Consider the following 72089-nt stretch of genomic DNA (forward strand, 5'->3'; position numbering starts at 1 on the left):
GAGACTTCAACTTGGCCACTCGCTTGAGGATGATAAGGAGTAGAAACTTTGTGATTGACACCATACTTTGCAAGCAAAGTGTCAAAAGCTCTATTACAAAAATGAGACCCCCATCACTTATGATTGCACGAGGAGTGCCAAACCTTGTAAAAATGTTCTTCTTGAGAAACGCAACAACACTTCGGGCCTTATTGTTGGGTAAAGCCACGGCTTCAACCCACTTTGAAACATAGTCAACCGCCATAAGAATGTATGTGTTCCCACACGAGCTAACAAACGGGCCCATAAAATCAATGCCACATACATTAAAAATATCAACTTCAAGAATGGTATTGAGAGGCATCTCATCTTTCTTCGAAATTCCACCCGCTCTTTGACATTTGTCACACCTCTTCACATGTTCACTTGCATCTTTGTACAAAGTTGGCCAATAAAACCCACAACTATGAGCTTTGGAAGCCATACTCGCCCCACCATGATGGCCACCATAGGGAGAGGAATGACAAGCCTCTAAGATACTTAGTTGCTCCTCTTCCGGGACACACCTTCGGATCACACCATCCGTGCAAATCTTGAACAAGTACGGTTCATCCCAATAAAAATCCAAACTATCCCGTTTGAGTTTCTTCTTTTGGTTAGAAGAGAGCTCACACGGGATTATACCAGTCACAAGGAAATTAGCAGCGTCCACAAACCATGGCACACCATTCACCGACAACAAAAGGAGTTGTTCGTCAGGAAATGAATCATTGATCTAGAGGCCTCCCCTCCTCCTACAAGCAGGACAAGTGGTCCGCCACTTGGTTTTCGCTACCCTTTTGGTCCACAATCTCCAAATCAAACTCTTGAAGTAACAAGACCCATCACATCAGGCTAGCTTTGGAATCCTTCTTCTTCATCAAGTACCGGAGTGAGGCATAATCGGTATGGAATATGACCTTGGCACCTATAAGATACAGCCAAAATTTCTCCATTGCAAACACAATAGCCAAAAGTTCTTTCTCGGTCACCGTGTAGTTCACTTGAGCATCATTCATTGTCTTGCTTGCATAATACACCGGATGAAACATTTTGTTCACTCTTTGACCCAAAACTTCCCCAACCGCAACATCACTCGCATCACACATGAGCTCAAATGGCAAGCTCCAATAACTTGCACTACCTTCGAAAAGTCTTTGATAAATCTCCGGTAGAACCCCGCATGCCCAAGAGAACTTCTAACTCCCTTGATAGAGGTAGGGAAGGGAGTCTTAAAATCACATCAATTTTTTCTTTTTCCTCATCTATACCATGCTTTGAAATTTTGTGCCCAAGAACTATGCCCTCCTCAACCATGAAGTGGCATTTCTCCCAATTAAGAACAAGATTGGTTTCTTCACAACGGGCCAACACTCTATCAGGATTTTTCAAGCATTCCTTAAATGAATCACCCACAACACTAAAGTCATCCATGAACACCTCCAAGATATCTTCTATCATATCGATGAAAATGGCCATCATACACCACTGGAATGTAGCCGGTGCATTATACAACCCAAAAGGCATCCGAGAAAAGGCAAATAAGTCATATGGACAAGTGAATACGGTCTTCTCCTGATCTTCCGGAGCAATTAAGATTTGGTTATATCCAGAATACCCATCGAAGAAATAGTAGAAGGCACGCCCAGCAAGTCGATCTAACATCTGATCAAGAAAAGGCAATGGAAAGTGATCCTTGCGGGTCACTTTATTCAACTTGCGGTAGTCCATGCATACCCTTCAACAGGTGATTGTTCTGGTAGGAATCAACTCATTTTGCGAATTTGCAACCACGGTCATGCCACCCTTCTTCGGTTCACATTGCACCGGTGAAGTCCAAGAGCTATCAGAGATGGGTACACAACCCCGACATCGAACCACTTGATCACCTCCTTTTATCACAACTTCTTGCATTGCTTCATTCAACCTCCTTTGATGTTCCAATGAGGGCTTTGCATCATCTTCCAAAATAATCTTTTGCATACAGAATGCGGGACTTATCCCCCAAATATCAGCTAAAGTCCATCCAATTGCCTTTTTCCGCTTTTGAAGCACCGGCAATATGACATCAACCTGCATGTTAGTAAGACAAGAGGAAAGAATTACTGGCACTACCAATTGCCAGCATGTGGAGGCAACGACTTCAACTCCAACACCAGAGGTTCCTCAAGTGAATGTTTTGTTGGTGGAGTTTTCCTATTCTCAAGATCCAAAGATAGTTTCCTAGGCTCATAAGAGTAAGAGCCCATTCCATGTAAAGCATTCACACACTCCACTCGGCCTTCGTCATCATTGACATCAAGATTCAACAATACGGCCTGTAGAGGGTCCTCCACATTGATCATTGCACTTGTATCATCAACTATCATTGCCGTGACAAGGTCCACAAAAGAGCACACCTCAGAACTGTTGGGCTGCTTCATTGACTTGAACATATGAAATACCACTTTCTCATCACCCACCCGAAAGGTGAGTTCCCCTGCTTCCACATCTACTAAGGCAGCAAGGAAAGGTCTTCCCAATATAATTGGAACTTCATAATCTACCTCACAGTCCAAGATCACAAAATCAACTGGCAAGATAAATTTGTCCACCTGGACAAGCACATCATCAATAATACCCAATGGTCTTTTCATCATTCTATCCGCCATTTGCAATCTCATGGAAGTCGGCCTCGGCTGCCCAATACCCAAAGTCTTGAAAACTGAGTAGGGCATCAAGTTGATACTTGCCCCCAAATTACATAGAGCCTTATCAAAGTCCGCACTCCCAATGATGCAAGGAATGGTGAAAGCACCGGGATCTTAAAGCTTTTGGGCCATTGAATGCACTATTGCACTAACTTGGTGGGTCATCTTGATAGTTTCACAATACATGGATCTTTTCTTTGTCACCAAGTCTTTCATGAATTTAGCATAGCCCGGCATTTGTTCAAGAGCCTCCACCAAAGGCACATTAATGGATAAGCTCTTCATCATATCAATAAACTTTTTAAACTGATTCTCATTTTTCTGCTTCGCGAACCTTTGAGGATAAGGTGGAGGTGACCTTGGCAAAATGAGCCTTATCTTTAGGCACTACCAGCTCCGACATGTTTATTACATGTTCCCTAGACGGGTTCACGTCATTTTGAGTTTCCACCTCGGCATCTTGAATATCAATCCTCACTTCTTCATTCACATTCTCATCAATCACATTTTCAACCACCAAAGGAACTTCATCTTCTTGCAACTCAACTTCATCACTCAAAATTTGCTTTTGTTTAGAGACATTCACATCACCACCTCGTCCACTCCTTATAGTTACCGCCATAACATGATTGTTCCCACCCTTCGGGTTTACTACCGTATCACTTGGTAGATCCCCCTTAGGGCGAGTATTCAAGGACTGTGAGATTTGGCCTAATTGAACCTCCAAATTTCTAATTGAAGTATTGTGAGAAGACAATTGAGCATCAAAGTTCGCATTCTTTTTCATCATCTGTTCAAACATCGTTTCAATTCTCCCCATATCATTATTGGAAGAACTAGGACCTTGGGATGGAAATGGGGGTGAATTGTTTGGTTGTTGATACATTGGGGGCCTTTGAAAGCCTTGCTCCCGATTTCCCTGATTGCCATTATTCTAACCTCCCTGATTGCTGTTGCCACCCCAGTTGTTGTTGCCATTCCAATTACCCTGATTGCTCTGATTATTGTTCTGATTGCCCCAGGTGGAATTTTGGTTGTTGTTCCCCCAGTTACCATTGTTTTGTTGTTGTTGATTGCCCATATTGCCTTGGGGTCTCCATTGTTGTTGGTTGGAAGAATTGCCCCTCTGGCCTTGATAATTATTCACATATTGCACCTCTTCATTCTGCCCATCATAACCATCATCTTGGAATCCACCACAATCATTGTCAAATTGATCTGAACTCCCTTGGTTCTGTTAACCTCTTTGTCTTCTTTTGTTCACTAGCATGTTGACACCCTCCATAGCATTCACTTGGTGTGGTTTTTTAACTTGTTGTAATTGTGCCATTACTAGCTGGTTCATTATAGTTGTCAGCTCTTCTATAACCTACCCATAATCATGTAACTCTTTGTGCAAATGAGTGACCGTGGGGTCACCCTGGGGCACATTGGCTCTACTTTGCCAAGTGGAGAAAGTGTAAGTTGTCTCATCAAGAATGTCACAAGCCTCATCATAAGACAACTTCATGAAGTTGCCCCCAGCTAGTTGGTTCACTATACACTGGTTTGTTGTATTAATACCCCGGTAGAAAGTTTGTTGGATCATCGCCTCAGTCATATAATTATTGGGGCATTCCTTCACCATTGTTCTATAGTGCTCCCAAATCTCATGTAATGGTTCGGTGGGCTCCTACTTGAAGGCTAAGATATCATCTCTTAATGCTGCAATATGCCCTGGTGAGAAGAACTTTGCAATGAACTTATCTGCCAACTCATCCCAAGTAGTGATGGAATGGTTAGGAAGTCGCTCAAGCCAATCCAATGCCTTCCCTTTAAGTGAGAATGGGAAGAGTCTCAACCGAAGTGTATCCTCGGACACATTAGTTTGCTTACTCCCCCAACAGGTATCCACAAAACCCTTGAGATATTTGTAAGCATTTTGATTGGCAGGGCTGTGAAATACCCACGCTGCTCCAGCAATGTCAGCATAACATTGGTAATTTGAAAATTGCCCGCCCGGATCCGGGGTGGAACAATTGCACTTGCATAGACTTGGTTGGGAAGCACTTGAGGAGCCACTCTTGGAGGTGGCGGACGAGGGTCTGGAATATTATCATTGGCCTGACGGCCTCTCCTTTGTCCTTGAGGCACAATAGGGACCTCATCCTCAACATTGTCATCTACCTCCTCCCCCGACGGAAGATCTCCAAGAGGTGCGTTATTTAAGTTTGCTACCATTTTGTACCTGAAGTTGTGACACACACAAATTAGTAACACATAAGGAAAGAAGAACAATACACAAAACTATTTAGAGTGGTCGAAACAGCTTTTACCCGAGAAGGTCAGGATCGATTTCCATAGGGAGCTAGAGATTGGAATTGAGTTTCTATCTAAATTGGAGTTGCATAATTATTCCTAATTGCACTTCTATTCATAATTGGTTTTGATTTTACTTCTAAATTTATACTAGTAGGATGTTAAATTAAGCTAAGTTAAGCTAAGAGTAAACTATTGAAGGTTGTCTAAATAGTTAAAAGGCACTAGGGAAGTGACTCTCTCCTAGGTGGATACTTGACAGATTCTCGAGTCTAAGGCTAGGTTGTCATATTTGGGGATTATGATATAACCATTGAACGACACTTCTCACTCTATACCTCTCGGTAGTTTGAGTGATTTTGCCCTAATTGACTTTCTCAAGGCCAATTGGGTATGATAATTTGTGCAAGCAATTGAGGTTCAAGTCGGGTATTACTATCTATAGGTTTAACCCTTTAATTGGGGCTATCAATCTCTTGAATACGCCCTAATTCCTTGTTGGACTAATTTTCCTAGACTTAGGCTCTCTCTCTCAAGAAGAGCCCAAGTCAAATAGGCATAAACTAGTGTTTGCAACCATTAATTCAACATTAAAACCATAAATTAGTCCAAATATCAAACACTCATAGACATTCAAGCCTTAAAACACAAGACCCATCAATTACCCACACTAGGGTTGAGCCACAACCCTAGCTAATGGGTCTAGTTACTCATGATAATAGAAGAAAACAAAGAAATAGATGAAAAAAACCCCATAATATTTAATTACTATCTAAAACTTGAAAATTCAATGACGAAACTATTGTAAAATTACTCAAAATAGTAAAAGAACACTATTCACGAGCGCAGCTGCTGTCTAGAATACAACTAATGACCTAAAAATGGGAAAACAAACTATTTATACTAGGTCGAATTTTTTGGACAAAAATACCCCGGCTGGGGTAGTGCGGACCGCACAAAATTAAGTGCGGCCGCACTGAGGCTCTTGGCTGAAATTTCTGCTCTCTGAACTTGGCCACCGCGGGCCGCACAAAATGCACCGCGACCGCGGTGGCTTCTGTTGCGGTCCGCACAAATTGGATCACGGACCACATTGGAAATACTCCCCAAAATCAGCACTCTCTGAACTCTAGCTTTGCGGACTGCATAAAATTGAGTGCGGCCGCAATAAAGCCAATGCGGTCCGCATGAAATGCTTTGCGGCTGCATTGCTTGAAAGCCTGAAATGAGCACCTCTCTGAACCTCCTCTTTGCGGACTGCACGGAATGGAGTGCGGCCGTATTAGTCCTGTTACACTGTGCTTGAACTTGTTCTTAGTACTTGTACATGTTTCACTTTTTTTTGAGCTGGTTTTGATGAATTGTCACCTTGTTGACGAAACCTTGCAATCAAGTACAACATGTAAGCCTTTGGGACTATTTTGTACACATTTCTAATCAAAACTCAAGTAAGAAGGAGTGTAAAATGCATCATAATCCCTAGTTATCAGTTATCTCCTATGGGGTATCCTGAGGGCTTGTGATCCCTATGTTGTTTGTTGGAAGTCCTCTTTTCCCAGAGGAATATGTATGTTGAAATTTGAGTTTGGATCGCTTATGAGAGCGGGCTTGACTATTACTAGGGTGAATGCGAAATTTGCAGATGATTTGAAGTACCAGATGGTTTGTGTTGCATGACCTTATAAAGGATTTAGTTTAATCTCACTATGGTATTATGGCAGTAATAGAGCATGAAAATTGTGAGTTTTTGCGTGTTTTAACCTATGACTTTGGGCCAAGTGGGGGAGTCTGCTATTGATAAGTTGATTGGGCGACTAAGTGTCTTATTAGTTTCAATTTAAGGTATATCGGCGAATCAGTTGTGGCTTATAGAGGTTGAGACCGAGGATGACTTGAGTAAAGAAAATATTTAATAAGTGATGTGTTATGCTTTATAGGTACATGAGAAATTGTTGGATAAAGTAGTTGTTGTTCTTGTAAGGGACGTAACGAGTATGGAGTAGGATATCACTCGGCTACTTAGAAGGATGGGTTACTTCCTTAGGTGTTGTTGTATTAATAGGGCACAGGTCGTTCGCTTCATTTGATCAGTTTTGAAACCTGAATAGAGTGGACGACTCCCGAGAATGGTTTTAATGGATTCAAAATTTACATGTGATAATTGGAGATCTTCAGGATGTGTATTTGGCTAGAAACTGAGGTTTACATTGGAGGGTGTCAAGACTTGTGGCATTTCTATATCATTATGAATTCTACATATCAGTATCAAGAAGGTGAAGGTAATGGCTTTAGAGTCGCAGGAAGTCTCTTCAGGGTAAGTATTTTGGATGTGGTGCTTTTAGGGATATTTAAGAGAGTATTCGGCGGCTTATGATCCTTAGAAGGTGTGGTTTTATGTTTGGGTCTCGCGTGTTGAGTCTGGGTCGAGGATCGCGGTATTAGGGCGAGGAGAAGTATCAATTTGAAGGCAATTCAGAAGAAACTTGGATAAATAGGACAGCTTGGTAATAGGTCGGATTGGTATGGTAAGGGATATGATTAGTTCCTTGGGTGCTTATGAGGTAATGAGTTTCTAGAGGTGTTTCGTGGCAATGCTCTTAGGCTTTTGGTGATCTGCGTAGCTTGGTTGAGTTAGAAGGACTTAGTCTTGGCGGTTTGGTTTTGTGCAATGGGATTCAAAGAGTTCTTGATGGTTTCTACCATGGTTGGAGATGTATATTTTCTACTGACGTAAGGAGCATGTGATGTATAGTGATTTCTTCTAGATGGGATCTAATGGAAAGGTCTTGGCTAGTTAAGTACGTAGTGGCTTGTGGCTCGAAATGTATTATGAAGTTCTTATGTTTGTCACACGATGGCGGGGTATATGCGGTATGTTGTGTAGGGTTGGGATTTGCATGTGTAAGGTCACGATTCAGTTTTGAAAGGAAGGTCATAAATTCTTAGGCAACATGGACAGTTTTAGATGACTAGGTAAATGATATTACTAATTAGTGTGGCTTGATGAGGGTATACATATCATAGAGGGCAACGTGTTTGAGATAAGGATACTTCATTGGTATTGCGATACTCTCCTGTTTGATCGACTGCTGATATTCAAGTTTGCTTGGTGGCACAAAAGAATTATAGGAGTATCCCTCATGGAATGATCGAGTATTAGAGGTGTGTTAGATATTCAAGTGGTGGAGCTGGGATTGGATATGGTGATTCGTGTGCTTATTGGATTTGGAGACTGGGAGTTCTCATAAACAGGTTAATTCGTGGTTGTGGACTGTGAAGATGTGGGCAAAGCTAGTCAGATGCTAGTGTGTTCCATGATTCAGTCATTGTGAATTATTTATCTATTGTGGTTGACTCGAGTCGATTTGGGGTCCATTGGTAGGCCTAATATGGGTGTGTGTTCTGCATTAAGTCGGATATGTTGACTCTGAACTGCTATTGTTGAGGGAGGTGCCATTCGGTTGTTGATAAGCTTATTCGTGTCCCGAGATTTTCTTGTGAGTTACTCTTGTAAGCTACGCGGGATTGTGATTCATTGATATGGTTCTATTTGGGCGTTATAGCGAAATTTAAGTGAGACGGGTATCTGGGTGTTGTATGATTGATTGTGCATGGGATATGTCCTTTGGGCTGGTATGGCATTGTGTCATTTGCTTCTCCGTGGTTATAGTGATTCATTTTTGGTGCTAGACATCAAATTGCGTGTGGTTGTTGATTTTGAGCATAGTGACTTGAGCTGCCTCATGTGGACCAGTGTTTAGATAGGGTCGCGCATTGCAGTGAAGTTATGGGGAGGTATGACCCTTCGGGTTAGATTCGTGTGTTTTGGTTCGACGGTATGTGTGATGGGTTCTTAGCATTATGTTGTGGTAGTACTGGTGAGCTTGCAGTACAACTCTCTCATTTAAGTTATTTTTTTCCATGATTGAGTACATTTGGACTGTTGCTTATTGGTGCGCGGGTCGCACGGGTTGTGGCTTTAGATTGTATCGATGTGTCATGTGACAAAGTGGTCGTATTGGATGAGATGAGGTCATTGGGATCTAGAATGAATACTATCGGGTTCGATTTCAGTATGTTGGAAGGATAATATCGGGATTCGGCTTAGAAATGTACTATGGTCCTTCTCGAAGGAGAGGGAGCTCCACGACTGGTTGATATGAGGAATGGTTATGACTTTCTGTGTGTTTCATTCATCATTGGCAGTATACGAAAGTGTTTGAATGAGGCTTTGGTTTGATAAGAGGTTTATTGCCGGAATTGGGTTGTTTGAGCAGCTGCTATGATTAGAAGTTGTCGCTATGAGAGTTTGAGTTGTGTGATATATCACGTGATTGTCATCTTGAATTGCGGTTATGACTTGATACAGCATGTTCAGACTTATTCATTGTGTAGATGTGAGATTCTGATCTTATAGATAATTTCGAAAGTGGAAAATTGGTTCTAAGGTTATGGGCTAGGGCGAAATGTGAAATTTCAGTTATATTATGTTATCGGACCTATATGGGATAGGGTAATGTGGGATCACCCCTAGTATATGCACGGTAAGGTTACACAGCGATTTGATGGTTTTCGGAACAACTCTAGGCACGTTCGAGAACGAACGTATGTTTAAGTGGGGGAGGATGTAATGACCCAGCCGGTCGTTTCGTGAATTATAGCCCTGTTTTCCTCATTTCTACTTCTTTATGTGTTATCCAGTTGTATTGTGTAGTATCAGATTGGTTAGTTCGGGTTCAGAGTGGTTTTGGAGAGGAATGAAACACTTAATCTCTTATTTAGAAGTTTAAGTTGGAAAAAGTCAACCAGACGTTGACCTTATGTGTAGAAGATCTCGAATATGAATTCTGAAGGTTCGGTTAGCTCCGTTAGGTGATTTTGGACTCGTGTTCGGAATGTAATTTGGAGGTCCGTAGTAGAATTACGCTTGAATTGGCGAAACTGAAAATTTGGCGTTTTCCGATCGGCAGTGGAAATCCTGATATCGGGGTCGGAATGGAATTCCGAAAATTGGAGTAGCTCTGTAGTGTCATTTGTGATGTATGTGCAAAATTTCAGGTCATTCGGAGGTGATTTGATAGGTTTCAGCATCGTTTGTGAAATTTGAAAGTTTATAAGTTCTTAGGCTTCCGAGGTTGATGTGGTGTTGTTTTGAGTGATTCGAAGGCTCGACTAAGTTTGAATGATGTTATGGGATGTGTTGGTATGTTTGGTTGAGGTCTTGAGGGCCTCGGGTGAGTTTCGGGTGGTTATCGGAGTATGTTTGGCTTTAAAAAGACTATTGTTGTTGTTGTATTTTCTTCTGTTGGTTACCTTATATGCGATCGCAAGAGTGGGGTCGTGATCGCGTAAATCTGTGGAGTTGGCTATCGCAAACACGTGGCTGAGGTCGCGTTTGCGAAGAAGGATTTGGAGCAGTCATGAGGTGAAGGAATCTCTCTACACGATCACATAGTGAGGGTCGCGTTCGCGTAAGTTGGTAAAGCAGTGTTTCGCGATTGCGTGGGTAGTTCCGCAATCGCGTAAGGTTAATATGTGGAGCAGCATAGTTTGTGTTTCGCGATCGCGAGGCTCTTTCCGCGATCGCAATGAAGGAAATAACTGGGCAGAATGTTTAAGTTAAAAAACGAGGGCTTGAGTTCATAATTCCAAAAATTCAATAGAGAGCTCGGGAGAAAGCGATTTTAGAGGGGATTTTCAGATGAGTGCTTGGGGGTAAGTGTTCTTCACTCAAATATGGTTAAATTCCATGATTGTGTCTTCATTTTTATCATTTAATTTGGATATTTGAGGTGAAAATGGAAGAGAATTGGAGAGTTGATTTTGGGGATTTGAATGACCAATTGACGTCGGATTTTGATGAATTTGATAGGAGTAGACTCGTAAGTGAATGGACTTTCTAGTTTTGAAATTTTTATCGGATTTCGAGACGTGGGCCCCGGGGGTCGGGTTTGAGCTAAATTTGGAATTTTTGGTCTAATTTGATAATTTTCATGTGGAATTCATTCCTTTAGCGTATTGATGATAATATACCGATTTTGGTTAGATTCAGAGCATTTGGAAGCCGAACCGAGAGGCAAAGGCATCGCGGGTTAGAGTTTCGGCTTGGTTTGAGGTAAGTAACGCTTCCAAACTTGGTTCTGAGGTTCGAAACCCCGAACGATGTGTTATGTGATTAATATTGAGGTGATGCAAATGCCAAGTAACGGGCGTGTGGGCGTGCACTGTGAAAATTGTGGCGTGGTTCATTCTATGGCACCGCTTAGTGACTCTTTCTTGTTGATATCTGTGTTATGATTATATGATTAAGGAAATAAACTGTAAATCATGCTAATTATCATGTTAGGGCTTCATACCAATACTGTTGAGACACGAGTGGTCGTTTCTTGCTGTCATATCATTAGTTTCATTGATATTCTATACTCAGTCTTGTTCATGCATATCATATCATGTCTCAGTCTTGGATGTTGTTATTTTGCACATCATATCATTGTTTCGGGCTAGTTTCATGGTATTGTGAGCCCTTGTGTGTGAGACTGGAGAGTGATGACTGAGTGAAGCCGAGAGCCTAATTATGAGTGACAGTTATGGGATCGGGCTGCACGCCGCAGCAGATTATTGATTATGCCTTTGTTGCCTTGTTATAGCGCTTGGGCTGAAAGGAGCCCCTCCGCAGTCTATACACCCCTAGTGAGCGCTGATGGTATTATTGAGGGATGGATTTCCACGGGCATGAATTTGTCCGAAGCATTGATTTATGGAGATGAATTTCTCCACAGGGATGGACTTCCCTAGACATGGATTTGTCCGAGGTATTGATACATGGAGATGGATTTCTCCACAGGGATGGTTTTCCCTTTTTCTCGGTACCGAGTGACGTCTAGTCATTGTTGAGTGTGTTCCGAGATGGATTTTCCTGGGCCGGATGGCCATATGTGGCACCGAGTGGTTGAATGTGTATACATATATATACCTGGAGATAGATTTCTCCTCAGGGTTAGATTACCCTTATTCCTCGGTACTGGATGACTTGCAGTCAGCATTGTATATGTTCTAGGATGGATTTATTTGGGTCGGGTGGCCATATACAGTACCCGAGTGGTTGAGCGCTTGAGAGTGGGAGCACATGGTGCATTTCATACATTCTGTGCATTGCCATGTAGAGTTAGCTGAGCTTTATATCTTACATTATTCAGATCTGTATATATTTCACTGTTGAGTTGTATTCCTGAAAGAATAGCATGCCTACTTTACTGCACAACTTATTTCTATTTTCTGTTGAGGTTACGTTCGTCACTACCTATCAGTCCAGAGGTTGGACTTGTTACTTACTGAGTTGGTATACTCACGTTACCCCCTGCACCTTGTGTGCAGATCCAGGTACTTTCGGTCCCAGTGGCAGTCATTGATTGAGGTTGCCGGCTTGGGAGATTGTTGAGATATCTGCATGGCGTTCACATATCTTGACCTCCTCCTCTATTCTAGTTGTGTTTCAGTTGTATTCAGTAAATGTTGTAGTAGACCATGTTATTTCTCTAGACGCTCATGTACTCTGTGATACCCTAGTTTTGGGTCGGCTGAATCGTGTTATGGATTTTGCTTATATTATGAACAATTTATTTTCTTAAATGATAAAAGTACTCTTCCGCAAATGTTCTAAATTTTAATATTGTGGTTGGTTTTCGTTGAGTTGAGGCTGACCTAGTTCCACGATAGGCGTCATCACAACGAGTTGAGTTTGGTTCATGACAAAAAGTGAGTTAATATCGCTAAATTGATAAAACATATGCTACAGTTGATCTTAGCCAAAAAGCCGAGAAAGGTACAAAAGAAGACTATTGCTTGAATACTGCTTCAAAGTATAAGTTAATTATTCATATTTGAAAACCATTAACTTGATTAATTCAAACTCATATCGAGTAATTCAGTACTAAAAAAAATAAGAGTCTTCTTATTGAATAATTTTACATCCTCAGAATTCGAATTCGAACTTTAAAACTCCAACCATTAGCAATTATTTCTAGATGAAGACCCATAACCTTAAATTAAAATAGTAGAAAGAGAGAAGTCTTTTTTGATTATCCTTGGTATTATATAGTGGACTTAATCAATTCCTAAATTCCAATATGTCATAAAGAACAGATTGATATCCACTTAGTTGGCTAAAGATATATATATATATATATATATATATATATATATATATATATATATATATATATATATATATATATATAGTGACATAATTTGGTCTAGGTGGATGACAGTTTGAAAGCAATGATCATTATAATTATTTTCAATTTAGAATATTAAACTATATATAACTCTACATATATGTGTTTTTCAGTATATCTCTCTTTTCTGTGGGGAAGAGATAAAAAGTAGGGAAATTTGTTAGCGAGATTAGTTATTCGAAAAAAGGGCCAAAATTGTCCCTGAAATATTATTACAAAATCTTCTATTTTACTATTTGATAGATTGAATCCCTACTGTTATAATTTCAATCAAATCTACCTCTAATTTAGATGGCTATACCACGTCTCACTTCTAAATTGGAATGTGACTAACTACGTGTTATTAGAGGCTAGCCACATTCTAATCTGGGTTTGACACGTGGTTAGCCGTCTAAATTAGGAGTAGATTTGAACGGAAGTATAACAGTAAGTACCCAGTCAACCAGATAGTAACACGGAAGGCAATTTTAGACAATATTCGATAGTACATGGACAATTTTAGCCCTTTTCCTTTAATTATTATCAATTATAAAAAAGGTTATCCCATTATACATTTTCATCCACTAGTAATTTCATTTCTATATTCTCTCTCAATACTTTTATTTTGTGGACATTATGACTCCAGTCTACAGGAATATAAAACTCTTCCCATTTTTAGACATTTGAAAATGTCTGAGACGTCATTCCACGAATAATATTATTTAAAATTCAAATTAATTTAACTTAAGAAAGGCAGATTAATTGAACATAACCAAAGTTGTGGAGTTATCACTTTCCCATAGAATATTCTGAGAAATTATATTTTATAGTCCTCTGTCAGATAGCTCTGCGTAAGTTTCCATTTTTGTTATAAAATGTCAGGAATTTTATAAGGATGCTAATATATTTCCAAAGAAAAAAAATAGTACTACTATTTTATTTTTGTGAACTTGGTATTAATTGAGAAATAATATAGTGAATCAAACAAGGGGAGACTTGGAGCAACGATAAAATTATCTTCGTGTGAGACCATGGGTTCGAGTTGTGAAAGTGGCCACTAATGCTTGCATTAGGGCAGACTGTCTATATCACACGGCCCCTTACAGCCCGATCCCTAATCCTGCGTAAATGCGGAATATTTTGTACACTGACTTGCATTATAGTGAATCAAACGTAGCTTCAGCTAACAATTTGTCTGGCTGTCCATGTGAATTATTTGATGGAATAAGTTGTCTTTCTTCTATCTCACATTAGCTGTAATTAATTATAGAGTTATTAGACAATAATTGTATGCTTCTAAGTATCAACTACATGATGTTGAAATCATCTTCATCATATTATATTTCTTGATCCTTCAAATATATTTTTTTATTTAATATTTTCGAGAGTACGTTAATCGTCTAAAACACAAAAGCGTCAAAGAATAAATAACAAAAAATTACTTTAAATTTTTTAAAAGGAGAACCCATACTTTCAAAATAAGGACTAAGTTATATAGATCGACAGTATAAAGACTTGCAAACTTTATAAATGAATTGATTATGTAAATATATTTTATATATCAGAGAATAGAACTTAAACTCATAAAATAAATACTTATAGTTAACAAAGTCGAAAAACCTAATTTAAAGTGTTCTTAATCATCACTTAAAAAAAAGTTTCACATCTAACAATACCACTAAGAGACAATCTTGATATGTTATAAGATTTGCAGACAATAAAAGAATATATTCTGGGCATAATATATTCTTCAGTATAAGAAACAAGAAAAACAAAATAAAAAGGGCATGAAAAGTCTATCAATTCTCCTACACAGAAATATTAATAAGAATTAAAAAAAAAAGTAAAATAAAAAGGGTATTACAGATGTCCTAATATAGAACTAGTTTTATTAATTATAATAATTTTTAGCTATGGCCAATGGGACCTAAGTAACCTACCATGTGCAAGAAAGAAGCAAACAAATCCCACTCAAAGTGGAAATTACAATCTTTTTTTAAGTATAAAGATTTGGTCATTTGGGCTTTCCTATTAAGATTTCCATAGTTTTGTGCAAAGAATCATTAAAATATTTAAAACTTCTGAAAGGCTTCTATCTTCTTCCTTATATATGGGTGCACAAGTAATTCACTTGGAGCAATAATTTTTTTTCCTTCTTATAATAATGCCTCGATTATTCTACCGGATACCAGCTATATAGGAGTACATATACTGAGTAACGCAACTTAAACATATAAGAAGAAATCTTTCCTATAACAATACCTCGATTACTTTACTAGATACCTGCTCGGCTGCTACATAGGAGTACATATACCAAGACACTGCTTACTAATGCTTAGACATATAGGAAGAATTCTTTCTTATAATAATACCTCGATTATTCTACTAGATACCTGCTAGGCAGCAACTACATATATAGGAGTACATATATTGAGTAATGTTGCTGACTAATGCTAGACATATAGGAAGAGATCCTTCTTATAACAATACCTCATTTATTCTACTAGATACCTGCTAGGCAGCAACTACATATACAGGAGTACATATACCGTGTAACGTTGCTAACTAATGCTTAGACATATAGGAAGAAACTTTTCTTATAATAATACCTCGATTATTCTACTACATACATATACCGGGTAATATTGCCGACCAAGACTTAGATATATAGGAAAAAGTTACCTAACATTTTTTTGTCTATACTGAACCTGATCACCCATGGTTTCCACCCACTTCGTTAACTACAAAGCCACATCTTTAGTTGCAATGGGGCAGTTGTTTGTAAAACTTGGCTGCTTAGGGTTTAAAAAGTTAGTAATATTTTATAATATATAACTGAGGCTTCACATTGGCAGATGCATGTACTTAAGACTGAATTTGTAAGAGAGCATAATAGAAAATAGTTTTACGTGGTGTTATTTCAAGGTGAATTTTCACATGTACAATGAATCTGCAGCCTCTATACATGGACATTAATATTAGTGAATATGATAAAAAGGGCAGCCGGTGCACGAAGCATCTTCGGCTATTTCCGATAGTGTATACGTAGACTTTACCCCTACCTTTAAGAAGGTAGAGAGGTTGTTTCCGGTAGACTCTCGACTCGGGTGTGATGTATGATAGAACTGCATTATTTACAACAATGATAGAGTATAGACAATCGATACAGCAACAACAACAACGACCCAGTGGAATCCCACAAGTGGGGTCTAGGGAGAGTAGTGTGTACGCAGACCTTATCCCTACTCCGGAGGAATAGAGAGGATGTTTCTGATAGAACCTCGGCTCACGACGATGGTAAGGACAGTGGAGCTGTAACATCAAAGGAAGTCAAAAAGATAACACCAACAACGTGATAACCAGACAGCAGAAAATCGATACGTCGTATAAGAAAAAGATTTTAGGAAATAAAATAGGAGATGATACAGGCAAATAAATTTGCATCTCTATTGCCAAGAAAAGGTAGTGGTCTCTACATAAAACACTGAGATTCCTAATGTACAGAGAGTTGATTCAAGTCTAACCATAATCTTTTCTGGGGATAATACACACTGTTACATTAGCAGACAAGTCAACTGATCTTGTCCAACACATAAACTAATCAAGTGAGCAGCAATCTGTAACGAACTGACTAAATCTTACTCGCGTTACCTCAATCTTTAGCAAATGATGAAACAAGCTCAGCAGCAGAATCTTGAGTTGGTAACATCGGTGTAAAAACAGCCAGTTCTTGAATCAGTTATGTTGCTGCAATAAACGCGAACCTTTTCTATTTCCGCGAAAAAGCAGCTAATTCCTGTGCAACACTTCTTAGTAATAACTAGAACAAATCATTTCATCTCTTTCCAAATCTTAAGCATCTGTTGTGTTTGGATTCGGTTATACTTGGGGCTTGAGAAAGGCGTGCCTTGTTTCGTTTAGAAAACGAGTGTTTCTCCATTGCATTAACGAATTTGCGCAAGTGCTTAATGTACTCAGGAAATGTCTCTAGATTACAATGTCCTCCACCTTCGACCCATAACGGATCATATTTCTCTTTGGCGAGCTCCCACAAACGCTTACCATGTGAAAAATCAACAACCTCATCAGCTGTACCCTGCAAATAACTCATTTTTCAGAGACATACAAATGCTAGAAGTCTGGTAGGTAAGTGCAAAAAGGGCGTTGTACTATCATATTGCAAATGTATAGGAGCTTTAACACAGCAAACAAGCCAATCCTATATCATAACAGTATATATGATATGACATATAGAAAAAATTTCTGCAGCTACGGATTTAAGCCTATCCATTTGCAAGAGGGAGATGGTAAAAAGAAAAAAAAATAAAGAAAGGAACAGCATACTAATCTTAGCTCTTTCTCAAGATAACAACCATGTTAAGGATAAACATGTGGAACACGTCATTATCTTGTGGAAACTCCTCTGGATATATGGGTTTAAACATCAGGTATTCACGTTAACCTCGCCTTAGATTGTGACGAAGGATCCAGACGTACAATTAGAACTGACACTCCAGCAATTAATAATTGGGAAGTTGAAAACTGATGACAATCATACGTTTTAGCGACCAAGTTCATTTCAAAAATATCATTTCAATTGAAGAAACGATAGTATCTGCCATTAAAGAATTCATTAAGTTTACTGAGTAGCATACAAAAGTTTAGACTTTTTGCATTTTAGACATACATGGATCTAAGGTTTAATCAACAACAACAACAGCCCAGTGGAATCCCACAAGTGAAGTTTGGGGAGGGTAGTGTGTACGCAGACCTTAACCCTACCAATGAAGGTAGAGAGGCTGTTTCTGAAAGACCCTCGGCTCAAGAACGTAAAAAATGGAGCAATAGAGAAACAATAGAAACAACAATGTAATAAGACAGTGTAAGCAACTATCTAAGGTTTAATCAAGCATGTAAATTAAGAAAAATAATGACACTCCAGAAGGTAATATTAATGACCTTTTGCGCACAAAAGCATCATTTCCAACTTCATTAAACAGCAATGCCTAGTGGGATTGCACTATAAGACGTGATCGTGGATAAGGAACTATTTATCTGTAAAATACATCAGACTGTATTAAACAAGAAAGTGTGATTTCAAATATGCAGGAGAACTTTCCTGTAACACTTTCAAAAGGTTACAAGGACATAAGCAACTAGCATTTTAAGTGCTTAATATATTCAGCCGCTGCATTAGCTGTAAAAGAAAGAGAAAGTTAATTGGTACAGGAGAGTAATAGTTTTCATCTTTTAATATACTTGCATCTTTTTAATAGCACATGAGAAATTTTACTAGGATCTTCTGGTGACACATTGCATTCTGCTCTGGAGTTACTATTGCTTTGCCATTGATGTGCCATCGGTATCCTCCTCAAAACCGCCAAGCATTCAGTTAAACTTTGGGCTTTTTTCACTTATAGCCCGCGCCAGAAACTATTTATATTTGTATAAAATTTGTATAATTTTTGTATATAACGAACAGAATGTATATATATATATATAAAATATACATTTTTTCGGCTATTATTTTGAGAGCGGCTATATAGTGTCATTTTCCCTTAAACTTTCACTATTGCTTTGCCATTGATGTCCTTTACTGAGCAATATAATCCTTCTATAGCCTCTAGGGTCCATTATAAGTTTCCTTATTTGTTGGTCCATGAAAATGGACTGAGGTAAACTGTTTAATTTTCTTAATGTCATGATTTTCCATCCAGAATTCTCCTTTGGCCTTCCATTACTTCCTAGAGGCCTATCAACCCGCACAATTTGAACTAACCAATTCCACATGGCCGGGCCCAGCGACAAGTCTTTGCTACCAGTTGGACCCACCAAAAGCTTTAATCGTATAGTCAAAATACCCCTTGGTGGTCCATTCCCCAATTTGTCAGCAGTTACAACTAGTAAACTAAATTTGAAGATGTAATCATAAACAAAAGTTTAGGAGCTCACACTTGGGAAATGAACAAGAACTTCCAGAACTTTTTCTCGAAAAGGAGATCTATAGGGAGTGAACTAATTAGGTGCCCAGCAGAAACCAACATCTCCAGCCCACTGTGCAAGTATGTTAGAAGTTTAACTAAAAATGATGCCCAACGTAGTCAATAAGGACTACAAACCCGAAAGGTCCGATGATAGTAATATTGGTCATTGGGTTGTGAACACATACCAACTCCAACAGCCTTAAGAAACTGTGCATGATTCAACATAGTCCATAACCTAAATGAGAGTTAGATAATTTAAAGATGCCATGACACATTTTTCCTGCTTAGTTTACCTTTGTCATCTTCGTTTCTCAATCTGTCATATCTTGCAACATAAGAACCCAATATCCTAAATTTTACTCCGACAACATCGAAGACATCTTACGGACGTGTTGAGGATCTGGTTTTTCAATTGAAACTTTGAAAAGGATGTTTTACTGTAGTGCTCACTGCGTGTCGTGTCAGGTTATGAAGAGGCGGATCAAGGATTTGAAGTTTATGGTACACGAACTCAAACTAATATATGATAGTAACTGCACTCACAATCAAATATTTATAGATATTTAATGGATTTCTTTATCCATATACAGGGTATGGGCAAACGCTATAGGGTTCAAATAAATCCACAAGTTAAAATGGTTGGTGCGTCCCTGAGGTCATGGATACTCTGGCCTTTGAGAGTATCTGAACTAAACAGTTTCAATGACACAAGGAAAAGAGAGTGGGAAAGAGGACCAAGGTAAGACATATTTCGATAATATGTACAGTGAAGATACTCTTGTTCTAAAGCAGGTTCTCGAGTGTGCTCCATTATTTTTCATGCAGTTCCCAACATTAGAATAATACCATCAACAATTGTAGGATACTGACGAAGCAAGTAAAAGATAACAGTGTATTTAATTCCGGTAAGAACCTTAATGAAAGGGAAAGTTAAAATGATCATTTAATCACATGATAGGTCAGTCACTCAAGCATTCTATTCGGTGCTATGGTTTATGTCGAAAAGAGAAGTGTAAAAAGATAACCCCTGATTAGAAGCATAGACTTGTAACAGTTATCCGGATATTTGAATAAAAGGACAACAAAATCATGTAAAGTCAGCCTAAGTTGCTCGGACTCGGGTGCGGGTGTCCGATACAGGTGCAAATTAAGAGGCCGGATCCTTCTAAATTTTAAGATTTGTGGGTACGGATCTAGGTATGGATACAGGTGTAGGGATTCGGCTAAAAATAATTCAAATATCTAAGAATAGAGTTATAAAAATATGTCTATAGTAAGAGATATTATGTGGAAAACTTGCAAGGTATTCTGAGAATGAAAAAATATTGATCAAGTGGAGAATCTAAGAAGGAGATAAAAGGAAAAGGACTGACATAGAAATTTCTTTATACAAGGTTCTATTTTCTTCAATTTCACCCTAACTTTTGTTTTGATTTCAGAGTATGCAATCCTTATATCTTTTTATCAAAAACGGTTGCTTGAAAGAAAGGACCAGTAATGAAAAATTAAGCTGGTTTTGAAGTGAATTAGATGCAATATTGTGAATTGTTTTTCTTGTATAGTCATAGTCTAAGGGTCTTTCAAGAACAGGTTTGATCTTTCAATGAGACAATAACTATTCTAGTTGATAGCGAGCTCGCTAATCATACAGGGGAAGGAAAGTGTGAAATGGTCCACTATTGGATTTTGACAACAGAGGTCATCAAAAGCGTCTTTGACATGTCAGCACATAAATCTCCCATCTACTTCAGTTGTTGAGTGACATAAATGCGATACAAGCACTTGGATGTGCCTCGAGCTTTGGTTAAAAGTGTGAGACTGTTAGCAACTTGGTTTCACATATCTGCTATTCCACAAGAACATGATTCTAAAGATCAAGAAAATAATGAATAGGCACAACCAAAGAAAAGTACTGGTTCTCCGGATATGTCTATATATATATATAGATATAGATATATTATATTGATTTTTTTATTTTATTTTACCAATCCGAGCATAAACATGAGCCCAGTAGAACTCTTCAATTATAAAGACCAATACCATTTCGTTAAGACTTTTATCTTGAAAAAATTTAATAGGATGTAACAAAAAGACAAAAGCAGTTTCGCCAATTAAAAGCAACAAGGCAGGTGGTTGAACATGCTTTTCTACAAGATTTTGGCATAACTTTGGAAAAACTACTTGTCCATGTCATGAAACTTATCCACAACAACAATGACAATTACGCCTCAGTCCCAAGCTAGTTGGCAATGGATTCTCACTATCCGTTTCACTCTATTTGTACCCGTCTTTTCCAGTATTCAATAACTTGGAGTACTCTAGCACTAGAGGTTCTCTACATTTTCTACTGGCATACAAATCTTCAGACTAAAATGACTTCTACAACATTGAGCCTAATGAAAGCATAGCATCCCGACATAGCCTTAATGCCAACTAGTCTTGCCTATATAGATTTTTGCTTTCATTGTGTCCTTTTCTCTGCGTGGATTTCGAGAGATTGTCAGTCTTTTGAGATCATTTCCTTTCATGCAATTCTAGGTCTACCTTATCCAATTAAAAAATATCGTCAATCATGTTTTTTGCATCTCCCGAAGGGGTGCGTTGGGAGGTCTATGTAAGACATGACCAGTCCATATCAACTGATGTTACCTCAGCTTATCCTTTGTCTGTGCTACTTGCACCTTCTATCGAATGTGATCATTTCTAATCTTGTGCAATCTTGTATGATCATACACCCATCTTAATATCTGCATTCTAGTCTTACTATCCATCTTAATAGAATGCGAGCAGTTCTAATCTAGTCTAATCTTGTGGATCTTAGAGTCTCAACATTTACTCCAATCTAAGAATGCTGGTCTTATATCAATCCTGTCGCACTCCTCCATTTCACCAACTTATTATTGTTTTGTGTCACATATTCCTAGTCCCCTACCATTCCATTTTCTTGGAATGTCAGCAAGAATGAAGAAACTTTGAAGAATGAAGAACATACAGAAGCATACTTTTTTGTGAATAATCGATCAACTAAATATAACAAAGCAGAAAACAAAAAGTATGTGAAAGTATCTAGAAGGAAGAACGAACTAAATGTTTCTTACATGGATCACTAAAACTGGGCAGCTGACTTTTTGTATTTTGTCTATATTCTGCAAAAGGAAAGAAATTTGTCAGCATGATACTTCGTCATAATTAATCAACCAGGAGAAAACGAGGAAAAAAGAAATACTTACTTTGAAAATGTCAAACCAGAATGTCATCTTTACAGGATATAGAACTCGTATTCCTGAAAGTATAGCACTATGAAGAACAATGGCTCTTAACCTCTGTAAGCGAGATGCCAAGTGTAGTGTTGGCCCGCTGCCAACAGATTGTCCGTACAAAATAATATCCTCCTGCTTAATGCCGTATTCGCTCTTCAAACAATTATAGACAGCTTCAATGTCATAGTACGTATTGAACTCCGATGGCTGATACAAGTAAACTGACATCAATATGTGAAGATTGGAACAAGTAGACCAAAACTTAGAAGGCAACAGGATCAATGACTTGATGCCAATTGCTGGCTAATCAGAAGTTAGAAATGAAAGTTAGCATTATAATTTCCTTACCTTACCCGATGATCCGCCATATCCCGAATAATCATAGCTGCAATCCAGCATGCAAACAATGACATCAGTGCCAAAGAAAAAAGGAGATTATAACAGTAGAACTTTCAGGAATTGTAATTGCATGATGATACAGTATTAATAGAACTACAAAATTCTTGTAAGTTTAGGAAAGACAGATTAACAAGTTCAGAAACAGCGGGTCCAAAATCCTAACACCAAACAAGGGCAGGATATTACTAAGATATTATTGAAATTACTAAATCAGATTTGAGCATTTACTCAATAAGATGAATTAGAACAACAAACCAATTCACCACCAGCAACAACAACAAGAAACCCAGTGTAATCCCACAAATGGGGTCTGGGGAGGGTAGCGTGTACACAGCCTTACCCCGACCTTGTGAAAGTAGAGAGGTTGTTTCCAACAAACCAATTCACCAAAATAAAAAATAAAACAAACCCACTGAAATTTCATCCCTTCCCCAACTGGATATCAAGAAAATACTTAATCATATAAAGTATCATATACGAAATTACATCAAGAACACACTAGACAGTACCAATATACACAAAAACATGATAAAGATCAAAACTTTGAAATAACCACTAACAATACCAATAAAAAAACAAGAAAAACCCATGTAATCAATTATTCTAAAACACACCCCAACCCCCTAACTCCCCCCCCCCCAAAAAAAAAAAAAAACCCACCACAAAATGGAAAAGAAAACACATAATTACACAAAGTATTATACAGAGAATTACAACAAGAACATATTAGACAGAACCAATGTACACAAAACAAAGTAAAGATCAAAACTTTGGAACAACCATTAACAATACCAAAAAAAACAAAGAAAACCCATGTAATCAATTACTCTAAAACACCCCATAAACCAAAAAAAAAACACACACACAAAGAACATATTAGGCAGAAGCAATATACAAAAAAAACATGGTAAACATCAAAACTTTGAAACAACCATTATCAATACCATCAAGACCAAGCACAACCCATAAAATCATTATCTTAAAACACCCACAACACCCCCCCCCCCCTCACAACCACCCAAAAAAAAAACCCCACACCACAAAACAATAAGGAAAATTAAAAACTCAAGCTCATACATGGAACATACAACAAAAACATTATAAAGATTAAAAATTTGGAACAACCATTAACAATACTATCAAAAAACAAGCAAACCCCATGAAATTAATCATTCTTAAACACTCCTACAAACAAAACACACACACAGACACAATAAAGGGCAGCCCCGTGCACTAACTTCCGCTATGGTCCGGAAAAGGGCGGACCACAACTTACCTGCAATTCTGCAAGAGGCTGTTTCCACGGCTCAAACCCGTGACCTGGTCAAGAGGCTATTTTCACAGCTCGAACCCGTTACTGGTCAAGAGGCTATTTACACGGCTCGAACTCATGACCTCAGGAAGCAATAATTTTACCATTTACGCCAAGGCTCCCCTTCCCAAAACCAATGCGCGCACACACAATGATGTAAATAAATAAGAGAAGAATATGACCAAGAAAAAAAGGAATTTAACATACCACATAATATTAACACGGAGGTGAGCTCTAAGCTCAACAAAAAGATCAACCATTTGTCCCAAATCAGCAGCATTTCCATGAGAATAAAGAAGAGTAAATCTCCCATTTGGGTGTTTCCAAAAAGTGGCTACAATTTTATTACCACCTTTTGTATCCAATAAATGAACATTCACATTCTTATCAGCTGTTATTCCACTAAAACAAAGCCTACTACTTTCTTCTTCATCTTTAAATACTTCATATGTTGGTGGGTCTGGTGGAAAAAATGCAAATTTTGCAGCTACACTTGCTGTTACATTCCCCATTATCAAAAACCCAACAACCTAAATTTGACAATAAAATCATTCAATATATATTTAAGCCATGAATTTGGCAAAAGCATCAATCTTTTTTGCAAGAAAATATGGGAGAGAAAGTTCTTGGTCTATTTTTTTGTATATATAAAAAAATTATTTTTTTTTTTTGGGTTTTGTTTTGTTGTTGTTTTTGAGTGGTTTGTTGAGAAAGATCCGATCTAAGCGGGGTGTGGTGTGTGTATTGGGGAAACAAAGAATTAAAAGAAGCAAAGAGAACTGGTGCATGTTGGTTTTTTCAGATGATCTGTAAAATGCCCACTGTTTATTTTTTTATTTCTTATTTTTTTGGTTGGTAGTATTATTTTTATTTATTAATTTATTACACTCTTTTTTTCTAATAATATTTTTTCTTTTTTGATTCATCATTTATGGGCGCCCATTATCTATGACTTGGTGAAAAGTCAAGTTTAGCCTTCTAGAATTGTTTTATGCTTAAAAAAAAGAGAGAGATTTGCATTAAGATTTTTTTTTACACAATTGGTTCAGTTTAATCTATTATAGTAGGTTATTTTTTATTTTCAATATGTTACCAAGTAATGCTTATCATAAAGATTTACCTGCAATTAAATTATAAGTGACTTGATTTGTAAATTATTCACATAACTTAAACTAAGAACATATTATTTTCTCCGATCCATTTTAATTAATTTTTTGGCCTTTTTTTGTGGTCCATAATATTTAATTTTTTTCAGATATCAAGAAATAAATAACTTCTTTTTTTCAAAGTTGTCCTTAGATTAAAGAGTCTCGGAGAATCTATTATATTTTCAAGAAACAAATTAACGAGATAGTAAAAGTTAATATGGTTAATTTTATTATTAATTAATATTAAAAGGTAAATTCTTTAATATATGTGAAAATAGCCAAAAAATCAATTAAAGTGAATTAGAAGGAGTAAGAATAGTTGTATCATTGGATTAGGGTGAGAAGATATAGTTAGTTGTGGAATTGCCAAGTGTTAGATGAAGTTAATTATTTACTAAAGAAGCATGCAATTCATGATCACACAAATTATATTTTTTATAATTAATGATAAAAGTATGTGTCAACTGAAGTTTACCTAAATATATTAGACAATAATTGGTAGTTGAAGATTTTGGATAAAAAATTCAATCATCATAACTTATATAAATGGAAGATGTACTTGAACTTTATTTAACTCATAGCTACTATTTTAGATAGAGTCAATGGGCACAACAACAATTTAGTTTAGAAAAAAAAAACATCATAAAATTACCTTGTTTGCGTACAAAATTTTAAAAAAAATGAATACAACGCTAATTTATTATATGATTTTAGTAGTTTAGTAAAATCCTATATCGATGATCACACAAATCTGATATAACCCATGAAAAAAATAATTAAACACCGTTGTGCTTTTAATATTTGTAGATATTATGAGGCATTAGCTAGTGAAATTTCTACTTCTATTTTAAGTAGTTTTCTTTCAAATTTATTTAGAATTATAGACATAGAATATACTAATAATTACAGGGAAAAAGAAAATTCTAACGTAGTTTTTAGCTAAACCATGATTAATCCAACGAGGACAATAGTGACTTTGGTGTGAAAATTGGTTCATAAAAGAAAGAAAAAAACATGAGAACCTCGAGAAAATTACTATTACTACTAGTTACATTAAAAAGATTTGGGCAAGAAAGAGAAAATAGAGGTAACTTGATGCACAAAATATTCCGTGTTCATGCAAGTTTCGGAGAAGGATCGCATCTCAGGGGTTCTGATGTAGACAACCTACCCTAATACAAGTATTAGTGACTGCTTTCACTGCTCAAACTATTAGTGTCTGCTTCAACGGCTCAAACTCGTAATATATAGGTTATACGGAGAGGAAAAAAATAGTTAAAAGAAAATAAAGGTTAAGAAAAAATGATGGTAAGATTCGGTCAAAGGCTGCTATGGAGATCTAAACAATTTAACGAAGTTTTATTTTTCAGATTGGTGTGTCAGAGAGACAATGTCAGATTCAAACATTCTTTCATTGTCTTGTTCTTTTTTTGGCCAAACTTTGAACCTTCCTTTATTGGATCTTATATTGTTACAAAGTTTGTCCTTAAATTCTTATATTATATATTTGTAATAATTTTCTTTTGTTTGATGCTCTACGTTTAGTGCTATAGTAGTTACAAGTAATACATAACATTTGGTCCGACTAATTCGGAATCACGCCGGAAAATTATAACTTGAAATAATAAATGCTTTCTATTAAAGGCGATTATTTACCAATAGGTTAAATTCGAGACTTTTAATTAACGATTGAGGAGCATTTTGTACTATTCCTTTACAACTTTAGGGGCACAAGTTCTTATTGCTTCCTCCGTTTATCTTTACTTGTCCATATTTGACTTGGCATACCCCTTAAAAAAATAATTAATAAAATAATAATTTTACTATATCACCCCTAATTATAATACGCTAGGAAACGAATTGTAAATGATTTGTTGTACTTAATAATAATAATGATAAAATATATATAAAATAAGCAAATTATGTCTGTTTTCAAACTGGACAAATAAAAGTGAATAATATTTTTTCAATATAATGGACAAGTAAGTTTGTCTACTATTTTTAATTTATTTTATCAAATTTTCTTAATCAGGAAAGTTAAATATTTCTTTATATGACCTTACATTTTTTATCAGGCAATGATCTGTAAATTATCACATTTACTCTCTATCAGTAATTCAATAAATGTTCGAGGAAATGTGGAATTTTTTTTCTACATACTAATTAATACTTTTTCTTTTTAGACATCATTAAGAGAGTAATTCACTAGATTGATTAAACAAATAATGACTAAAAAGGTAGTACAAATAATTATGATAAGGATTAAAGTAATTATAGTCAACTTGTTATTATGAGAAATAAGACATAGTCATAAAAGACTATAAAGTCTACATGCATGTGATTAGTATGCTAATAACAGTAGAAAGAAAATTAAAAGCAAAAAGGATAAGACATTTGCATGAGGAAATTACGTAGGAATTAATAAATATAAGAGAATTATTGTGCTTTGAATTAAATTTTCTCGGACCACAAATTAAAGCCGTGAGGGGTCCCCAACAAAGCCAATATGGCTATCTAGCTACTAGCTCTTAGATTTTGGTCCTCTTTCATTTAAAGAGCAACTTGGACTCAAATCTTTAATTTTTTTTAGTTTCCTATTGTGCATCCGTATTAGAGCTCGATTAAATTCAACATCGGGAAGTCTCGGGGGGGGGAGGGTGGGGGTGGGGGGGGGAGGGAAGCGCTCGCTAACAAAGACGACTCCATATCCATGACTCGAATATGAAATCTTTGATTAAGGATGAAATAGTACTTACTACCGGACCACAATCCTTACTAGTTAAGCAAATACCATTAAAGTTTCTAAGTAATAATTAGTCATAGAAGAATTCAATCATTTAGCCCTACTTACCTAATCATTCATTATGAATGAATGAATTCAATCTAGCCCTATATAGCCTTGTTGGAAGGAATTAATAATGTTATTTGGAGTTGGAATTGTAATATTAAAACACAAAAATCAGCTATAAAATTCGTCATTAATATATCAATAAATAGTCCCGTAACTAACTAATATGATTTTGATAATCTGTTGGTAAACGAAGGAAAATATTTTATTATAAATTCAGATTGATCTCTACAACTATCTTTATTTTCTCCACACATAAAATAAGCTATCAATATCCCTATTTATAATAGTATGAAACCTATTTTAACTAGAAACAGGAAAGTCTATTCTTATATTTATGTTAACTGCAAATCATATTTAGACATGAATTAAATAAATCAAATCCTAAATAACTATGGTTTCTTACTACAACTTTGAATTAGTTTTCCAACATTCTTCCGTAATTCAAAGTTGTATATGTTTGACTTGTTCGTTGTGCAGTTATGATGGAGCACTTCTCTCCAACTTTCACTTTTGATGAAGCACATGTCTTCATCCCTAAATTTGTTGAAGCGCTTGTCTTCAACTCACGTTGATGCACTTTATCACCAATCGTTGATGCACTTTGTCACCAACACCCAATTTTATTGAAGCACTTATCTCCAACTCCCGTCGATGCACTTTGTCACCAAGCGTTAATGTACTTTGTCACCAACAGTAAATAGGATTAGCAACAACAGATTTTTGCAGTTTGTCGATATAATTTGTCCGTCGTCAACTCCTTTTTGTAATGTTATTTTCCTGGAAAAGTAAAGTACAAAAACTTTAGCGGGTAGTACAATACCACTTAATGCATTTGTTATCTCGCATGAGAGGGCTGATTAGTTTGGGAATATATGTTTTAATCATATTAATACATTTACTTTAGGTCTTATATTTTTAGCCATCTTTTAATCATGTCAGAAATTTATATATCAATAAAAAATATAGAGAATTTCCAATAATTTTTATTTTTATTATTGTTTGATATTAGCCCGTGATGAGCTTAAATATTATATGTCATACAGATTCATATAATTACCTTAATTTAGAATTGAGACATAATAGTTGTTATCATCTCAACTCCCAAAAGAAGCTAAGCAAATGACAATTGATCTAGTGATATCACCTTCATGAATTCACACAATGTTAAAGTTAAAAATTTCCCAAGGGTAAAAAAAATTGAAAAAAATTTCCCGACAATAGAATATTAAATATATATTATATACCTCTAAAATTTAAATTTTTACCTATATATATATATATATATATATATATATATATATATATATATATATATATATATATATATATATTGTAATCTAGGGTAAATTTTAGCTGCACTTTGCATTCCAGAAGTGACAAAAGAAAATAACAAACATACTTTTTGACTGGTTAGACTCATATATCTAATCCAAGGACACTAATTATAATGAGTAAGATGTCACGACTTAAATTGTAAATAACTTTTTTTGTTTCCTACCTGATATTCAGTGTCCGTTTTGGAGTCTCAATTAATCTGAATTTACGTTGTGTCATCGCCTAAGTCTCATTAAAGGGAGCAGCGCCTCATTAAACTCAATAATTTATGAGTTATGACCACTATTTTCCAGCTAGGTCTTCTTATTATCTAATAATTATGTGAAGGTTTAAGGCAATTACATTCCTCTTAGAGCTAGAATTATCCATGATTTCACGCCGTGTATTAAAGTGTTAGGTAGCCGGGCATTGTCCTTGTTCGTTCTAGTAGTTGTAGTGCATTACCTAGTGTTAGTCTTGTATTTTTTTATTTGTAGATTTCTGTTATTACTTGTTACGTTGTTTCTTTTGCTTTGGTTTTCTGATTTCAGTACTTAATATTGGTCTTGTATGTTCACTTCAGTTTTCTAATTGGTTTGTTTGTTATTGCTCCTTCCTTTTATCTTTCTTAAATCGAGGGTCTTTCGGAAACAGTCTTTCTGCCTTCTTAAAGGTAGTGGTAAGGTCTGCATGCACAATATCCTCTCCAAATCTTACGTGTGGGATTACACTAGATTTTTTGTTGTTATTGTTATCGCCGTCATGATTCCATGCCCTCTAATGCCTAAAGATATATGACATATATATCTATTTATTTGTCTGATATAAACATCGAAGTGTTTTTTCCGTTCCCTACACTCCGCAATTACCATTGACATTTTTTTTTTTATTTTGGTTTATAATTATTTATGTTATGATACATAAATTATAGAATAAAAAGATTTTGTTATAGGATCTCATGCTTAATTAATTAAGCCGACCATGTTACTGTGAGGTGGAAAATCTAACCTACTTTTAGTATCAATTACTAATTTGTTACATGGTCAACCTAACCTTTTCTGTGTGGGGGTGGGGGGGTTGGTTGGCCTACTTAGTGAAGAAGCATCATCAATAACTGATTGTACACATATTTCTTTTAGTATGCCATAACCACACCCCAATATAAATATAGAAAACAAAGATGTGAGTAGTACTAAACTAAATAAAGGGCGGCCGGATGCACAAAATATCCTGCATCACGTAGTGTCGGAGAAAGGGATGCTTCTCGATGGATGTGATATACAGAGGCATGACCAGTATTCCAAGCTTATGGATTTAGAATTTTAATCGCCTTAAGTTACGTGACTAAGTTAATAATTTATACATATTTAATGAATTTTTTAAAGACATACAAGGTTCGAACCAACGGTATTGAGTTCGACCGAACCCGCTCTGAGCACTCTAGCTCCACCCATGTTGATATAGACAGTCTACTCTAATGTAAGTATTAGTGGCGACTTTCATGGCTTGAACCAGTAACCTATAGGTCACACAAAGATAACTTTTACCGTTCTCTAAGACTCTCCGGGGATAGGATAGTGTTAAACTAAAGTTGCAATTATTTTATTTCTTTCCTAAAAACTTTAAAAAGAGGAAGCTTTAGTTTAAAGGAAAAGAATTGGGTCAAAAAAGCCTCATTAGAATGCTTAGAATTTGGTGCACTAAACTATAAAAGCTAAAGTGGGATTGAGCTTTAAAAGGGGTCTCTGTCTGTCCTCAAGTGTTTTAATTTATGAAAAGAATGAGTCAACAGAAGCATAATGTTTACAACTTTAGATTAGTTATGTTTACTATTTCCACTTTTTTGAAGAAATCTAGGTAAAGGGTCATCATTTTTTACCTTTCTTTTATCTTTTAATTTTAATATTTACTAGCTTATTAAGTCTTGGAAATGAGAATTGAGTCTTCCATAGATCAACTTATAGTATTTGTTTTTCATTCTTCTTGCAGTTCAAGATTATAGGACTTTTTTGGATTGGTTTAACCCATTCGATATACGGTATCCCCATTGAAGCAGACCATATCCGAATTTGGCTGCATAAGGCCATTTAAGGGGAAGTACTTCTTAACAGGATGTTTTACGTATTCAAGATTCGAACTCGAGAACTCCAATTAAGGGTGGAGAGATACTATCCATCCCATCATAACCCATATTGATATAGGACTTTTTTAGTCTACAACAAGCAATGCCTTGTCTAATGATGTTGTGTTCTAGCAATTAGTAGGGTGTTTTTTTATTTTTATTTTTTTTTCTTTGAAATTTTGAGATTTTTAAGAAAATTTTCGGTGATCAGGTTGAAGGTACGGCGAATTTATTGAATTTATAGTCGCCGGCGGACGGCGGAGGTAGTTAACGGCAGGAAATGAAAGGGAAATGGAGAGACTAGAGAGTATATTAGTAGGGTATTTAAGGTTTACTTCACTCTTTTATTTTTTATTATTTTTCTAGATTATTTTATTTGTTTTAGCTTGACTAGTCACGAAATTTTAAGAAAAAGTAAGGAAGACTTTAGACTTGTGGTTTTAATAACAATAGTTTCACTTGCTATCAATATCAACTTAATAAAACCGTTTGAAAGAATTTCTAGCTAATAAAATCTAATTGCATTGTGCATTGGCATTGCAGAATTCTATTATCGTATTATATACTTAAAATTGAAAGAAACTCTTGTAAGCAGGACTTAATCTTTTCAGAATGGATGTAACAATATGCTAAAGATCAATTTATTAAGAAAGACACCTTCGTATTAGAGAAGTAATAAGCAATTTGAATAAGAGCCTTACAACTTTGCCCATAGTAGTTAAATTTAACTCTATTTTTCACATCAAATTTCAACTTAATATACCATTAGGCTAATGGTATATTTGGTAGCAAGATTACTGGTACAACCAAAAAGGAATAGTAAGCAAATCTCTAAGAAACCAATGAAGAGAATGGTTTTGAACAAGTATTTGCAGAGGGTAAATTGAGAGTTCAGAGAATAGAGAATAGAGAAAGAAGATTGATTTTATTATCATAACTCCTAACTGGTAAAACCCATCTCCTATATATCCTGTATCTAATAACAAACTAATAATAGACTGACCTTCCACTTAATCGACTAACTAATCCGTTATTAGCAATATGGTAATTGACAACTATATCCCTTACTTATTACAGTAGTGAGAAAAATACCCTCTTGTATAAAATGAATATAACAACTAATCCCCCCTCGAAATGATCCTTGTCCTCAAGGATTGAAATGAGGAAACTGTTGCTGCAGGGCTTGTAAATCCATCCAGGTGTTATCAGCAGTTGAGCAATTAAACCACGTGACAAGAACTTAAGTGACTGGTCGGTGGTGCTTCTGGACCATTCTTCTTTCTACAATAGCCTCAGGTTCCAACATAATGTGACCATTAGAAGATAATGAAATAGGAAGGTAAGGAAGCACTGGCTTATCTCCTAGCTTCTTTTTCAACTGCGACACATAAAAAATGTGGTGAATTTTGGCATTAGGGGGAAGATCCAGCTGATATGCAACCTGCCCGATCTTCTTGATCACCCGAAATGGACCAAAATACTTTGGACTGAGCTTAGAATAATCATCCCCACGTATCAAAATTTGTCTATAAGGTTGCAATTTAATGTACACCCAATCATCGACTAGGAAGGACCTCTCTGATCTTCTTTTATCTGCTTGCATTTTCATCCTGTCTCGAGACAATTTCAAATGATTCTTCAACATCGTGATTGTGGATTCCCTTGCTTGTAAGCTTCTGTCAACAGCCTCCACCATTGAACCCTGAGGTAAATATAGGAGATGGAGAGGAGGGCTCTGTCTATACAATACCTCATAAGGCGTAGTTCTAGTGGAGTTGTGAAAGTTGGTATTGTACTATCATTCAGCAAGTGGCAACCAAGCTGCCCAATTCTTTGGTCTATCTCTACACATACACCTCAAATATCCTTCTAGACACTTGTTAACAGCCTCCGTTTTCCCATCACTTTGAGGTTGGTAGGCTGTAGAATGATGCAAGGTGACTCCTTGAAGGCCAAAGAGCTCCTGCCAAAATTTACTTTAAAATATAGTATCTCTGTCAGACACAATTGTCTGCGGCAATCCATGGAGTTTGTAGACATTTTCCATGAAAACTTGTGCCACCCTTTCCGCTGTAAACGGATGTTTCAATGCCATAAAGTGAGCATACTTGCTCAACCTGTCTACTACCACCAGAATAGTTGTTTTACCTGAAGAATTAGGTAATCCCTCAATGAAATCCATGCTGATATCCTGCCACACTCTCTTAGGAATTGGTAGAGGTTGGAGTAGTCCTGGATAGGCCACATTCTCCACCTTGTTCTTCTGGCAAATCTCACACTCTTGAACATGTTTGTACATATCTTTTCTAATACTTTTCTAGTAGTAAACACTTTTTAGCCTGTGCAGAGTAGCAATGATACCTGAATGCCCCCCTAGTGCACTGTCATGGTGCAGCTTAAGTAGCTCCTTTCTCAATTCTGCATCTCTGCCCACAAACACTTTGCCCTTCCTGTATAGCAACCCATCTTTATAAACATAGCCTGGCCTACTATTGGGGTTTAACTGAAGTTGTTGAATCAATTTAGAAATCTTGCTATCATCCTTGTAAGAATCCTTGATCTGCTGTACAAACTGACCAATTACGACAGTCATGGAGTATAACTTGGCCACTCGAGACAATGCATCTGCTACTAAATTCTCCTTCCCTTTCTTGTATACAATAGTGAAATCATATCCCAAAAGCTTAGCTATCCACTTCTGTTGGCTGGGGGTAGATATCTTCTGTCCATCAAGTATTTCAAACTCTGATGATCAGTTTTGATAATAAAATGCTTCCCGATCAGATAGGGCCTCCACTTCTGCACGGCAGCTACTATTGTCATCATGTTCTTCTCATACACAGATAACCTACTATGTTGGACTCCTAAGGCCTTGCTAAAGAATGCCAATGGATGTCATGACTGCATTAAAACAGCCCCAATACCATCATCACAAGCATCTGTCTCGATCACAAATTCTTCAAAAAAGTTAGGCAATGCCAGAACTGGTGGTGAAGACATGACTTCCTTTAACTTGTTGAAAGCATTCTCAGCTATTTTGGTCCACTGAAATATTCCCTTTTTAACAGATTGCTAAGAGGTCTAGCCAACAGGCCATATGCTCTTATAAACCTCCTATAGTATCTAGTGAGCCCCAGGAAACCCCTAAGCTCTTTCACATTCCTTGGAGGGGGCCACTTAAGCATAGCTTCCAGCTTCTTAGGATCAGCAGACACTCCATTACCACAAATTACATGCCCCAAGTGTTCAACCTCCTTTGTTGCAAAAGAACATTTACTCATCTTTACATATAGGCTATTTGATTGTAGGATCTGAAAAGTTATTTCCAAATGATTTAGATGGTTGGACCATGAAGGACTGTATATAAGGATATCATCAAAGAAAACCAAAATGATTTTTCTCAAGTGTGGCTGGAAGATGTGGTTCATTAGACTTTGAAAAGTAGATGGTGCATTTGTGAGTCCAAAGGGCATCACCACAAACTCATAATGTCCATGGTGTGACCTAAAGGCTGTCTTCTCAATATCAACAGGGCACATCCTGATCTGGTGGTATCCCGCTCTAAGGTCTAGCTTAGAGAAAAACTGAGCACCTCCCAATTCATCCAATAATTCTTCAATGACAGGTATTGGAAACTTGTCATTGACGGTGGCCCTATTCAATTCTCTATAGTCAATACACAACCTCCACGAACCATCTTTCTTTTTAACCATGACTATCGGTGATGAATAAGGACTCAAACTTGGTCTAATTATACCTGTTTGCAACAATTCTTGTACCATTTTCTCAATCTCATCCTTCTAAGAGGCTGGATATCGATAAGGTCTTACATTAATGGGAAAAACTCCCTCCTTCAAGACTATTTTATGATCATGACTCCTGTGAGGTGGAAGCTCACTAGGAACAACAAAAATAGGGAAATATTGATCAAGTATTTGCTGTAAATCACTAGGACAAGTCTTACCATTTCCTCCTAAATGCATCTCTGATAAGCTGAGAGTCTGGGCAGCAGTATGCTTCACAAAAGTCACTGTCATCATACTCAACTGAGTAGGTCTGTTTAACAATTTCTGCATCTTTTGACTGCTAACCATCTTGGAATCACCAGATGGACTTCCCCTGAGTGATATTTTCTTCCCATTAATCTGAAATTCCATCTTCAGTTGTCTGAAATTCCATCTTCAGTTGTCTGAAATTCCATTTGATATCTCCTAGTGTAATAAGCCACTGAATTCCCAACACTACATCAGCACCTCCTAAAGGTATCACCAACATGTCAGCCATAAAATCCACTCCTTGCATCCTCCATTCACCTTCTTGCTCATAAACTTGTTATGAACCCTACTACCATTGGCAACAACCACAAAGAAACTAGGAATAGTTTCCAACTGAATTCCTAATTTCCTTGCAACGTTCACATCCATGAAATTGTGAGTTGACCCAGAATCCACCAACACATGTACCATCTTCCCCTTTATAGACCCTTTTACTCTCATTGTTCTGTAATCCACTGTTCCATCCAATGCATGGACGGACATCTGAGGACTAAGATTGGACTCCTCAGTATTTTCTTCTTCCATTGCGGGTTCTTCCTCCTCCAGTACCTCAATATCTTCCTCCAACTCCAGAACATACAACTATTTTTTCTTCTTACAGTTATGACCAGGAATATATTTCTCATCACACCAAAAGCATAACCCTTTGGCCCTCCTCTCGTCCATTTCTGTGGCAGAAAGTTTTCTTGGTCCCTTTAGTGTAGAATGATTACTAGGATTAGAGTACTTTCCTCCATTTGAACCCCTACTGCTTTCAGGTCCCATTAAGTGATAATAACTTCTAAAATTTGAACTCCTAGAAGAACTTGGAGTGGGTAACAAGGGTCTAGAATTTCTTACCATTAACTGGTTATGTTCTCTCTGTAACTTCACTGATTGTTCTGCTAATTTAGCAAGACTATAAGCTCTCATTAAAGTCCTTGGTGCCAACATGCGGACTTGAACCTTAACCTCAGGTTTTAATCCATTCAAAAAACAACTGATAGAATATTCTTCTGTCAACTCTACTTGATTCAACAGTTCGTCAAATTTATCCAAGAACTCTTGAACACTCCCATTCTGTTTCAGGCCCACAAGTTCAGACATAGGATCAGCATACAGAGTATGTCCAAACCTAAGATGCAAAGCTCGTACATAATCGTTCCAATTTGGGAATTCCCTACCCAATCTTGACTTCAATAGCGTTTGGTGCCATTGAAGAGCTCTGCCCTCCATGTGAATCGAGGCTAATTTCACCTTCATATCTTCCGGAGTTCCATCAACATCAAAGAATTGTTCGCATCGATACACCCAACCTCGCAAATCGTCACCCCCAAATCTGGAAAATTCTACTCGTGAATATCGGGTATTCACGTGATTATGATTTCCAGCTCCATTCATCTGGTAACCTACCCCATTAGTACCGATTCCCGTACTTTCTGCCGGAGCCGCTGGTGGAACCGTCGGAGCTTGATTATTAATAGCCATGGCTGCTACTAGCTGTCGGATTTCTCCAATCACATCATCATGTTTTCCCCCAAAATCCGAACTTGTTCTCTGATTTCATCTAATTCACGTCACATTTCACTATTTCTCGTCGTTTTCGGCATCGTACTTCGCCAAGAAACGCTCGCTCTGATACCAAATTGGTACAACCAAAAAGGAATAGTAAGCAAATCTCTAAGAAACCAATGAAGAGAATGGTTTCTGAACAAGTATTTGCAGAGGGTAAATTGAGAGTTCAGAGAATAGAGAAGAGAGAAGAGAGAAGGAAGATTGATTTTATTATCATAACCCCTAACTGGTACAACCCATCTCCTATATATCCTGTATCTAATAACAGACTGACCTTCCACTTAACCGACTAACTAATCTGTTATTAGCAATATGGTAATTGACAACTATATCCCTTACTTATTACATCAGTGACAAAAATACCCTCTTGTATAAAATGAATATAACAATTACACACAACAGACACAAGTACAAGCTCCTCAATGAGAGGGAAATAGTTGCTGGCGAAGTGTAGAGTTCATTGCTCAAACAGACACTCAACTATTGAAAATTATATAGTAAAGTTATTTTTATTTTGTAACATAAGTCATTTTTCTATACCCATATCACACCAAGAGTCCCTTGGCACCGGATTTGTCCAAGTTCTGGCTCCCAATAGCTGATCTAGCATTATAAACAGATCATATACACTTGACAAAATCAAAAATAAAATCCGACCTGCAACAACCCGATGCTCTCCCTCTCCTCCAGCTAGAGAGTTTGTTGGACAGAACCGCGCAACGTGATATTGTGTTTATCATGGCACATAATGTAATCTTGAAGACAGTACATATAAAGTGACTCTTGAATAACAAATGATCATATGAATCTTTCCTTTCCAGAGAAGCAATCAGATTGGTATTCTGGACTGCACATGGGGGCCGGGATCAAGTTTGCATTATACACACGCCAAACAAAATGACGATCATTAGTATACACATTCACATTGTGTTGTTCATCTACAAAAGAGAGGCAGTGACAGAACCTCTGCTTGGACTATTAAACAGTATATGTTCCTCCTCTAATCTTGTTTTGTCTCCGATGACAGAAATCCAAGTTTCTGCAATCTTCTCCACTCTTCCGTTTGAAATTTCTGCGATGGTGAAGGCTCGCGATGTGCCTTCGGATTCAGCTGTCAAAGCTGGGGGTCTAACCCGGGGAACAATAGCTCCATTCAAGTATATGGTATTATCATTTCCGACCACTATCATTTTACGAAAGCCATTTCCTAAAGCAAGTTGTTTATGCATGTGACCGAAAATGACCAATGGGACCGAATATGGAGCAGCCTCTTTTAGTTGGGCCAAGGCATGTGCTAGATCTGCACGAAATATAACAATCATATGCTGATGAAACAAATTGTTTTTGAGTTGATCAGATTTGATTAATCAAGATTTGGATATACTACTCTCATCAGGACAAATGGGTTGTAGCATTGAAGGACTTCAGAAACAAAGATATCAATTACTCCCTCTGCCTCTATTTATATGGAACAGTTTGGATTTCGAGACTCAAACTTCTTAATTTTGATTGTGAATTCGAACATAGAATCTTTAAATTTTTAGAAATAAAATTTACATATTTGGAAACTATGTCAATAGACAAAAGTACTATAAAGTTATAATAATTAAAAGGCATATGAAAAAATCACGGTCAAAGAAAAACTCTCAAAATCCAAACACCGCCACGTAAATTGGGACCGAGGGAGTAATAATTATTACCTGGATCACCATGGTCGCCACCTCCAACAAACCAGTCTCTTCCGCAGATGTCATCTATTTTAGCACCTAGCCCTGCATGTCTTATTCTTAAAACCTCAAAAATTTCCAGCAGCCGGTAGAAGTACCTCAACAAAATACTACATCAGCAAGCTAATATACCCGTTGGACCATTATGAGCAAGAAATATAATTGAATGATCCTCTGGAGTGCCCATGGCAGCTTGTAAGATCCTCTCAGCGCTCCTATCCATATCATGGACACCATACCTATGAAAATAATTGAGATACATTAAGCGTTTTTTTTATCAGTTTGAGATACGTTAGAGTTGCAAGTCACAATCTAAGCTACATCCAGAGTGTTAAAGCAGAAGCTTGAGCTTGCAGATATTATCTGCATGATATGACGCTCTTTGGCAAAGCCACCTTCTGATATAGGCATAAGAGTTAAAGATGAAATCATTTAAATCTCAAATATTTCAAGGTCAATAAATTCTTAAATATTACTTAGAGACTAGTTTTGAGCAATTCCTAAATCAAAGTGTCTAACATGAGTTCCATTGAGCAAAAGTGATCAGGCGGTAGCAACAATGGGAAGAAAAATGTCAATCATCAATTTGAAGTATTTATGATCAGAACATGAAAAGAGGGGGGAAAAAAAGCTTCAAGCATGGGGGGGGGGGGGGGTTCTTGGTGCCATTTTGTTAAAACAATGTATAAGATAAGATGAAAATTTACGATCAAATGAAAAAGAAAGGGACATACTACACAAGAAATAATAACAAATTGAGTTTTATAATCCATTTAACAACTAAAGATGAAAGCTAACTGCATTTTTTTGCTTTTCTCTTGGTCTAAACTGGAGCTTATAGATGACGCTGAATCGCCTCTAGATCTTGTTAGTTCTCTGCATAGCTAGAAGAAAATATTATTCTGCTTTATGGATGTAGCGTCACAGCACCATCTTAGTGCTGCTTAATAAATTCACACTTGCCATTTCAAAAGAAAAAGATCTGAATCATTGAAAGATTTTAAATACATTTATGCAACTACTTGATTTTCGCCAGATTATTCCCTCGGTTTCTGGGATCTTGTTCAGCCTTGCCCTGCATATAGCTCAAGTTTTTTGTTTATCCAACAAGCAACACAAGAACTAGAGTCATAAAATTGGTTTAGACTATAATGGTATATGAAAGGTTTTCGTTTCTGATCAGAGAATATTGGAAAAGGTTACAAGGTTTCGGACCTTCTATATATCAGGCAGTTTCATAGTTATGCTATAAGTACATGCTTAAAGTAGAAGAGTAAAACAAAAATACATGTGGAGGACAAGCAAAAACAAATTCAGGCATTTTGTTGATGACCTGTAAAGTATTATCAAGGATTTGTGGATAAAACTTTTGAATCAGGCATGTATATTTGTAAGACTATGAAGAGTCGATGTCTACATCAAAGAGTCACACTTATACACCTTCAAGTGCAAAATGCATCAGATACTGCAAATTGTAAATTTTTAGTCCATCAAATTAATAGACAATGCTAAACATGTTCAGATACTCGGGTTAAGCAACACTCACCAATTATACACAAAGTTAGGGTAAAGTGTCAATGTGTATTGAAGAGGAAATAACTAACAAACAAGAGATTAGGACCACAAACCTTGCTTTCAGAAGCTGTTTCCGAAATAAGGGCCTACCACCACAAGAAAAAGGTCGTCCACCAACAACACTGAGTTTTAGCATGGGGAGATCCATGCGACGGTAACCAACATGCTCATCACCAAGACTGACCATTATAAGCTGTCAGTACGCCAATAAGATAACTTTTACAATATAGGTCTTTTGTCCTTATACTATATAAGACATGCTAAAAAATAGATAGTGTGAAATGTGATGTCCAGTAAAGAAAATGAAAAGCTGAAGACAGAATCCCGCTGTTATTAGAAGGACTTGGCTGTCTGACTCATTTTTCTACTCATTAAGCAGATAGCAGTAGATTGAGGAAAAGTGAGAAGAAAAATTGTCCTTGAGAACGTGCATATGTACCAGTGTCATATCATTATTTAACCTTGATTATGACCTGACATACAATCAATCATAATCTTCATTTCCCCCCCTCAATTATGATAATAGGTAGAAATGTTTACAAGGAAGTTTAATAGCTGTAGCTTTAGATACTTGACAAGACAAAATCACAATCCAAAGAATTGAACTATCGAACACATGCAAATGAGACAGTTGAAATTTAAAAGAAACCTTCGCAACATGAGCCAGAGTCCCAGAATCAAGTCATAGGATCAATCTTTGTTCACAGGGAATCAGTCAGCACTCCTAGTGCCAAGAAAGACTAATGTGGGAAACCTAAATTTTAGAACTTAATTCAAATAATTTTTTCTTGCAATTAAATTTATAATTTCCCAACTTTAAGTAAACCTTTTGAAGAGGCAGCATTTTGGAGATTTATGCTTGTGGCACCTCTTAATACCTGCATATGGATAATTCCCTGTGCAAAAGGAGATGCCTTCTTTATGTTTAGATTGCATGTTTTCTTTTAACAGCAAATATTCTCCAGATTGTTGCAGATAAACATGATCGTATGACTTTTTGTTTCCCATAACCTACTTGATACATGTGTCTTATATAAATAAGCACCAGCGGATGTACTGCGAGGACCTTTCTGAATCCTGGCTATTTAATTTCTATCTTGCAACCTATTTTATCATCTATCTTAGCATTCTTTAGAGACAGAGGGGGTGACAGATTGTGAGAAACACAAGATGGAAAGCCATGCTAGAGTGAGAAATTTACAGTCCTAAACATCGCAAATGAACACATAGCCGTGCTATTTTATATATAGAAAAATTAATCAAAAGTAAATTCTTATATAACTCGAAAAACTTACCATTCCAGCTGAAGTTGAACAGCATCTTTTTCCCTACAAATTGGAAGGCACATACTAAGAAAAAAGAACAAGTAGATGACATTTACAATTCAGCAAACAGAATCTGAGAGGTAGAGCATCTCAAACTTAAAATAATACGCCAATGAGACATGCAACTCAGCGGACAGGAAACAATGAATCTACAATTTTTTTGATAAGGTAAATTAAAACAATGAATCTACAATATCTCGGGTCCTTTTGATATTTCATATTTCAAGCCATTATGTTGTCTATAACTGTGCTGGAAGTTTCTAGGATAGATATGTTTTTGAGGAGAACGTCCTCTAAATTCATTATCATTTTTAATAGGCTCTACCACCAAAGACAATGCTAACTTATCCTACTCACCAGTTACTATTATTGCAACCCATTCATCATTACCCATCACTACTGTTATGAGGCCACAACACTAATTCGACTAACATCATATGCCAACATATCTACAAGAGATTGAATTTCAACAAACAATGGATATGAATAAGAACATGTGTTTTTCCTGTAAAACGGATCCATTGGGTTTTAAACTCAACCGCGTGGATGGTCAAAGAATTTGATTTTGGTTTAATGAATTCAGATATCATGTGATGACCCAAAAGGTCATCACTTGTTTTTAAATAAAATTCTGTGTTCCGAGGCCTTAAAAACCTCTTCTAGCATCACCTCGATTTGCATGCGCAGTCCGGGCGCGTAGCCAGAAAGCTATTATGCGAAAATCTGTGAAGAAAATGATAAATTTTGGCTATAAAATGAATTATGTTGACTTCGGTCAACATTTTGGGTCCCGGAGGGTCCGTAGGAAAATATGGTACTTGGGCGTATGCCCGGAATCGAATTCCGAGGTCCCAAGTCCGAGAAATGAATTTTTTAAAAGAAATTGTTTTCTGAAAAAATATAAAGGTTTTTGAAAGTGAAATGTTATGTGAAACCTGTGGTATCGGGCCCGTATTATGGTTCCGGAGCCCGGTACAGGTTCAATATGATTTATATGTGTTGTCGGTAAAGTGTGTTAAGAAACGAAATCCATTTGACGTGATTCGGACCTTAAATGCAAAATTTGATGTTTAAATTAGTTTTGAGAAATTTCATTGATTTTGAGGTTTAATTCGATGTTCATGATGTTATTTTGGTGATTTGATTACACGAATAAGTCCGTAGGATATTTTTGAGGTTGTGTGTATATTTGGTTTGGAGCCCCGAGGCTCGGGTGAGTTTTGGATAGGTGTCGGGGTGATACAGACTTAGAAAAATCTGGTTTTCTGCTGTTGTTGGTGTCCAGTTATTATGTACCATGCGATCGCATAGGAAGGCTCGCGATCGCATAGTGTAAACTTCAGGGGTCCTGTTTTGTGCTATGCGATCGCGTAGAGTAACTTCTGAGAGGTCACAATTTGTTCTATGCGATCGCATTGTTTCTTTCGCGATCGCGATGTATTAAACCAAGCCTGGAAAGGGAACCTGTTTTCTTCTATGCGATCACACGGCCTTGAACGCGATCGCAGTGACCAATCTCCCTTACCCTATGCGATCGCATTCCTTTCTTCGCGATCGCATAGACCAAAATCCGCCCAGTTATTTTTAAGTTCAAAAACAGAATGTATTACGGGAATTTCACCATTTTTCACAACTTCTTCTCCATACCTCTTGGGCGATTTTTGAAGAGAAACTTCACCATAGCTTTATAGGTATGTAATCCTAAGCTCGTTTTCTTCCATTTTTATCAACACCCATTAGATTTCTAGGCCTAAAATATGAGATTAAGGGTAGAAAATTAGGGATTTGGGTAGAGTTAGGGCTTTTTGATTATTTGGGAATTTGACCTCGATTTGGGGTCGGATTTCAATTGTTGAGTCGAGTCCTATTTGTTATATGGTAATTGTTGAGTACGACGTATAGGCATGATGATGAGTATCTATACGTTGGTGTCAGCATACCCGTGTGTCTTATATTGTGATTATCATGACTTCGTTGTATCTTTCATGCCTTGGTGATGGTTTCTATTTGTTGTGTAAAGTTTGTGGAAGAAATTGTGACCTATGAACATTGAGGAGCATTGGCTCAAGTTGTGCAACGAATTGTGAAAGTATAAGTGATAGTTGAACCTTTAGAGCATTGGCTCGAGTTGTGAAGTGAATTGTGAAGTAAAGTGAGAAAGAGAAGAGATCATTATGTTGCCCCCCCCCCCCTTGCCGGGTTATTGTTGCTTTATTAGTTATCTCCCTTGCCAGGATGTTGATGTTATTGATGTTGTCCCTTGCCGGGACTTGTTGAACTATTGTTCCCTTGCCGGGATTATTGGCAAATTTCATTTATTTTCCTTGCCCCATTGTTTGTTATAATTGTTTGGGTGAGGAAGAGAGTTAAAGCACGAAGGGTGATGTCATGTATTGTTTTGTGAGGAAAGAGTGTAAAGCACGAAAAGTGATGCCGTGTACGATTTGTGAGGAAAGAGTGTAAAGCACGAAGGGTGATGCCGTGCTGCACGATGTACCATTCTGTGCCGATTATATTGATTATATGGTAAGGAAAGAGATTAAAAGCACGAAGGGTGATGCTGTGCACATTATTACTATATGATTGCTTTGGTGAGGACGAGAGTAAAAGCACGAAGGGTGATGTCGTACATTTATTGATTCTGATTCCTTGATGATATCCGAGTTATATTGTTTCTTTCGTTTACTTGTTGTATTTCTATTCGGAATTGATATCTTCCCCCGTAGCATGCTACCCCTCCCATACTTGACTGTTTATTTCTGTATTTCTTTCCGCTGTATATATTTGAATTGCACAGGTTTATTTGGTAGTCTGGTCCTAGCCTCGTCACTACTTCGCCGAGGTTAGGCTAGGCACTTACCAGCACACGGGGTCGGTTGTGCTGATACTACACTCTGCACTATGTGCAGATCCCGGAGCAGCTCTTGGACCGTAGTTTGGAGGCTACCTTCAGTCCCCGCGGAGATCCAAGGTAGACCTGCAAGCGTCCGCAGGCCCTGGCGTCTCCTCTATCTTTTATTCCCTGTTTTGTCTTTTTGCTTCAGAAACAGTGTGTCTATTATTTTCAGACCTTGTATTTAGCAGTCTTAAACCGTCTGTGGTACTGTGACACCAGGTTTTGGGGATTAAAGCTTAAGCAATTGTAATAGATGCAAATTTCAGATATTTATTGTTTTCTTCCGCTTAATTTAAATTTCCGCTGCTTATACGTTATCGCTTTATGTTTATTAACAAGAAATAAATGGATAATGAAGTAATTAGTTTAAGGGATTGGCTTGCCTAGCTCACACTAGTAGGCGCCATCACGACTCCCAAGGGTGGGAAAATCCGGGTCGTGACATATCATGATTGATTAGAAACTGCATAATGATACTAGAATGCAACTCCATATGACAATCTGATACCTAGAAATCCTGGTAGTAATTCTTCAAGTTGCATTGACACGTTGAGCTTGGCCAGCAAAACAAGGTACGATGAATTATTAGGAATAAATCAGGAACAAAATGAGAAACATCTAGTTATAAACTATGCCTGAAGCACAGTTGAAGGAGTGAGAAGAAGATGAATCCGATTGATATACACTAAGATAGCAAGTTTAGATCAGACGTAGCATAAAAAAGTAAGTGTTAGCATATATAAACAGGTAAGTGTAAACTAAAGCCAGGCAAATCAATTTAGAGGAAATATGTGTAAGCAGCCGGATAAACTGGAACTTGGACTTGCCTTCCAGAAAAGTTTTGAGTATTCCATGCATCATGGTTCCCCAGAATAACAGCTTTGGTCATCTCTAAATCTGCAATGCTTCGGACTAGATCCACGTTTTCATTCCCAAAATCCCCTGAAGCAAGGACACAATGATTTTTTTCCGATAAGGTAAAGGATTAGCAAGGACTATATGAATTGAACTGATAATTCTTCCAATTTCAATTGGTGGTGAATGAACATAGTAGTTTAAGGATACTATAACTATGTAGTATGCATTGTGGATAAACTGGGAGATGACAAGAAAACATGCCTGTGAATAGCACCAAATCTGGCTGCAATTTTCACATAAAAATATCATTAGCTGACAGATGGATATGAAAATACCAAAAGACATTTAACACAAGAAAAAGTAAAAGGATTTCTCCAGAGAAAGTTCCCATTGTCCCATAAAAAGAAAGAAAAAGTTGGAAAACTAGGGATCCTCCCAGAAGTTAGTTTTGGATAATGAAGCTTGCACTTCACGATCTCTCATGATTACGTTGTATGCCAAGACCATTTGTTTGATAAGTAACAGAGAATCATTCATTAGAACTACTCTAAAGGCGCAGCTGGAAGGGTGATGCTCTGCACATTATTACTATATGATTTTTTTGTTAATCGTGATAATTTTTGTTTCCGTCCAATTAATTACCTTAATTGAAGAGCAGAATGGGATAGAGTTAGCCAACAAAATCATGCGTTACACACCAAAATACAACTATGATTGAGTTCCAAGAGACAAAAAGCAAGAGGAAAAGAAGATGCAAAAGCAAGACAAGTAAAACTTTATAAGTTGTCATTATCCGTCCTCTCACGCAACATCTACACAAGGAAATGTTTGAATGTAGGGGCAAGTTTAGCATGACAAAGAGATCCACGAAACAAGCATTCACGAAAAAGACATCACGATGTCCATACCACGAATTTTTAGTGCACTTCTTGGTGCGACACGTTAACAGTAATAACAATTGGTAGTCAAGAGCTTCAAATTAAAGCAAGTTTGGCTTCCTTTAGTTAACCAATTCAATGCAAAGAGCTTTTTCATTGAGATGATAAACCAAAATCTAGAGCTCCGCTTGTCCACCTTCTTAACTGCTAATAGAACCAAACTCAATACAAAGTCAGCTCAAAGTACGAAAATTCGTCAATTAGCATATTTTGGTAAACTACAGAATATGCTTCATGTGTTCGAGAAATTAGCATATTGACAATAAGCAAAACCTCAACAATTCTAGCACAAAAAAGAACTTTTCCAGAAAACAAAACAAATTATTCCCTCCATCTCAATTTAAGTGGTCCACCTTCTTTCTTAGATTGTCCAAAAGGAATGTCATGCTTCCTTATTTAAAAACAATTTAACTTTAAACTTTATATATTTTACCTTTAATGAGATAATTTGTAGCCACCCAAATATTTATAGCTTGGTCAAACACCATCATATAAATTGTAACGTAGAGAGTAATTAATTAAATTTAAAAAAAAATAAAGAAGCTAAATACCTGCAAGAGTTGAAGAGCCTTCCTATCTTCTTCTAGGTTCCAATCATCATGCTTCACAATTTTTAACATTTCCATAAAAAAGAAACTAAATCAATTCAAATTACAAAAAAAATGAAAGAAAAAGCAAAATAATTCAAATTACAAATATAAAAAAGAAAGTAACAAATTAAGACTTCAGTAACAAATGAAAATGCTTACGACGTCGCCGACGACGGCGATTCGGACGGAAGAGGACATTGAGAAGTCACCGCCGGCGAGTTTTGACGGCGTTGGATGAAGGATGGGGCCGGAAATGCCACAAAACGGAGTCGGCGCGTGTAGCCACGTGCTACCGGTGAACATATAGACGTGTTGCCAACAAATATTTGGGCGCAAAGTGCAATAACTGTTGCAGTTTCCAATTTCTAATTTGCAATTGCTAATAGTCAAATGTAATATTATACTTTTATTTGCTTCTTCTTTTTTTGAATAATTCTACAGTACTGAAATTCTCTTCATTTTAAAAGAAAAATTAATTAACCATTTTGTAGTTGTTCAATATTATTAGGAACTAAAAGAGCAGAAACTGATTGTTTTTTGGTTCAGCTCTCTTTTTTTGTTTGAAAAAAGGTTTACTTGAAAACAATCATAGTGATTAAAACTAGGGGTGTCAATGAATATTCGAAAACCGACCGAATCGTACCGCATCGAACCGATTTTTAGGTTTCTTTTTAAGAAACCGTAGGTTTTTATATAAATTTATAACCGCACCGATAATTAGGGTAGGTTTTTTATTTTATAAAAATAAACCGAAAAAAACCCGAACTGTACCGAATAAATTTTACATGTAGAAAATATATTTATTTAGTAAGTTTAAAAATAATAATGCATTAAATTTTTCTTTGAGCCTTGGAATTATGAAAACTATTACAAGCCAACAAGTAATTAAACTCAAAATACTAATTCCTAAAACCTATTATGCTACTTCGACTTAAACTAAGTTATTTCAAGTATCTTTATTAGCAAGACACAAAGTATTCTAGCAATTATGAGTAGCAAACTATAATGTATTGAATATGTTTCCTTTCATATAATTTAGATTTATTTTTTTGAATATTTAATCTTCTATAGACTTAAAATTCTTGAGTCGCAACTTGGTATATCTTTCAACTCGTGTGATTAATATTTTCTTTGCCTTTGTTTGATTTCTTTTACGCTGTTGTAGAATAGTTGATGGATCTATACTATAGCCATATTTTTTTAAAAAAATTCATCACCCTTTAAACAATAAAAATGTCTAGAGAGTTTTGCTAAGTCCTATAAAAGAACGTACGTTATTGCAATTCTACTTCTACTGGTGAATTTTACATGATATTAAAAAAATACCGAAAATTAACCGAACCGTACCGATACCGAAGAGAAACCGACATGATTGGGACGGTTTTGAAAAGTCTAATTTTAGTTATATATAATAGAATAACCGAAAAATTGATATGGTACAAATTTTATAAAATAACCGACCGAACCGAACCATTGACACCCCTAATTAAAACTACACAGGCAATTTAACTTTTTATCTTGATTATTCTACCGGATATTCATGCTATCTCCGAGCAATGCAAGTATGAGATAAATTTACTCACCATGATTAGGTAGACAGAAAAAAATTACTTAAATATTTTTGTCGATATTGAGATTTTAAACTCTGATATATAATTTTATTGGTCACTTGCCGACACCCTAATGTCCAACTTAGACAATTTTTGAATATACATATATTTGGTTTGTTTAGTGTTAACTTTTTTATATTTTGAATCACTTTAATAATAATTTTGACTTTGTCACCCTGATGGTGTATTATTACTAAAATGTTGATTATGTATTTCACTTCAGTGGTAGGGAGCAATTGTTATTTGGCTTCTCTGCGAGTTTGGGACAACAAACTAGCAATATTGTTAAACCTATATACAGAGGCGGAGCCAGAATTTAAAGATTATGGATACAGAGTTCTAATTATTTTAAGTCTAAATCAATAATTAGTACATATTCAATGAATTTCATAAAACAAATACAAGGTTTGAACTAAATCTACTAGGTTCGACCGAACTCGTAATTGATGGGCTTGCTCCGCCGCTGCGGTTTGTTTGCCCTAAAAACTGGATAACAATTAAACTTATAATGTGATTTTAAGGATACGTGATTTCACCTAATACCAATTGATGAGTATGAAAATTAATAATAGAAATTGACAATAAAATAAAGCAAACCAATATTTGAATGGAATTCGGCCCTCGAGCATGGATACCCTCGAACTGATTGATGCAAGAACAATTAAAAATATAACAAGCTGATGAACAAGAATATAAGCTAAAGAGAAAGTGTTATATTGCTTTGATACGTGAGAACAATGTCTCTTAATAATGATTAGAACCCTCTTTATATAGTAGATGAATCCTATCTATGGCACAATTCTAATTATAGTAGTAAATCCAATGATTAACTAAACAACCGCCCTTGATTTGATATGTTCCAAGATTTCCGCCACGATCTTCGACCAGTCACAAATATCTCGCCTTTCCGTTTGGTCTTGCTAGATGTTTGTCCTGCTCAACCTCGATCATTATCGGTTTCGATCTTGCTAGGTACCTCGAATCCGAACTCGGTGCCTTATCCTCGTGCTTCGATCTGATCTATCACGGGATCGATCTTCGATCCTTAAAATTGGGTGAGCCCGATTTAACCGTATACAGATAGTCCCCTCGTTTTTTGGAGTATAATGACAAGAAACGAATTGAACCTTCGACCTATACCCCGATCCATCATGACGTCGCCACCGTGACGTAAGAGACTGAGGTGACTGAAATGTCTTGTCGGTGCAATCCCCAGGCATTTAATGCATGTAATTGATGGTCGGCCACTAGTGGTCTCGAACCGTCATCGTGAATCTTATAAATAGGTCTTCTTCTCACTTTCTCAAACTTTACTTTGAATCCTTCTTGTGCTAATCTTCAAAACTCTTTTGCATCTTTCAAGTTCATCTACAAATCTTCAAATTCATCTGCAAATCTCCTAAGTTTGATCACTAATCTTTTTTCAAACACCAAATATCCTAGCCCCCATTTTTCTTTGTCCATATAGCTAGAAATGGCCAAAATATCTATGACTGTTTCATAGAAGCAAAAAGCTTCCTCATCTAAGTCGGTCGGCGAACAACCAGCGGCGGAGCCACGCACTGAGGAATTCTTTCCTCCGCCATGTGTCCTTGGCTCCGATTTCAAAGTTGAAAAAACCTCCTCGGTTCCGGGCCGATGTAAGCTAATGTCGAGATATATATGCACAATTACTAATGGTCTTTTAAAATAAGTTAAAAAGGACTGCAACTGGGTAGACAAACATGTGGTGGTACCCTCGCCCGAAGAGTCGATCACTACATATGTGGAGGAGGTTTTGAGCGTTTACATCTACCCGTTCACATTGGGCCCCTTGGATCCGGTTATTATCGACTTCTACAAGAAGTATGAGATCACCCTCGGCCAACTACACCCCTCTTTTTGGAGGATAGTGATACTACTCTGGTTTTTTTCCGAGCCAAGTCTATGGGCTCCCTTTTACTCTCGATCATCTTATATGCTTATATAGCCCCCAACTTTATCGAGAGGGGCTAATAAAGCTTCAGTATCAGTCCTCCAAGTCAGCCTTCGCGAGCATAGATGAGGACAAGGACCGGGGTTGGATAGGCCGATTTGTTCGAGTAAAGACCTCGGACCTGATCCCGGCCGAAAGCATGCCATTTTTAGAGAAATGGAATGTGAAACGTGAGTAAAACTCTAATTTCAACTTCTGTTCTTTGTCTTTAATTTTTCATCTTTCCTTACTGGTGTTTTATTTGATGTAGTCGTTGCTTGGATGTCGGGTGCAATTCCTAATCTTGAGAACTAGGTCAGGAGCCTAGTGTCAACATCAAAACAAGATGAACGTGCGTGACGTGAGTTGTCGAAGGGTCGATGGGAGGCCCGAACCCATGGTAAGTTTTCGTATAACCCGATAACTCCGATCACTGTCCAAAGTTCCCTTTTGATCTCATTTTCCCTTTTTTCGAAGGCCTTGGGAAAGACGTTCTGATGAGGCCCCCATCAGGTGATGAAGAAAATCTTCCCCAATCGTCTGCTCCGAAACAGAAGAAAGAGAGGAAAAGGAAAGAGGTTTCGAGCTCCATGAACTTGGATGAGCAAAACACAAAAAGAGGCGAACCCACAAGGGGGATGTTACCCCTTTGTCAATGGATTCAGTCCTCAGGCTACGAGATGAGCCCGAAGAGGGCAAACAAGAAAAAGAAAAAGAAGATGATTCAGGGATGGTAGCCCGTACTCGAGCTAGCATTGGGGCTCGAAATTCTTCGGAACCGATGGGGATCGATACCGATTGGTCTAAGCTCGATGAGGTCGAGGAGGAGGCTTCAGCACCAAGTCCCCATGCCGAAAGGCGTTTTGCCTCGGGTCGAAGAGTCCATTGAAAAGGCAGTGGGTGCTGAGCTCGAGGCTCTTCGAGATAAAGAGAACACCCCAAGTGACCCACTTGGGGCAATTGAAATTGGAGATTCCCCATCGCTTCCTTTATTTTCTGAGGGGATGATTCAAGAGGCTCGGGCCATGAAGGCTTCTTCCATAGAAGGAGCCCATGGAGGGGAGGACCTTTTCCGTAGTTGCTTTATTGGGAATTGAGGACATCCCTCGATTGAGCGACTTGGAGGCATCGAGGAAAGATTCGGGTGGAGCGCCGGGTCTCTTCATTGAGAACAACAGGCTCTGAATCGGGTAAGCTTTAATTCCCCTCGCTGGTATCATACTTGCGTTTTCCCCTTTTTGTCTAATTTTTTTCTTCTATTTGTGTGGATTTGGTGCTTTATCAGGAGGCATTCTCCAAATCTCGGGCGGAACTGAGCCGGTATGAGACCGATATTCAAAGGCTTACCGAGGAGAAGAATGCCCTTGAACTTCTTAGTGGGCGGAAAGAAGAGGAAATCAAAGGCCTCCGAACTGAACTGGCAATGGCTCAGAACGAACTGACCGAGCAGGTAAATAAAGTCCTAGAAGCTCATGGCCTCAGTTCGGGAGTGGTGGCTAACGATTCGATCTCAGGGGTCTAGCAACTACACGAGACGATCGGGCAACTCCGTGGAGAAGTAGATGGGGTGAAGGCGGAAACCATAGTGTGGAAGAAAAATATGGACCACCTTGCCTTAGAGAAATAGACTACTCGAGCTCAGTTATCCTCGGCTAAAAGCCAGCTCCAAGGTATGAAAGAGAAGAACTTGGCACAAGCCGAGAAAATGAGGAGCTCCAAGCTTAGTTGATCAGGGAACTTGCAGTGGTGAAATCCGAGGCTAAAACGGCTAAGGCCGATGCTAAGGCAATCGTGGTCGTCTACCGATCTGACGCCGAAGCCGCTCAAGCTCGAGCAAAGGAAGTTGCTGATACTGCTCAGACTCGATCATACTGGGTCGCCGAGCTTGCCAAGTGCCAGTCCCGAAGGGAAACTCTCGAGGAGGTCCACGCTCGTGGCTTCGATCTCACTGTAGAGATCAAAAATGCAAAAGAGCTTGAAGTCGAAGCTAGAGCGTTGGTCTCTTACGATGATGATGATTCCAGGAGCGTGAGCAGATCCAAGAGCGGAGAAGATCCTAATGTCAAAGATGTAGCTCCCGGGGAGGATTAGACACTTAGGATTTTTCTTTTTTGAATTTTTGTGTAGGAGCCTGATCGGTCCTTGTAAATATTTTTATATATGAAAGGTCTCTTTGCTTTCTGACTTATCTTTATTTCAATTTCTGCCTTGTGAAAATTCTATTTCGTCCATGCCTTGTGAAACTTTTGTTCATGAGTACAAGGCTCGGGCAATTTGATCGAAGTCGGACTAATGTAGTCTTTGTAATCGAGTGAGTACTTGCTCGAAATCGAAGTAGGATGACCCTTAGGTTTTATTTGAGTGAGGATGACTTCTCGAATTCAAAAAATAAAATGGCCCTTAGGCTGTCGAATTAGGCTGATATGGCCTTAAAAGGAATGACTTTTATCCTTTCTCGGCTTAAAAAGTTAATCATATGAAAATTGGTTATGTCTTAGCACAAGATAAATTTGTACCCATTTGAGTTATCGAACCCCTTTGTTTCGTTACGCCTTAGCATGAAATAAGCTTGTTCGGGAGTTCGAATAATTCGGTACTCCTTAGGATTTTCGAGGGTTGATATGATCGAAACCCTTAGTAAATTTACCGAGGGTAGCCTTTTAAACCGGTTTTATGAAAATATTTGAAGGCCTATTTTATTATGGAATTCGGACGTCTTCGAACCGTATCATTTTGGCCGTAGCCTTTAACTTGGGATTCGACTCTTAGGATCGTTTCCCTGTTACATTCCGTACTTGTTCGAAGTGTCAGTCCCCTAGTGGGGTGGCCGTGGCCTATGAAATCGATGGTTGCCTTTCTAAGGTCTTACGATCTCAAGATCTTAGTAATTCGATCATGTCAATTTATCGGATGGCAGTCCCCGAGTGCAGGGTTAGTTGTTCGAACTTAGTTGTGATCGACCTTTAAGCCAGTTTCCACGATAGATCATAAGTACGAAATTGTAAGGTAAAATTTTCTAAGACATGAAATGTTTGTCAAAGAAAAATGCTTCTCTTAATAGATGATTAAACATGTGTACATGTTCGATGTTAGGGCTCGAATAATCTACATGGGCATGGTTCATTCGACTGTTTGGGCCCTACAAAGTTTGCCTATCGAGACCCTGTTAACACGAAGCACTTTTCCTTACAATATTCGAGAGGGTGATGCCCCCCAATATTCGAGGTTGATTGTAAAGAAATCTTGAATAATGTTGAATTGCTCCAAGGTAGCACAAACAATGGTTGCCTCTTTAAAAACGTTGCTAGAAAAATCCATTTAGGAAAAAAACGGTCTAAGGGAAAAAGAGTGCAACATGTTCTTTCAAACCTAAGGACTTTGTGTTGAAGAATTCATCGATTGTCTTCGATCGGACACCTGCAATTGGTTAGTATAAAATATAAGTGAAAATGGAGAAGGTCGTACCTTAGCAGTAATATCATTTGAGAAGTGATATGTTCCAATGTCACAACCCTTTTTTACAACCTCACTAACCCTCTTAAAATAATAAAAGATTTAATAAAAGCTTAAAAAAAGGGTTTTCAATTGAAAAAGTGACAAAATTTTGTGTTCAAAAGGATTAACTCAGAGTCGCCACCTAACATTTGATTTCGGTGTGTCAGGTCACCGTTTTTTTTCTAAAAATAATTTTTCCTTTTAAAAACACTTCAGACTTTACAACTAAGTCTACACCAGAGATTCGGGTAACAGGGTTCATTTGACTCGGGGAGAAGGTGTTAGGCACTCCCCAAGTCCCGTAACGAGTACGGTTGCATACTTGATCTAGTCGGCTTTTAAAAATATTCAAGTTGAGGTAAAATCACGAAAAAGCAAAATAAGCACACACGAAGCTCGAGGTCGTCCCCACCTAAAAAACAAAAATGAAATACTACGAGTTCTACTATCGATCTCCAAGTACAAATACTTCGGGGCATACCCCGGAATAAAACATATACAAATCCTTCGGGGCATTCTCCGGACAAATTTAACTAAGGGAAAGACCTCTCGCCTCGAAACCAACAAAAATCTCGAGGCTCACCTACCCAAATGCGGTCGGCCTAAACATGCTACTAACGGGTAAGTTATAAAAGTAAAATAAATAAAAGAGTATTAAATAAAAGAAAAATTCAATTCATGCTCAAATTTGATTCATTCTATTTAAACTCAACCCAACGATCCATATTCATCAACAAGAGATGTGCACACAATATGATGCAAAGCATTCGGAACAGACCAAAATAAAGGCGAAGCAAACAAAGAGCATTCTTAAAGTGTAACTCATAATATCTAATGCAAACAAAGAAATGGGCAAATGTCTAACTGAAATTTTCCTTAATGACCGAGTAAGACAAAGCAAGGGAATGACCACAATTTAATATGAGTTGGCAAAGTCAACTGCAGATTGTCCAATTTTGATTTTTTAACTACACTAAAAGGAAGATTCATGACCATAACTGGATATTAATGTTACTAACATTGTAATTTTAAGCTCCAATCTATAAGACCATTTAAACCTCAAATTTGCCTTTTCTTTTTATGATTTTTAAAAATACTACTCATGTGAAAGTACCCCTTCATTTAACAGTGTATTCTAATCACATTATAAAATACTTATAAAAGGGCAGAACACTAGAGTACTCTAAATTTTACACAAAGCTAGTAAAAGAAATAAACACCAAGAATGAAAGGAAAATACTAATAGATTCAATGTCTCAAGAACTGGATTCCAGTAAATGCTTGAAGGAAATTCAGTCATGTTTTCATTTGTGACTAAAATTGGCTAAATGAGCAGAGAATCACGCCTTCAACCAACAAAGAAGGCCTCGCTGTAGGAAAAATAGTAAAACATAACTTGTCAACTATAATTATAAAACATGAAATTAAACCAACCAATTCAAACTATTAAGGAGGCACCAACAGACCTTTGTCAACAAATAAACTAAGACAGCAAATCCAATGGTTTCCATATTCATCATGTAAAACTCAAAACGATTAAACCCTAATATTCCAAATAGTCACATACCAAATCAATGATCAAAGAGTCAGATCGAACTACAATCCGACATGTCTAAACCAAGCATATTCCCATCACTAACATGTATAAACACAAGAGTAAAACAGAGCATAAGAAACAAAAGAAGATTGTATCTAAATAAACTGAACGAAGAGGAGAGAAGTAAGGTGAACCTGTGAGGAAAGTTGCCTTCAATATAACAGTAGAAAAATCAACAAATACACACTCCTCGATTCTGGAATCAGAAACAGTGACAAAAGCGAACGAACCGCGATTAAGACCACAACCAGACCTCGGACGACAAGCAGGAACTCGAATTGTCTCCAAACCTCGGCTTAATCATGCAACTTCAATCATTTTCGGAAAATAAAAATTGAATGGAAGAAATTAAAATATTTTTTGGGGGGGTGTTTTCTGATTTTTGAAATGGAAACCAAATTCGACCAAAACCTAAAATCAACTATTTTTCTTTTTTTTCTTTTTCTGAAATGTAAACCAAAAAAGAAATCTGAGAAAAACTCAAAGAACCCTAGAACCCTTTTTTGTTCTCACAGTTTCTCCTCTATATTTTTCTCTGCCCGAAAATTCTGTCCAAGACCCAAATATATAGTCAGTCTAGAAGCTTCTCCTTCCTTCCTCTCCAAGAAAACTATAAAATCTCAACGGAATTCCCAGAAAATCAAAACAAACATCGGAAAATCTCTTCTATTGGTGAGATAAGAAAAATGGAGGGAGTAGATCGAGTGCAACTCAATCCTATGCACCCCATTTTCCCTATTTTCGCCTAAAAGAGTAAATCCGAAGATGAAAAACAAGAAGAAAATGCATAGAATTAATTATTAATGATGAGGGGGGACCATGAGGGGACCAATGCTTACGTGGAAGGAATTTCCGGTAGGTTTGGGAGGTGTCACGGCGGCAGAGGCGTGTGAAAGGGTGGGGCGCCGATTTAGTGTTCTTTGGTTAGGTTAGGGTTAATGAAGATTAAGTTTTTATATGGGGGTGGGGGGATTAATCGTGGTCGTTGAATCCAGGGGTTTTGGACGGCTAAGATTAAAACAAATTGGGGCGGCTTGGCGGGTACTTGGGGCGGGCTAGGTGGGTTTCATGGGGGATGTGGGTTGTTGGGTTGTTTGGGGTGGGTATGGAGGAAATTGGGCTGCTGAAATTCCACAAAATTGGGCCAACTTTATCTTAAATTGAAATCTAATTAAAATAACTACCTCAAAATCATTCTTCCTTTGAATAAAATAAGAGTATTGTAAATTATTAGTAAGGAATAAAATATAGAACTAAAATAAGGTAAACCGCAATATAAAGTGTAGATATTTTGTATTTCCAGAGATTATACTAAAATAATAATAAAGAAAAATACGTTAAAGTGATGGCAATATTAAAATAATATCACTATATAAAAATATTAATAACCTAATAATAAATAGAAATAAGATAAAACATGAAACTATTTTTGTATTTTTCAATTTTTGTGCCTTAAAAAATAGAATTATAATTAAAAATGAAGTGAAATCCTATAGAAATAACTCAAATAAATATCCTAAAAATACTAGAACTTTTAAAAGTAATTCTAATGCGCGAGTCAAAAAATTACATGTCTACAGCTGCCCCTTTTTGACGGGAAACACGAAGTGTTTTCAGACAAAGAACAAGAAGACATGTTTTTGACCCAACCTTTATTTAGAGAGACAAAAACTAAAAGAAAAGAAAATGTGACCGAGCGCTGGTATCTGAGCTCTCTACATATCCTTGGCTATAAAGGAATCAGGCCACGTGTAGTTCGGAGTGAGAAGATCGATGGAGTATACCGAGGTGGAGAGCCGAGTGAAGTGCTGTCGAGGTTCCGATCCGCGGTTTCTGCCATTACATCAAAAATAAAAGGAAAAATTACAGCAGAAGTAAAAGAAAAATACAAGATCTTATCTACTTCTTGTCTTGAATCTTCCTTGAATCTCTACTTGATCTTCAATATAAAACTGAAAAAATGGACCCTGTTCTTCAGGTGGACTCCTGATGCTTCTTAATTTGCGAATTGAAGTAACTCTGAAATGAATTCCCTCGTTCTCCAGATGGGCGCCTGCCAATAGCTTGACTTTGGTATAGAATGAGTTCCCTTGTTCTCCAGGTGGGTGACTGATTTCCAAAACTTGAATTGTATTCCCTCGTTATCCAAGTGGGTGACTGATTACCAACAATTTGAATTGTATTCCTTCGTTGTCCAGGTGGGCGCCTGATTACCAAAAACTTGAACTGTATTCTCTCATTATCTAGGTGGGCGCCTGATTGCCAAAAACTCAAACTGCATTCCCTCGTTATCCAGGTAGGTACCTGATTGCTAAAACTTGAATTGTATTCCCTCGTTATCCAGGTGGGCGCCTGATTGCTAAAACTTGAATTGTATTCCTTCGTTATCCAGGTGGGCGCCTGATTGCTAAAACTTGAATTATATTCCTCGTTATCGAAGTGGGCGCCTGATTGCCAAAAACTTGAACTGTATTCCCTCGTTATCTAGGTGGGTGCCTGATTGCCAAAAACTTGAACTGTATTCCCTCGTTATCCAGGTGGGTGCCTGATTGCTAAAACTTAAATTGTATTCCCTCGTTATCTATGTGGGCGTCTGATTGCTAAAACTTGAACTGTATTCCCTCGTTATCCAGGTGGGCGCCTAATTGCTAAAACTTGAACTATATTCCTCGTTATCGAGGTGGGCGCCTGATTGCTAAAACTTGAATTGTATTCCCTCGTAATCCAGGTGGGCACCTGATTGCTAAAACTTGAATTGTATTCCCTCGTTATCTAGGTGGGTGCCTTATTGCTAAAACTTGAAATGTATTCCCTCGTTATCTAGGTGGGCGCCTGATTACCAAAAACTTGAATTGTATTCCCTCGTTATCCAGGTGGGTGCCTGATTTCCAAAACTTGAATTGTATTCCCTCATTATCCAGGTGGGTGCCTAATTGCCAAAAACTTGAACTGTATTCCCTCGTTATCCAGGTGGCTGCCTGATTGCTAGAAACTTGAACTGTATTCCCTCGTTATCCAGGTGTCCGCCTGATTGCCAGTAACTTGAATTGTATTCCCTCGTTATCCAGGTGGGTGCCTGATTGCCAGAAACTTGAACTGTATTCCCTCATTATCCAGGTGGGTGCCTGATTGCCAAAAACTTGAATTGTATTCCCTCGTTATCCAGGTAGGCGCCTGATTGCCAGAAACTTGAATTGTATTCCCTCATTATCCAGGTGGGTGCCTGATTACCAAGACTTGAACTATATTCCCTCCTTATCCAGGTGGGTGCCTGATTTCCAAAACTTGAATTGTATTCCCTTGTTATCCAGGTGGGCGCCTGCCATTACAACAAAACAGACAAAACAAAAGAAAATTTTTGCCCCAGTTTGGAATCTGGGCAAATCTGTGAGTGTTAATCGAATCATGTTACCTAAAGAGCTCTAAGAATTTAAAAGCTAAATCCCATTATCCAGGAAGGCCCTGAAAACTTCAAATTAAATCTCATCTTAAGGGTGACAACTTTAAAGCTAAGTTATATTTCCTACAGGTAGAACTTAGGTTAAATTTTGTTATCTATGAAGGTTTTGAAACCTAACTAGATCCCATTATCCAGGAGGGTCCTGAGAATTTTTAAAATTAAATCTCATTATCCAGGAGGGTCCTGAAAACTTAAAACTAAATCTCATTATTCAGGAGGGCCCTGAAAACTTGAAAACTAAATCCCATTATCCAGGAGGGTCTTGAAAAGACGAGAATGAACTTACCTGAGCCATGCTCTCTTCTTGGAGGATTCTGAATAGAATTTCTTGCCCCTGAGCCATGCCTTCTCCATGGGAGGGTCACTGTGGATTAAAAAAATTTCTTGCCCCTGTTTTAGATGAATAAAATTTTGTTAGTTTGAAAATGTGGTGGTTAGTTTGTGGCATCATTGATGAGTGTCTACTTCCACCACTGCCATGCTTTATCCTGATTAGCTGCTTCGGGCTAGCAAGGAGTTGTTTGACCTTTTGATTGGAACTGGACCACAAAACCTCTGAATGACCTGAATCTCTCACACTCACTTGTTGTATTGTGTTTTTATTTTGAAAGTTCTTGCATCCTTGTATTTTCTCAAAATTCAAGATTCAAATGATTGCCTGAACCTCAGTTATCACCATACTTCTCATTCTAAATCATGACAATTATGATATGCCTGGCCGAACTCCGCTTTGTGCAATTTAGAAGCTGGTAATAGGCTTTAGAATCCTTTCTTGCTTGTTCAACAAGGGCTAACTCGAAAAAGACTCATAAAGATAGACTCAAATAGCACGGTGAAATGACTTTTGGCAGAAGGAATCAAAGGAAAATTTTGAACACAGATGACTATATGAATACGAATGGGAAAAGAAGACTTATCTGAATGAAGCGGCTAGCTCCAATGATCATGACATGCATTTCGGATTGATCAGTCTAATCCGTCCAACCAATCATATTTCAGTTCAAGTCGTGTCTTCATACCTCAAAAATCGGGCTTTCACTGATCCAATTCCTCTATAGATTCATGAGCTTCATTCGACTTGTAGTGTCCCGAAGGGTTTTCAACAAGCCCCTCTCATTTGTTCATCTCTCAACTCACCATCGCCTTACGGTGCCCGCGAGGGTTTTTACCAATAAGACTCTCTCATTTTAAATTTTCTCTCAGCTCACCATCGCCTTACGGTGACCGTGAGGGTTTTCACTAATAAGACTCTCTTATTTTAAATTTTCTCTCAGCTCACCATCGCCTTACGGTGCCCATGAGAGTTTTCACCAATAAGACTCTCTCATTTTAAATTTTTTCTCTTGTGCCCATGAACAAAGTGTTACCCATGATGTAAATCATACCTCTATCTCGCTTGACCTGGCATCCTCAAAGATTGATCGGAAGGTCTTTCTTTGGACCGTAATATGGGCTTTTGGACAGGGTTAGAAAGAAAGGGTGGCATGAAGGCTCAAAATAATTTAAGATGAAAAGGGGTCAAAATTACAACTTTTGAAATCAGATCTTTTCAAAACCAAAACTTCTTCCCCAGTTTCTTTGAGTCTGGGGAATTTTTATTTTATTTTGATGGGACCGAACCGTAAGGCTGCCTACGTATCCTTAAAAGGAATCAGGTCGAACGTAGTTCAAAAGGAAGTTGTTTGTTTTTGTTGCTTTTCTTCTCTTTTTTCTTTTTTCCCTTTTTTTCTCTTTTTTCTTCTTTTTTTTTCTCTTTCTTTCTTTCTTTCTTTCTTTCTTTTCTCTTCTTTTTTTTCTTTTCTTTTTCCTTTTTTCATTTTTCTTATTTTTCATTCATTCATTTTTTTCATTCTCTAATTCTGCTACTGATTCCAAAAGAGGGGTATGAAAGAAAATAAATAAGGTTCAAAAGGGATAACAAAGGATAAAGTGTTTGGGTAGTGGAACAAAATGCCTTCGTCATTTCAACTTTGAACATGCCAAGTACAAAATACGACTGAAAATAAGCAAATAACTCATACATAGTACCTCTTGACCGCATCAGAATTAATAGACATCTCTACACATTTGCCTTCTACATCTGTTAAATACAAAGCACCATTGGGCAACACTCTTGTCACTATGAATGGCCCCTGCCAGTTTGGAGCGAACTTGCCTTTAGCTTCAGCCTGATGAGGAAGGATGCATTTCAATACCATCTGGCCCACTTCGAATTTCCGAGGATGCACCTTTTTGTTGTATGCTCTTGCCATTCTCTTCTGATACAATTGACCATGATATACTGCAGCCAATCTTTTCTCATCAATCAAACTCAACTGCTCTAGCCGGGTTTTGACCCACATCATCAATTTCAGCTTTTACAACGATCCGAAGGGATGGAATCTCAACTTCTGCAGGTATAACTGCCTCAGTTCCGTATACTAGCAAATAAGGAGTTGCACCTACTGAAGTGCGAACAGTAGTGCGATAACCTAGTAAGGCAAAAGGCAACTTTTCATGCCACTGCCTAGAACCTTGAACCATCTTACGAAGTATCTTCTTTATGTTCTTGTCGGCAGCCTCAACAACTCCATTTGCCTTGGGGCGGTACGGTGTGGAGTTTTGATGCATGATCTTGAACTGTTGGCATACCTCTTTCATCAAATGACTGTTGATATTAGCAGCATTATCTGTGATGATCACCTTGGGAATTTCGAACCGACAAATGATGTTTGAATGAACAAAATCCACCACTGCCTTCTTGGTCACGGACTTGAAAGTTACAACTTCGACCTACTTGGTAAAGTAATCAATGGCCACCAAAATAAACCTGCCCGTTTGACGCTGCCGGTTCAGTTGGTCTAATGACATCCATGCCCCAAGTAACAAAGGGCCAAGGTGAAGACATTGTGTGTAACTCAGATGGGGGAGAATAAATCAAATCACCGTGTACCTGACATTGATGACATTTGTGAACAAAGCTGATGCAATCTCGTTCCATGGTGAGCCAATAATAACCTGCTCGAAGTATCTTCTTTGCCAGCACATACCCATTCATATGCGGCCTGCAAACTCCAGAATGCACTTCGGCCATGATAGTTGAAGCTTCTTTAGCATCTATGCACCTCAGTAGTCCCAAATTTGGAGTCCGCTTGTACAAGATTCCCCTACTTAAGAAAAATCCACTAGCCAAACGTCGAATGGTTCTCTTTTGATCAATTGTGGCATATACTAGATATACCCTTCGATCTGATATATTCTTTGATATCATGGAACCAAAGTTTGCCATCGATTTTCTCTTCCGCCACATTACAATAAGCATGTTGATCACGAACTTGGATATGCATGGGGTCAACATAAGCCTTGTCCGGATGATGTAACCTTGACGCCAGGGTAGCTAAGGCATCAGCAATCTCATTATGAACTTTGGGAATATGTCTGAATTCTACCGACCTAAATCATTGACAAAGATCGTGCAGACACTGTCGATACGGTATGAGCTTCAAATCTTGAGTCTCTCATTCTCCTTTAATATGGTGAACCAACAAATCTGAATCTCCCAGAACCAGTATTTCCTGGACTCTCATGTCTATATCTAACCTCAAACCCAGAATGCATGCTTCGTATTCAACCATGTTGTTGGTGCAATAAAATCAAAGCTGGGCTATTACAAGGTAGTGTTGCCCTGTTTCAGAGATAAGTACAGCCCCTATTCAGACACCTTTCATGTTAGCAGCTCCATTGAAGAAGAGTTTCCAACCTGGATTTTCATCATGGTCAGCCTCGTCAACACACATGACCTCTTCATCAGGAAAATAAGTCTTCAATGGCTCATATTCATCATCTACCGGATTCTCGACCAAGTGGTCGGCCAAGGCTTGGGCTTTCATCGCGGTCCGAGTCACATAGATGATGTCAAACTCTGTAAGTAAAATATGCCACTTTGCAAGTCTTCTCGTAGGCATAGGCTTCTGAAAGATATACTTTAGAGGATCCATGCGAGAAATGAGGTAAGTAGTGTAGGACGATAGATAATGCTTCAACGTTTGTGCCACCCAAGTCAAGGCGCAACATGTCCTCTCAAGTAGAGTGTACTTAAACTCATAGGGAGTGAACTTCTTACTGAGATAATAGATTGTTTGCTCCTTCTTTCCCGTGATGTCATGTTGACCCAATACACAACCAAAAGAATTATCCAAGACTGTCAAAAAGAGAATTAAAGGTCTCCCAGGCTCTGGTAGGACTAGTACATGTGGATTCAACAGGTACCTCTTAATCTTATCAAATGCTTCTTGACACTCGTCAGTCCACTTGAGTGCAACATTCTTCTTCAGCAGCTTAAAGATGGGCTCACAGGTTGTCGTGAGCTGAGCAATAAACCTGCTAATGTAATTTAACCTTCCAAGCAGGCTCATCACCTCTATTTTGTTCTTTGACGGTGATAACTCTTGAATGGCTTTGATCTTTGACGGATCCAACTCAATACCGCGTCGATTGACCACGAATCCCAGTAGTTTCCCAGAGGGGACACCAAATGCACATTTTGCTGGATTGAACTTGAGGTTGTACCTACGGAGCCTTTGGAAAAACATCCTCAAATCCTTAACATGGTCAGACTGCTTCTTCGACTTTATGATCACATCATCTATATAAACCTCAATCTCCTTGTGTATCATGTCGTGAAATATGGTGGGCATCGCCCTCATATAGGTTGCTCCAGCATTCTTCAAACCAAATGGCATTACCCGGTAACAATATGTCCCCCATGGCGTGATGAACGCTGTCTTTTCTGTATCTTCCTCATCCATCAAGATCTGGTTATATCCCGCGTAACAATCCACAAAAGACCCAATCTCATGCTTGGCACAATTATCGATCAGAATGTTAATGTTCGGCAATGGAAAATCATCCTTTGGACTTGCTTTGTTAAGATCACGGCAATCAACACAGAACCTGGTCTTACCATCCTTCTTTGGTACTGGCACAACATTAGCTAACCAAGTGGGATATCGCGTGACCCGAATGACCTTTGTAGTAAGCTGCTTTGTGATTTCTTCTTTGATCTTCACACTCATATCAGTCTTGAACTTTCGCAAATTTTTCTTGACGGGAGGGAATGCTGGATCAGTTGGCAATTTATGAACTACCAGATTAGTGCTCAGGCCCGGCATAACGTTATATGACCATGCAAAAACATCTTTGTAATCAAACAATGTTTTGATTATCTCCTCCTTAACTTGCAGTTCTAAATGCACACTTATCTTGGTTTCCATAACATCATCCTGGTTCCCTAAATTGATTGCTTTAGTTTCACTCAAATTAGGCTTTGGTTTTTCTTCAAATTGTTTTAGCTCTTTACTGATTTCCTCAAATATTGTTTCTTCATCATATGCTATTTCATCATCATATTCTACTTCTTGGATTATTATTTCCGAATTAGATTGGCTTTTAAGACTCGGCTAAAAATTCTTCATGCATATCATGTCATTGCAACCAGCATAAAAAGAACAAAATGAAACACTATTAGGAATAATGGAAAATGGAAAATTGCATTTCATTGAAAATAAAAGGATAGAAAGGTTTGAACATCAAAACAAGCAAAAAATAAAAATCTAGATTACAAACAAAGCAAACTACCAAAACTCCTTCCTGGTGGGGAGAGGAGTAGTTTCCCAATTGCTAAGCTTTACATTTGGGCCAACGAGTTGCACATCTGCTTTATTAGAGCCTTCACCAACTTCTACCATATTGACCTCATCGAACAGACTTTGGAACCTCTTAATCAGCTCTTCATCAACATCGACCACAGGTTTTGGGATTTAGGAGGTTGGAGGTTTTTTGGCCACTGGCTTGACAAAAGACTTAGAGATGTGCGGGACAGGCTTGGGGAGTGACCATACCTTCTGTTTCAGATTTTTAACTCTTTTCACGTCCTTCTCTGTGGGCATGAATCCCAAACCAAATGTACTCGAATTCCCACTAGGGCGCACTAGATGCACAATACCCTGCAAAGATGAGCCCAGACCCTTGCCCGGCACAAAACCATTCTTCAACATTTCATTCGCTACCATGGCAGAAGCGGAGGATAGCTTAGGACCCGGAATGCATTTTCCTTCAGGAATCTTCTCAACAAACACTGTTTCGAAAGTTTTATAGACCCAAGGTCCCTTATCATCTTCAGCTTCGATAAACAGAACAATTGTGTCATTACAAGCTGACATGTCCTCATCACCGTGCACAACTATTTCCTGCCTGTCCCATTTTAACTTCACCATTTGGTGGAGAGAAGACGGGACCGCCTTAGCAGCATGTATCCAGGGCCTGCCCAATAGCAAATTGTAGGAGACAACCACATCTAATACTTGGAATTCCATGGTGAACTCAACTGGCCCTGTCGACAATTTGCTAATCTTCAAGCATTATATCTCCGACAGAATCTTTACCTCCCCCATCAAAGCCTCAAACACACACACTATTCAAGTGGATTATTTTGGTGCCAATCTTCAATTTTTGTAGAGTAGATAGGGGACAAATATTCGCACTAGAGCCATTGTCAACCAAAACCCTTGAGACAACAGAATCTTCACACTTCACCATGAGATAAAGAGCTCGGTTGTGTTCTGTACCCTCCATAGAAAGTTCATCATCTGAGAAAGTGATCTTGTTTACTTTGAAAATCTTGCTGGCTATCTTTTCCGAGTGATTCACTGTGATCTTATCAGGAACATGTGCCTCATTCAAAATCTTCATCAAGACCCTACGATGTTCATCTGAATGTATTAGCAAAGACAAAAGAGAAATCTAAGTTGGTGTTTTCCTTAACTACTCTACAACGGAATAATCCTACACTTTCATCTTTTTCAAGAACTCCTCAGCCTATTCCTCGGTGACCGATTTCTTTACTGGCATTTGGCTATCCTTGAATGGCTTGGCTTTCCTTAATTCTTATGGGGTGAAACATCTCCTAGATAGAGTCAATCCTCCAGTTTCATTAACTTCTTCCTCTATTTCTTTTCTTTTGTATGTCACTATCACTTGTTTGTAATTCCATGGAACATCCTTGGCATCAACCACTAGCAGCTGGGTTACTGGTTTAATAATTATAGGGGTAATAGGAGCCCCCTTCACAACTATGACAGGCTTACTTGGAATCCCTGGCACTACCACTTTTGAGCTTTCCGGACTTGCCCCAATATCTTTCGAAGGCCCTTTCACGACCAACACCGGTAGCTTCAAATTGAGCGAGCTCGGCTTTTTTGTCGCCCCTTCAACTGTCAAGGGCTTTGCTTTGGTAGAGTTTGGAGCTTTAACCAAATTACTTTCACTGGCTCGAATCATCATGACGGACTTAGAAAACTTCTTGGGCTCCCCATCCTTGTGAACTATTTCAATCATATGCATCTCTGCATGGGCTGGAAAAGGGTTTTGGTTGATGTTCAGGGTGTCTGGGTTTTGGACTACAATTTGGTTTGTATCAATGAGCTCCTGGATTGCCCTTTTCAAATGCCAGCATTTCTCTATGTCATGCCCTGGAGCATCAGAACAATAGGCGCATCTTAGGGAATAATCGAGGTTCTTTGGAGAGGAATTTAGTATCTTTGACTCAATCAGCCTCAAGACGTCTAACTACCTTAACCTTTGAAATAGACTAGCATAAGACTCTCCAAGCGGGGTAAAGGTTTGTTTCCACTGCTGCCTCTTTCTTCTATACTCCGGCCTTGATCGAAAATTTGAACCATTGGGGATTTGGTAGGGTTGTGGAGGTGGATAGGTATTTTGTGGAGTTGGGTAGGTATTTTATGGGGTTGGGGCACGCCATTGTGGGTAAGGAGGGGGTTGAGCATATGACTGTGCATGATGAACAAGGTATTGGGATGGCCTAGCTGAGTATTGGGGTTTTTACGGGGGAAAGTAATGCTGGGGTGGATTATATGGAGCTTGGGCATAGGTTTGAGGTCGGGGTGTACTGATAAGGTGAACCCCTTTAGCCATGCCATGACCCGGAGACAACCATAGTAACATCTTCCTTCTTCTTCTTGCCTAGCAGACTTCCGGTACCACTGTGGATTGCCTGGGTGGTTGCTTTTATAGTAGAATAGCTCATGATCTTGCTCGACTTGAGCCCCTCTTCCACCATTTCTCCCATCTTAACCACATCATTAAAAGACTTACCAATGGCTGAGATCAAGTGGTCATAGTAAGTGGGCTCCAGGGCTTGAAGAAAGTATTCAACCATCTCGTCTTCTTCCATCGAAGGATTGACTCGTACATCTTGCTCCCTCCATTGGAACCCATATTCTCTCAAGCTTTCACTGGGTTTCTTTTCCACCTTGGTCAAAGATAGGCGGTCCGGGACAATGTCTATATTGTACTGAAAGTGCCTGGCAAAGGCCTGAGCCATATCGTCCCATGTGTACCACTTGTTGGCGTCCTGGCGGGTGTACCATTCTAAAGCTACCCCACTCAGACTATGGCTAACGTACGCCATCAGTAATTTGTCTTTTCCCCCAGCGTCTCTCATTTTACTACAATAACCCCTCAGATGAGCTACAGGATCCCCATGTCCGTCATACAAGTCAAACTTAGGCATCTTGAACCCTACAGGCAGTTGGACATCAGGGAACAAACACAAAACCTTATAGTCCACACTCTTTACCTTCCTAAACATCTCCTCCTGCTCTGTGTTCTTGGGTGGTTTATCAGTTTCAACATGAGTCTCAAAGTGGGGAGTGTAGGAGTAAGGGTCTGGGACATTGAATGTGGGTTCCGGGGCATAATATTGGGTATCTTGAGCTGGGAATGCAGGCTCACTAGAGGATCGATGGAGGGTAGCTTGTGGAGGGGGTAAGAAAATAGGAGCAGATGTCGAAACATGGTACGAGGTTGTTTTGGCTGGTAGAGCCTGAAAAGTTTGGGCCGAAGTGCCGGGGTATTTGTGGTAAGTGGTAAAGCTCGGTGCGTGTTGTGGGGAGAGATCAATGGTATTGGGCATCTGGGATTGGGAGAGTGGTGGAATGGAAGCAGGGTTTTATGTGTAGTTGGTAGGGAATGAGGGTGGAGGGTGTCCCTTAATCCAAGCCTGATACATTTCCGCCATCTGATGTTTCAACCTTCGGACCTCCTCTTGCAGTTCCGATTCCGACTCAACAATCTCCCTTGGTGGGTCTACAGCTCCAATGTCTGTTTCATTGCTAACCATGACTGTTTGATGCTTTGATCGGGTGTTGTATGGATGACTTGCCAAGATGCCAACAAACTAACCACCTTCCTGAAAATTGAATAAAAATAACAGAGGACAACAACACAAAACCACCATGTTAGCATTAGGGATTTTATCAAATAATAATATCACGTTACGTGCAATGCACCTAGCAATAATTAATGGTTCTAAAATGCCTTTGAGGGTCGTAGGGTCATATGACATCATCCCAATTTGCTCATTTCAATCCTTCCTTCTCTTTCTTTTCTTGCACATCATTTTCTTCCCACTCTTTTCTTTTGGCTTATCACTTTCTTCTTTTCTTTCTCCTTTTTTTGGAACCAAAAATAGTTTGATCGAACCCGATGTAGGTTGCCTACGTATCATGTCCATCATGAATCAGACCAAGCGTAGTTCTGGAAAAGTGATGAAAAATAAACTAAAAATAAAATCTTTTTGGGATTTTCATTTTAAAACTTGTTAATATTAAAATACAATGGGAAGTACGATAATGAAAGGCCTGACAGACTTAACTATACTACGACAAACTCTGACACTACCTAAAGGACTCAGTACTCCTAGACAAGACATGAAAGTAAAAGACAAACATAAGACAATCCCAAAACATCTAAATAGAACGACTCCTCAAACTACTCCTGAATGCGACGGTCCTGGCTAGGACGGGTTTGATGAAGGTCCGGATGGCCCTATCAATCCTGTCGAATCTAAGCTCTGTATTATACCCTACAAGGACACTTCGAAGCTGGGAATGAGAATATTGGAATGTGCGCCTGCATCTGGAAGGCTGACTCTAGTAAGGTACTCACGGTGCTGTCCCATGTTCTCTACCAACCCTTCCAACTATGATCTTAGTGACTGAAGTGTAGTTCGAACCCCAACCCTTTCTACTGTATGGGCCTCCTCTTCATGGGTAAATTGATCCATCAACTGTCTAAGCAATATCTGCGAGGTGGCCTCCTCGTCAAATACTCTTCTAACACGTCGAGGCGATGGCCTGCTAACCTCCCGCTGAGTGGACTGTAGCCATATGAAGTACTCATGGGTATACCTAGGTGAATGTGGGTCAGCTGCTAAAGTATCCTTACCCATCTTCATTGCATGACGCCAATAGGTCTGGATGTTGTCCTCCCTATGAGGCATAGTGTCAAATTCCCTAATGAAGTCACGAGAATCAGGAATGTAGGGGACTTCTTGCCGCCTCCCTAACTGACGCATCACTCTAGCAGGGGTATATGGTCTAGTACACTAAAGTCCAATCAGTACCAAGAAGTCTTGCACACGAGATCCTGCTAAGATCACGTCCAAATCAATCCAAAGGTATGACCACAAAATCTTCTCTTCATTCAAGGACCCTAAATAATCAACCCAAGCCTGAACTCCAAGTGGTAAGGCAAACTTATCGAACGTCATTCTATGCTCGATGTACTTCACTCGATCTCTCAGACAACGGTCAATCACATCTTTCTCAAACATGGTGGCGGGATGTAAGTGTTCTATTATCCACAGCTGTAGCAACAAGTTGGTTCCCTCAAAGAACCTCCCACCTTCTTGAATCCTGGTCAAAGCACGATAGCTCTCTGCTAGAATTGTCGGAACCAAGGTGACTTTACTACTGTGTTTATCATGAAAAAGTGCAAAGGCTATTGACCCCAGGCGCGTGCTAATATGTCTACCCTCCAAAGGAAATACCAGAAGACCCAACAATGCAATAGAGAAGACCATAGGACACCTCTTCTTCCAAGAATCATATGATATGGAAAATTCATCTATGAAAGTCTCATACCTAGTAGGACGAGCAAACCTCTCGAATAAAAAGTCCAAAGGTACCCAAGATTGATCGAAACATCCCACGTGATTTTCTAAATCCATCCCTATGATCTTAAGGAACTTGGTGCTTGAATGAGCCCTTGTGTAAATCAAATCCTTGTCTAGGTATGGCAAGCGAGTTAACCCGGCTATCTCAGCTAAGGTGGGTGTCATCTCAAGATCCTCAAACTTGAATACTATTCCCTGTGGGTCCCAAAATGTCAACATTGCTTCTACAAGGTCGGGACGGGAGGTGATGTCCATCAAAGAAATAAGAGTCCCTAATTTACCCATCAGATCACGCTGCTCAAGTAATGTGAATATGTTCCACCATTTTACTAGTCTTCTAGGGACTTTGACCACCATTGATACTCTAGCATTGGTAAGTGGATTCATACCTGAATGGGGAAAACATGGTTAATGACTCAAGATATTATGTGACACCACAATATTTCCTACGGGACGGTTGGGCTATTTTTGCAAAATGGCCTAAGGGGCCGAAAATGGCTAAAAGTAAAAACTCAACAATGGTGACCTCAAAGACATGAAAATACCTCACCAAAGCTTATACAGATTCAAACTCCCAATAATCATAGCCCTAAATTAATTTGCTAAAATGACCCAATTTGCAAAAGCGGCCGATATGGCCAGAAGTGGCTAAAGATGCAAACTCAGAAAGGACGGACCTTAAAGTAATATGACACCTAGTTGTAGACTCAAGATTCTAAGATATGGGTAATTGAATCACTTTTGCAAAAATGACCCCATTTTGCAAGAATGGCTGATGTGGCCAAAAGTGGCTAGCCATGCAAGATTTGGCTAAGACCCCGCGAATCCAAGAACCTAAGACTTACTAAAAAAATCGGACCCTATGTGGGTTGCCTACGTATCCTGCCCCGAAAGACGAAATCCGGTTCGCATAGTTCGGGAAGATTGGATATGAGAGAAAGCTTAAAAATGACACTAATTTGGAAAAAATGTATTTTTGTTTTATTGAAAAATGATGGAAAATGTAAAATCTTTTTGGGTTTTCTTTTTCATTTTTTTGAATTTTTGGAAAATAATGGAGAAGTGTAAAATCTTTTTGGACTTTCTATTTTCATTTTTTTTTGTGAATTTTTGAAAAATGATGCAAAAGTGTAAAATCTTATTGAATTTTCTATTTCTCTTTTTTTTTTGGAAAATGATGGAAAAGTGTAAAATCTTTTTGGATTTTCTATTTTCAAATTTTTTTGATTTTTGAAAGATTATGAAAGAAAAATGCGAGTGGGCCCTGCTTGCTTCATTTTATATTTCACTCTCAAATATCTTTGGTCCGCCAAATGACCCATTTACCCTTAAAGAGATGCAACATGTAGCACATAGGGATGATTAAATGTCTTTTTGGGCCATAAGCCCATTTTGACATAATTTGGATAGGCCTCCTACAATGGGACACGGTGCCTGGGACCGAACCCTGATAGGTTTAAATGATATGATGCACATAAGCATGACCTAAAGGCTGACCTACGGTTTGGGTTCACTAGACAAGGCAATTCGGGGCGGCACATGGTCGATGGCGGCTGCTCTAGCTGTCCGCCCACTCCACGCTCCCACCCCACCCTCCTAAAGACACAGGTGTCTCACAAAAGGCCGTATACGCTCAAACGTACTCCGGAAGACTTGGTGCAGAAAGAAGACGTGAGGTTATGCAAATGATGACAATTATAAAGCAGTAAACACATAAAGCAAAAACTGTAAACACATAAACAACTAGAAAATAATAGCAAAATATAAAAATATAATAAAAATCAAGCAAAGCTAATGGAAAAGCATAAAAACCTCAACCAAATATTCTAAAA

At 38.0% G+C, this 72089-nt stretch overlaps 5 protein-coding genes across 6 annotated transcripts; all 5 read right to left on the minus strand.

The window, feature by feature from the left end:
- Window positions 1-16601: 16601 nt before the first annotated feature.
- Window positions 16602-24962, minus strand: LOC104242360 (uncharacterized). Its single transcript, XM_009797399.2, has 5 exons — window positions 24382-24962; window positions 22812-22848; window positions 22434-22670; window positions 22302-22349; window positions 16602-17315 (listed from the first exon to the last, which is right to left on the minus strand). The coding sequence occupies exons 1-5, from the start codon at window positions 24684-24686 to the stop codon at window positions 17055-17057; spliced, it is 888 nt and encodes a 295-aa protein (XP_009795701.1). The 5' UTR covers window positions 24687-24962; the 3' UTR covers window positions 16602-17054.
- Window positions 24963-36246: 11284 nt separating this feature from the next.
- On the minus strand, window positions 36247-37131 carry LOC138880730 (uncharacterized). The gene has a single exon (XM_070160903.1). It carries the CDS (start codon window positions 37129-37131, stop codon window positions 36247-36249), a length of 885 nt encoding a protein of 294 aa, XP_070017004.1.
- An 857-nt stretch (window positions 37132-37988) lies between these two features.
- Window positions 37989-47522, minus strand: LOC104242343 (uncharacterized). 2 transcript variants are annotated; one of them, XM_009797378.2, is made up of 9 exons: window positions 47287-47522; window positions 47089-47139; window positions 45861-45882; window positions 45569-45683; window positions 41816-41848; window positions 40574-40699; window positions 39078-39184; window positions 38919-38990; window positions 37989-38518 (listed from the first exon to the last, which is right to left on the minus strand). In XM_009797378.2, the coding sequence occupies exons 1-9, from the start codon at window positions 47428-47430 to the stop codon at window positions 38157-38159; spliced, it is 1032 nt and encodes a 343-aa protein (XP_009795680.1). In that variant the 5' UTR covers window positions 47431-47522; the 3' UTR covers window positions 37989-38156. The 2 variants fall into 2 exon arrangements, with proteins under 2 accessions (XP_009795680.1, XP_009795691.1); XM_009797389.2 differs by having other exon boundaries at window positions 40574-40713; window positions 47287-47505.
- Window positions 47523-61258: 13736 nt separating this feature from the next.
- On the minus strand, window positions 61259-61585 carry LOC138880731 (uncharacterized). The gene has a single exon (XM_070160904.1). The coding sequence runs from the start codon at window positions 61583-61585 to the stop codon at window positions 61259-61261; it is 327 nt and encodes a 108-aa protein (XP_070017005.1).
- A 1350-nt stretch (window positions 61586-62935) lies between these two features.
- On the minus strand, window positions 62936-68214 carry LOC138880732 (uncharacterized). Its single transcript, XM_070160905.1, has 6 exons — window positions 67395-68214; window positions 66182-66751; window positions 65765-65992; window positions 65123-65613; window positions 63346-64504; window positions 62936-63144 (listed from the first exon to the last, which is right to left on the minus strand). Exons 1-6 carry the CDS (start codon window positions 68212-68214, stop codon window positions 62936-62938), a joined length of 3477 nt encoding a protein of 1158 aa, XP_070017006.1.
- Window positions 68215-72089: the final 3875 nt, after the last annotated feature.

Source organism: Nicotiana sylvestris, chromosome 11, assembly GCF_000393655.2.
Source record: "Nicotiana sylvestris chromosome 11, ASM39365v2, whole genome shotgun sequence".
NCBI lineage: Eukaryota > Viridiplantae > Streptophyta > Magnoliopsida > Solanales > Solanaceae > Nicotiana > Nicotiana sylvestris.

Bases quoted from the DNA above. Each gene is read 5' to 3' on its own strand.
- LOC104242360 (XM_009797399.2), bottom strand. From the start codon at position 24,686: ATGGGGAATGTAACAGCAAGTGTAGCTGCAAAATTTGCATTTTTTCCA. The intron at 22,350-22,433 runs GTAAGTATTTCT...TTCCTTTTGCAG, and splicing joins TCTGGTTTGACATTTTCAAA to AATATAGACAAAATACAAAA. The intron at 17,316-22,301 runs GTAAGAAACATT...AGTTATTTGCAG, and splicing joins GCCCAGTTTTAGTGATCCAT to GGTACAGCTGATGAGGTTGT.
- LOC138880730 (XM_070160903.1), bottom strand. From the start codon at position 37,131: ATGGCTATTAATAATCAAGCTCCGACGGTTCCACCAGCGGCTCCGGCA.
- LOC104242343 (XM_009797378.2), bottom strand. From the start codon at position 47,430: ATGTTCACCGGTAGCACGTGGCTACACGCGCCGACTCCGTTTTGTGGC. The intron at 45,883-47,088 runs GTATTTAGCTTC...TGAAAATTGCAG, and splicing joins AGGCTCTTCAACTCTTGCAG to CCAGATTTGGTGCTATTCAC. The intron at 39,185-40,573 runs GTTTGTGGTCCT...TTATTTTCATAG, and splicing joins AAACAGCTTCTGAAAGCAAG to GTATGGTGTCCATGATATGG.
- LOC138880731 (XM_070160904.1), bottom strand. From the start codon at position 61,585: ATGTGGGTCAAAACCCGGCTAGAGCAGTTGAGTTTGATTGATGAGAAA.
- LOC138880732 (XM_070160905.1), bottom strand. From the start codon at position 68,214: ATGCCCAATACCATTGATCTCTCCCCACAACACGCACCGAGCTTTACC. The intron at 66,752-67,394 runs GTAAGTCTTTTA...CTGATGCTCCAG, and splicing joins CCACTTGATCTCAGCCATTG to GGCATGACATAGAGAAATGC. The intron at 64,505-65,122 runs GTATGGTCACTC...TTAGGGAACCAG, and splicing joins TTAAAAATCTGAAACAGAAG to GATGATGTTATGGAAACCAA.